At 32.7% G+C, this 72,089-nt stretch overlaps 3 protein-coding genes and 1 long non-coding RNA gene across 5 annotated transcripts; 2 read left to right on the top strand and 2 right to left on the bottom strand.

Moving 5' to 3' along the window:
• The first annotated feature begins 18,717 nt into the window (after positions 1-18,717).
• Positions 18,718-20,649, top strand: LOC127868134 (uncharacterized). Its single transcript, XM_052409755.1, has 4 exons — positions 18,718-18,814; positions 19,391-19,543; positions 19,838-19,859; positions 20,059-20,649. Exons 1-4 carry the CDS (start codon positions 18,721-18,723, stop codon positions 20,144-20,146), a joined length of 357 nt encoding a protein of 118 aa, XP_052265715.1. The 5' UTR covers positions 18,718-18,720; the 3' UTR covers positions 20,147-20,649.
• Positions 20,650-31,127: 10,478 nt separating this feature from the next.
• On the bottom strand, positions 31,128-33,033 carry LOC127865542 (uncharacterized). Its single transcript, XR_008042648.1, has 4 exons — positions 32,965-33,033; positions 32,628-32,696; positions 31,954-32,021; positions 31,128-31,849 (listed from the first exon to the last, which is right to left on the bottom strand). It is a non-coding gene; the product is annotated as an uncharacterized LOC127865542 (long non-coding RNA).
• Positions 33,034-34,861: 1,828 nt separating this feature from the next.
• Positions 34,862-38,777, bottom strand: LOC127868274 (uncharacterized). Its single transcript, XM_052409903.1, has 4 exons — positions 38,723-38,777; positions 35,981-36,331; positions 35,557-35,622; positions 34,862-34,990 (listed from the first exon to the last, which is right to left on the bottom strand). Exons 1-4 carry the CDS (start codon positions 38,760-38,762, stop codon positions 34,902-34,904), a joined length of 546 nt encoding a protein of 181 aa, XP_052265863.1. The 5' UTR covers positions 38,763-38,777; the 3' UTR covers positions 34,862-34,901.
• Positions 38,778-39,830: 1,053 nt separating this feature from the next.
• On the top strand, positions 39,831-55,967 carry LOC127870495 (uncharacterized). 2 transcript variants are annotated; one of them, XM_052413087.1, is made up of 10 exons: positions 39,831-40,018; positions 43,630-43,687; positions 43,795-44,130; positions 44,676-45,050; positions 51,393-51,476; positions 51,665-51,693; positions 52,428-52,472; positions 53,784-53,831; positions 54,204-54,250; positions 54,789-55,967. In XM_052413087.1, exons 2-10 carry the CDS (start codon positions 43,633-43,635, stop codon positions 54,793-54,795), a joined length of 1,026 nt encoding a protein of 341 aa, XP_052269047.1. In that variant the 5' UTR covers positions 39,831-40,018; positions 43,630-43,632; the 3' UTR covers positions 54,796-55,967. The 2 variants fall into 2 exon arrangements, with proteins under 2 accessions (XP_052269047.1, XP_052269046.1); XM_052413086.1 differs by having other exon boundaries at positions 39,831-40,032.
• Positions 55,968-72,089: the final 16,122 nt, after the last annotated feature.

Below are 72,089 nucleotides of genomic sequence, written 5' to 3'. Positions count from 1 at the left end.
ACTTCCTTGTTTCAGGCCAACGTGCAACTGTTTATCATGTTCATGTCTATATCGTTTTACCTGTTTGGAGTGTTAATGTACGTTTCGCAAAATGAAAAAAAGAGGAATGCGAAACTTTACAAATTTTTAAAGTTTTAACCCATAGTTTCACGTATTTCCGGATTTCCGAGTTGTTGATTTCAGGTTATAGCGCGGAACTATTAACAATTTTTAAAGAAGCTTATCGTTTCACTCAAGCTTCGAAACGATAGTTTTATCTATAAGATTACACATGATTTCGCAGTACCGCATTTTCGCTGTTTATTGACCAGTTAACACGTCTTTTGAGTTTTCGAAAGTTTATGCTTCACATTGACCGATGCAAGCCAGTGACCCATTCAATTGTATGTTTTAACGTGTAATATGTATTGGTCTGGAGAAGTCAATCCAGCTTCGTCTTTCAGCGATGAAATCAACACGAGATGGCTGTAGCTACGGGTAATATGTCAAAACTCGTTTGGCAAAGCGAAGGGACGCGACGGACTTACTCCGACGGTGGGAGATACCGCCATTTATAACTGGTCAGCTTCCTCCGCCTCAAGCTGGGCAGTCCCCAGTCTATAAGGTGCTGACCCGCCAACATCCGCATGCTTCAATAGGTGCTTGCAGCTCGTTGTGTATGCACGACAAGTGGATGGCAAGCAGTAAACATGTATGTTGAGGTGTATGCTTCAGATTGACCGATACAAGACAGTGACCTCTTCATTGTTTGTTTCTACGTGTGAAATGTATTGTCAATATGGATGGCATTGAATACCAAAATCGGTATTCGAATATCCGCTTGTTCATTCTATTGAATATTGATTCTATTGTTATTAAATGCTTTTGTCCCAAAGAGATACTCAATTTTAAATTTTATTCACTAAATAATAATGATTTCGTAATTAAAATATCAAACAGAAATTCACAATTATTCGATTTTCAACGACACTAAACAGTTGCGGGATCCAGTTTTATTGACGTTGTAATTCAAAAATTACAAGATAAGCCGCACATTTGTATCACCAAGGAAACGCTGAGAAAAACATCAAGTTATTACTAAATGTTAGCGAAAGATCTCAATGATAACTATTGTAAGTAAGTATAACTAACGACTGAACATATATGGAATATCCTATGAAACATTGAAACCATGAAACCATGGAAGTAATTGCATTTGAAAGTGGATTATTTATGCTGAGGAACAATACTTTTTATATATGCTTAATTAAACCTTTAATGAGTTTTAAAAGATTTGTGAAGATTTATACAGTGTTTCGACTGGAAATTATTTGAATTAATATTAAACCGTCTTGTTACAGTAAATGCAAAAGCACTGTGGGTTTAAACCTTTTTTAAACAGCTCCACCGTACAGTTAGTCCAGAATTGTTCACATAGAATTTAAGTGTAAATCAAACATTTTTTATAACATCACGATTCGGTTTCAAACAGGTATCAATACGATTCGTACATGTATAAATCAGGATCGTACATGTATAAATAAGGATTGTGCATTTATAAATTAGGGTCGTACGTATATAAATCAAGTTCGTATGTGTATGAATGAGGGTCGTACATGTATAAATCCGGGTTCTACAAGTATGAATCAGGGTCGTACACGTGTTAATCAGCTTCGTACATTTATTAAGCAGGGTCGTACATGTATGAATCAGGATCTTACAAGTATGAATCCGGGTCGTAAATGTCTAAACCAGCGTCATGCATGTATTACTAAGTGTCGAACGTGTATACATCATGTATAAATCAAGCTAATATATAAATTATCCAGGTCGTACAGGTATGATTATGTTCGTACATGTATAAATAAGGTTCTTACGTGTATCAATCAAGGTCGTACATTTATGATTCAGGGTCGCACTGGTATTAATCATGGCCGTTCATGTACTAATCAGGATCGTACAGTTGTGATTTTGGGTCGTACGGGTATAATCAGGGCCTTTCAGTTATGATTTAGGGTCGTACATATATTAATTTATAATTTACAGACGGTTCCCTAATTTTCCTCAATAGTCGATACATTTTATTGCTGCTATATTGTATTTTATTCGACATCAAAAGATTAACACCTGCAATACATCAAAATCAAACACTTCGGTTTAAGTAACAATCGTGCTGTTTTTGATGCATTAAAGAAATAATTGTAAAGATTTTAAAACTGAGTTGTCTGCATATAATATATTTCCGTATGAAAATACAATTATTTAGTAGGGAAGTAAAGTGTAAACGATCTATAGATGAAAGCTCAAAGTTCAAGGATAAACACTACCGATACATGTATTTTAAATAAGAAATAATAATCCAAGTAAATGTACATTTTTAAAACCGAAAGGCGACCATATATATATACACTACAGAAGTATCGGTATAGACGGTGTATCGGAATATAATATTTGTATACAGATTATTAATGTAATGTTTGTTTACGATTCGGATTTTAAGCTAATGAAGATTATGTACAAAACATGAAAACTACTGATTGTGTTAATAAGCCGCGTTCTGGGAAAACTGGGCTAAATGCATTGGCGTATAGTACCATCCAAGATTTGTATGTGTAGTCGGTATTTTCTAAACAGGAACGACACTGCCGCCTACACTGGGTTTTCTTTTTCCTTTACACGACACATTTCATAAAAGCGGAAATTATCGTCCATGATTAGCCTGTCCGGACTGTACAGACTTATCTGGGATGACACTACGTAGATGCATTAAGCACAGTTTTCCCAGACTGGGCGAATAAGATTCATGAACAGTTTTCAACCTTACAGTTCCCTTAGCAACTATGTAAATTCGAAAAGCGGTACATCGTGTATATTTAAATGCATACGATTAAATAACTAATAATGAGTAGCGTGCCTGCTAAAAACGCTTACGGTGACAACCTGGTGTAATTTAACAAATACATAATTTATTCGTGTTTATGTGTTGAGAAACTATTTAATAAAACACTATAGACATCCTTATAAAACAATCGTGTTCGATGCACTCCCGTATATTTGAATACCATGGGGGTTACAAATATATTGTTATGTTGTTAAAATACATAATATGTCATGCTTGCACTGTGATTTAAGAAATAATCTACGTGTAAGCGTTGGTTATTGCGGTAATAACCATCGGTTTGGAGTTCCGATGCGAAGTAATTAAACCACGAAGGCGTAACGGAAAAAAAAGGTACGAAAAAAAATATGAGTACAAAAAATGTTGGGTACGAAAAAAAATGGGGGTACGGGGAAGTTGTACCCGTGGACCTCTCGATAAATTTGAAAGAGGACGGGAACCAAGATGCCTTTACCTTTATCAATGGCCCTGGGGTGGTTAAAGTGGACACGGATGGTCGAGATAGACCGTGTTGTCATAAGAGATGTTCAGTATTATTTTAATTGAAACTTACACACATGGTATCTATGAGCATATGTTTGGCGGTGCACTATTTGAAATTTTGATCTGACCCCTGGGTCAAAAGTTATTATAATGTGCGTCGCATGTTGTTAGTAAAATGAGTTTTTTACCCCTTTTACCCATTTATTTACCCACAACTTTTGACCTAGAGGTCAGATCAAAATTCCGTCGCCGTCACCGTCGCACACATGCTCATAGCTACCATGTGTGTAAGTTTCAAGGTTCTAGTGCTAATAGAGTAGGCGGAGATAGTGGCCGAACGGACGGACAGAAAATCGGATATCAATACAATATCCACACGCTTTAAAAAGCGTGGGGATAATTAAAAAAAAGTTAAATATTGTGATAATGTTTGAATCCTATCATAACCACTCTGCGTATTGGTCTTAGAGTCGGACTCAAAAGAAACTAATTAACGTTAGTTTGGATACTCATGTACACTTGTCAAAATTGCTTGGACGTTCTTAGGATTAAAGAAGATCAATGCAGTAAAATCTGCGTCACATTATGGACTAGAAAAATATTTGGAAGTTAAATCGAAATCTCAATGGAATGAAAAAAGCAATTTCCATTTAGCCAAGTAAAGGAACTGGTAAATGGGTGTTTTCAGACCTGTCGGTTGTTATGTGTATTTTATTATATATTATTAAGAATAGATAGAGGATATTTGTTGGATTCGATGGAATATCGATTTGGTTTCACGAATGATAATATAAAATAATATTTTCACGAGTGGCGCATCCACGAGTGGATATATGTATTTTTTATGATCACGAGTGAATAAAAATCGATATTCCATCGAATCCAACAAATTTTCTTTTTATTTTATGCATTTTTTCATCGTTTATTTACATTGAAAAAGAGTTTAACTGGTAATTTCGCTGGATTTATGACGTCATTTCGTCAAAAAATGACGTCACTTCACAGTAAAACAGTGAAAAATATCGATATTTTTCACTGTTTAAAACAGTGGAATACCAGTTTTATTTCACTGATATTTCTCTAAACCACCGGATAGCATAAAATAAAACTATTTATTTTGGTAATAATACATCATTTTAATCATGTGTTCATGTTTATATTGTGTTTTGAAGTAAAGTAAAACAAATAGCTAACAAATATTGTTAATTCTACCCTAAATTGCACCATTAAGGTTCTAACATGTAAAACTGGGGGCATCCATAACAAACCCTAATAAAACGGGCGCGACCTTTTTCCAGTTGTGTGTTTGGACCATGAATATAATTCAGTAGATTACATATACGTTGCGCATAAAATTTAGCAACATTGTTTTTTTATAAATCTGGATATTAAAATCTCACTTTAACAACTTTTACCCAAAAAGTGTTGTTTTTTTATAAAAACTTGTATGTTGCTTTTTGTATGTATCTGTTATCTTTTCTTATGCATGACGATACATAAATGAGCAAATCTGCATATCTGAAAAAGACACATATGTTGTATTTAAAAAAGGATCACATATATTTGATCTTCTCGACAAAGTTGAATCGCATATTACCATACCTGATATTATTTTCGTGACTAGAGCGGGCGTGCGTACGCTTTTTATCCAATGGGAAGAAAAGATATGCATGTGCAGGATTTATGCATGTGCTGAAAGTGTCGTCCTATACTGCGCAGGTTAATCATGGGCGATAATTTCCTCTGTTACGGTATTTTGTGTCTGCTATAAGTCTCTTTTAGCGGAATTCAAGTTTAGGCGAAAATTGTTGTTCTTGAAAAGCCTTTGCGGACTGGGGCGATACTTGCCCCATGAGAATGAAGCTCGGCCTCCCTGGGGCGATACTTGCCCCATGAGAATGAAGCTCGGCCTCCCTGGAGCGATACTTGCCCCATTAGAATGAAGCTCGGCCTCCCTGGGGCGATACTTGCCCCATGAGAATGAAGCTCGGCTTCCCCAGAGCGAGGTACACGTATTTTCATCGAATTATTGCCGTCTCATAATTTGTGATTGACTCCGTTGGATATCTCTTTCCTCTGGTTTCAATATTAATTGCGTCACGTTTATTATTTTTTACACATATCGTTTCCATGCTTTGTATGGTTATTTTGATTAGCCTATTTGAAAACCTTAAAACTCGTCAATAACCAGCAGGTCGTAGGGTGTAACTGAAGTTAACGATGTCGGTTCATGGGTCGGTTTGTTTATTTTAAATAAATTATAAATGCGCAAATACATGTGAACATTTGGTTACATGGATATAAACAACATATATCAGAAAGAAACTTCTTCTTTTTTCATACACTTGTGCTTTGACAAAAATGTTAATGACACACTTTTAAGTTATAACGGCAGTCAATATTACACGAATTTGTTTGTGAAAGTTGTAGCATACGTTAAATCAAAGCACTGTTGAATAGCGCAATCTAAATTGTCTGTAAAATGCTGATAATCAATGCTCTGCAATATAGTGTTCTCTGTAAAAGTGTAAAAATAGGTATACCTAGAACTGGCAGGTACACAGCCAATATCGTTAATTAGTTTTTACATATAGTGTCACATTATTGGATGCAATGAGATTGCTCGCATGGTAGAGAATGTCCATTACAAACCTTACTTTCTTGCTAAATATAAGATCCATTATCAATTTTAGTACGATTGCAAGAACTTAGTATATGCTTAGTTAGTTAGTTGTTTTAGTTTCATTGTATTCTATATTTATTTGCCATGTTACATCTTATTCACAAGTTCCCGGTACTGTATATTGAACAATAAAATTGGGTACATAGTAATGGCTAAATATAAGTCGGTCCGTAATGTTTGTTTAACCATTTGTATATGCCATCCATATTTACAATTTCCTTCTCGAAACGTGTTTAACTATAAGTATGTATTCCTATGATCCGTTCTCAATACACCTTTTCCTGCTCATAGGTTGCATCACAATACATTGGTACAGCCATATGTATTACTTATATCACAGTAACTGGTTACAAGGCCGCAGATCGATGCATACCTTGTTTTAACAACCACTAACACGGCGATACAGTTTTTCATTTTGTAATTACATTGTTACGGTGGCGGTAAGGTGCAAATGTTGCATAGGTGCAGCACGTAAGAACAGTCTGCAGTTTGTCAAGACATGGTTGTATTATATGACAACTAGTTTTTGTTTAGACTGATGCAGTCTTTGTTGTCATATAATTGAACAATACTATGTTTACTAGGTGTGTCGTTGCCTCTTGCTGTATACCGATCTTGTCATTTTAATCCTCTTCATCTCATTAATCTAGTATCTTGTTAGATAAACCAGAAATAACCGTTCGTTTAAATTGTTAGTTTGTTTGCAGGGACTAAACTTTTGCACTTTCGTGACCCAAATTTTCTTCCCACTAATACAGTCTTTAAGAGCCTCGTTATAAACAACTCTCAATATACATGTAATATGATCACTGTCTCTGATTTTTAACCAATATTTAATAATTATTATGTATCTGTGCATATTCAGTGGGTATCTGCCCAGTTCGCCGTACACTGCAGCAGAACACGCATTACTTAAATTTAAGTAGTCACTAACTGGTGTAAGTAAGCAGAACAACTATTGGAGATTTTTTATTTATTTTTTTACAGACATTGGATAAGAGTTAAAACTCAGTTTTATCTACTAAATGATCTTGTATTGGTATTTTGCAGATATCGCGCATTTATTTGGCAAAATAAATCAATTTACATAGACAATACAAGTATTTTTTATTTTTCGCTTTTCGCTCGCCTGTGATTAAAAAAAGGAATACAAATTAATGTATTTGTATTTCGCTCGCCCGCTCCATTTTTTTGGTGGTTAAAATCCATAGAACAAATCTTCAATTTGTTGTGGCCTTATGTTTAAATACATGTAGTAGCCAACTATCCTAGACAGTTTGTTTAACAAACATGTTCAATGCAAAGTGCTGTGAAAAGAGTAGAAGCAGACAGTTCTGTAGAAAGAATTAACAGCGCGGTTTTACATGGTTCATTAACAGCAATAAAAAATAATTTAAAATTATAAACGTATTCACATAAGTTTGCTTTTAATAAATTAGATTCTAGAATATAAATATAAATAAATTATATGTGATGCCGAACAGAAAGTTTGAAACATAATTACAATTTAGTAGTTATATACAGAAACAATTATTTGCTTTTGGTAAATCATGAAGCTGATTCGAAAGCCCTCTTTAATTTCATGGTTTATTATGGATATGCCCTGAAACGTTATCCTCAACAAACAGCGCCCTTTTATTGCACAAAACGTCTCGATACAATAAAAATAAAATAAAAAATTATCAACATCGGAAGCAAAATTGACGGGGTCGTTTACGAATAAATCACTACCCATGTTAAGATTTGGTACATGAGCAAACTATTATCAATACTTTTAATTGAACACAATTAAAGCTAGAAAAAAAACTGCCCAAATGTAGTTATGGATTCATTCGTTTTCTTCCAGATGGAAGAAAGATATTGATTGCAACCTATATATAGATAGTATAATTTTGAAGGATAATCTTCAAGATGGGGTCTTTCATCCACGTTTCGACCTTCCATTCCAATGTCGATAGTACCTATTAATATACCTCACTTTTATTCACAATGCTATGATTATTGTCGATCTAAATTCTAGAGTGGGCGAGCGGCCGGACATAATTGAAAACATCAATCTTGACCGTTATGTTTACATGCCTATTTATGATGTTCCGCTTGAAAGACTACCGGCTCGCTCGTCGTTTGACAATCATGTTAATCAATTTGGAAATAAGTTGTTGTCACTCTGTAAAGAAAAAAGCTTATTAATTGTAAATGGTAGGTTAGAACCGGGTCATTTTACATGCTTCAACTGTGCCAGAAGTTCATCAGGAGCCAGTGTTGTAGATTATGTAATAGTTAATTTTAATCTTTTGTCATATATCTCTAATTTTAAAGTGAATGACCTCACTGAATTTTCAGACCACTGCCCAATTGATTTTAATTTTACATGTAGGAACATAGAACCGATTGCTACTAATGTGGTAATTAATAAGTTATCTTGGGAGGATGGTAAATCCGCAGATTTAAATACCCTGTTGAATAGTAAAGCACATATTTTTGCAAATATTACTAATAACGTAATACTTGAAAATGAAAATTTAAACACGTGTATAAATCAGCTATCTGAACTTATATATGATATCTCATTTCAGATTCATGGACGTACTTTTAATTTAGATAGTACAAAATCACGAAGTATTCGCAAATCTCTATGGTTTGACCAAAATTGCAAAATGCACAAAGCAGCGTTCTACGACTGTAAGCGCATGTACAAACAAGATCCATCAATTGCGAACAAAATGTCGTTTTTACAAGCCAGATCGACATATTGTCAAACTAAACGTATTGCTAAAAATAAATTTTACAGCAAAGAAAGTAAAACATTGTCAATTTTAAGTAAATCTAACCCAAAGAAATTCTGGAAATACATAAATAAATATAAGCTTAAAAAATCTTCTGGAACTAATGACGTAAATATTGAAGATTTAATTCATCATTTTAAAAACTTATCTAATACACCGAATGACAACTCGTTCAGTGGTGATGACAATTCACCAAGACATGATACACTTCATATTGAGGAATTAGATCGCCCATTTACCGTTATAGAAATACAAAAAACAATATCAAAGCTCAAACCACATAAATCCGCTGACATGTCTAACAATGTTGCAGACTTTTTTATCGACTGTAATGAGTTTATTTCTCCTTATTTAGTAAAAATTTTCAATTACATATTTGAGAAAGGTGTTTATCCTGAATCTTGGTGTAAGGGCGCCATTGTCCCTATTTTCAAAAAGGGTGAAAAAAATGTTGCATCTAATTATCGTGGTATTACATTAGTAAATATTATAGCTAAGACGTTTTCACTTACATTGCGCAATCGAATTAATTCTTGGTGCGACAATAACAATATGTTTAACACATCTCAATTCGGGTTTAGAGATAATCGTGGCACGATTGATTGTATTTTTATCTTGCACACTATAATCCAGAACATTATTAATAGTAAATCAAAACTCTATTGCGTTTTTATTGATTATGAAAAAGCATTTGATACTGTTATACATGAAGCTTTGTGGGTCAAATTAGTACAAGCAGGAATAAGATGTAAAATGTTAAAAATGATCAAGTCTTATTAAATTATATTTACAGTACAAATTCATATCCATAATAATGGCCCTTAGCATTCACCACGCAGAGTTGTCTTTCCTTGCTCTCACATACAATCTCTGCCATCACAAGAAAATCCTATCAGACTTGGTATGATTTTATTTTTTTGTTTTAAGTGTTATATTATGAAAATAATTTTATTTTATATGTTGAAAATAGTGTGTATGTTTAAGTAAAACAAAATAACGGTAAAATTATTATACCACGTTGCTAGGCTGTCATCACGTGGTTGGTTATGAAGGCAGGGATATGATTCAGCTATGCTGGTTCCAGTCAATCTCTGCGTGGAGGTTGGGTCCTTAGGTGTTATTTTTCCTGTGCCTAAGGAAGGAGATAAGGACGATGTAAATAACTACAGGGGGATAGCTCTTACTAGTATCTTTTCTAAAATGACAAACTTGACACGTATCGTTTGTTTAAATAAAATATTGATTTTGAAAAATATTAAGATATAGTTGTAAATGTTAAGGATAGAATTTGCTTGACTAGACTTCGCAGTTCTTCACACTCACTATTCATCGAAGAAGGACGATATAGAAGTATTCCAAGAAGCGAACAATTATGTACAAGGTGTAATATGGGCGTAATTGAGAATGAATACCATTTGTTTGTTAATTTGTCCATGATATAGAGATTTAAGAACACTGCTGTTACCTTAATTTTATCTACATTGGCCTTCTATTATAACATTTATGCAACTTATGACTACTTCGAATAGGCAGATATTAATTAGCCAAGCTAAATTTACTAGAATGGCCTTTGATCCAAGATCTAATCTTAATTAGTATTAATTAAGTATATTTGTAATTGTTCGTTCTTTGCTGAAACCGATGTTAAAATCATCGATCTAGTATGTCTATGTTTTCTACGAGTTGGTTTCACTTTTCATATGTCATTATGGTCAAAATTCCAATAACCATGAATTAATTATTATTTCCTGTCAATTTTATATATACCATAATTTTCATCAACATGTTGAATAGGCATTTATTTACACCGCTATTACATGTCTCATGTATGTTGTTTGGCTATGTATTTATGTATTTGCCAGTAAAATTGACTTTGCTGGACTGAAAGAGTTCAATATGCAAATTTTGACATAGCACATTTTCAGTCTGAATGGGAAGGGATATATTGGGGCAAACGTTTTGAAAACTTAGCTACAATTAAAATAAAAGCGTATATCAATTTAATTAAAGATACTATTCATGTTTAACCTTGAACCGAAAATTGCATTACATTTTTTTAAAGTATGTTAAACAGCAGAAAACGTAAAACTCATATATTTGATATTACTTTTTCAAATCGTGACAAAGCCAATAAGTTAAATTAATCATTTTAAAGTGCTTTTACACAGAAAAGCTTTACAGCGTTTCAAAAGAAAATTATGTTATGAACCATTGATAAAAGCCCCTCTCAAGATGAGAAGTTACTCTCGGACTTACACCCAGCCACGTCTAGGCGACCGGACAATATTGCCCTGTTTCTTCAACTAGATAAGCTAATTTAATGGCAAACCGTACATCAGTGCTTTTTCAAACATCAGTGGCAATTGGTAAATACCATGTGCATGAAAAAATTCAACATATTATGTAAACGCCAGGGTAATATAATTAGATCGCACATGCTTAAACATTAGGACAGAAACCATGTATTATCCGATCAACGCTTTGGTTTTCGTTCCAGACGTTCGTCTGTTTTACAACTTCTATAAGTTGTGTTAGAAGACTGGTCTATTAAAAGACTTTGATAATAATGCTCTTTAATTGTTCATACCAGGGTTATATCTAAATCGATGTATTGGATGTTTCAATTATTACTAGATTATTTTGTATGTAAAACGTGCATATAAACACTGTTAATACTTAAGAGGTCAAGTTACCATCAGGTGACGAAGATGTAGGCTAAAAAGGATCCTGGTCCTCACCCTCGAGCCTATCAACGAGTATACGGTAATTCTACGGTTTATTGTAAGTTTAAGTGACTCTTCTATAACCCGTTAATGTAAAACCCTACATACTGTCTTCGTACTGCATTTGTATACTGTGCTTAAAGTGCAACTCCACAATTCAACATTCTTTCTGCATAAAAGCACACTTTGCCCCTAGGATTTTGTTGTGTATTCTTTTAGAGTAATATAGCAGTTTTAAACTCAAATACTTCCCCACATGAGAACCAAAATGTTCGTTAACATAACGCCATATGCAATCTGCATTCGCTGTAGGATATTGTTACGAAAATCACTGATTTCACAGGCACTTAACTGAACAGCAACACATTTTGTGCGTTCTGATGGAATTTCGGCCAACGTATAAATATATTATATTGTTTATCAAGTTATAAAATTCCTTAGGCTGACTACCATCACAACTTTAAACAAGTTATGTTATACCCTTAGTTCAAATGTTTGTAAATAATGCAAACACTGCAAATCAACTGCAGATTCACACGTAACACATTCTCTAGCAATATCCTTGCTTGTATATGCAATAGCGTAATGTGTTACATGAAGTATTGATCGACACACATATATTTTCAAAACACGGTATGTGAAACGGTGTCTTTCCAGTGTAAATAGTACATTTCATTGCCGCAATTCTAATAACCCGTTTTCGTTATCTTTCGTGAAGGCGCTAAAAAATCATGATATTCTTGAAAAGCGATATGTGACCAAAGCTGGGAAAATCAGTCTTGTGTTCAAAAAATCACATTTTGACTTTTTGGCAATTTTCGATTCTCTAACCATTTTAGTTCACAAAAATGATATAGATTTTTTATTTATCACGTTCAAATCTAATTTTATGACCTTCCAAAGTTACTAACCCTACATTTTACCGTCACTAAAAGTGATCATTTAATACAAAAAAACAACGAAAACCGATCTACATGTTAGTATTCACCAGAGCACACAATCACGTCTTTTATAAATGTATGAATTGTATCAAGTGTTCGTTTAAAGGCAAACACAATTTTAATGTCACCATTTTTGCAACTAGTTAAACAATAACAATCATTATTTTTGTGTTCCATAAACAATTTCCTTTTTAATTCAGTTACATGTGTATTAAAGTATAATGTAACCTTAAACACAACAGAATGGAAACACAGCATTGAAAAGTGTTGGTTGAAAGTACACTTTGATACTAAATGTTTCAGTAAATGTAATACTCATTATTAATCATTATTTATGATATTGACAAATAGACAAAATGAACAAAAAGTTAAATATAAAAATTGTGTGTTTTCGTTACTATGGAAACAATGTAGCAAACAAGCAAAATTATAGGATTTTCATTGTCAAACATAAATAAATACAATATTCACATTGCTTTTATTTCCAGTTTTTCGGAAAGGCAGTCTGAGTCTATAAGGTGAAGACAATTGCATTGTAACATTGAAAAAAAATGTTTTGTAAATATGAGATATAAAAAGCTTGAAAACAAGCTTGTGCAATTAGAACAACAAACTTTTGTATTGAACATTTCAAAACCTGTATCAACTGACAGATTTAGCACTCGTATACATGTTTTAGCTTTTCTCGGAATAGAGGATTTTTTTCACTGCTTGGGGGAATCACCCAATACCTTGGCCAAAATTAACACTGATACATAATGTATGTAATTGTTGTGGCATGATCAGAGAAGATCAGATGTGCATCTTAATGCATCTTCTTTTTGGGGGGAGCACAGTCTGTTTTTTGTCGCTCACCAGTAGCGGGTTTCGGACATGTCAAGTTTTTTGCTTCATCTGTGCGACAGAATTCACGAATGTTTTCAAATAAATACCACTGACGGTCCAGATTAAATCCTTTCGCAAACATTTCTTTTTGGCAGGTCGTCACAGCTCACATTAATATTCCCTTTCGAAACCTTCCTGAGAGTGATTCTGACTACTGGTGTGTGACTAAATTCCCTGCACTCCACTACACCGGGATGATCCGATGACACATAGAATTGATGAAATTTGGTGACATTCTTTATGGTGTGAAAAAATGTCGAAAGGTAAATCTTCCAGTCGTAAATAACAACAGGATTGGAAGTGTCCCCCACAAGCTGGGGGATGTTGTGGCCCGTCCTTGACGATAACCACTCAGACGCAGCGATATCAGACAACATTTCTGCACTGAAGTTTCTGTATCAAGATTACCATTTAATAAACAAACAATTGCAAAAAATAGTTTTCCTATTATCAAGTAATTATTTTGTTGTTGTTGCTGTAATAGAAAACTACAAAGTTTGAAGGATGATTTTGCATGGGATTTTGTTTGCCATATCAAGAATTTCATACCAATAAAACAGCTGAAACTACTAAAATAACCATGGTTTAAGCTGTCATTAAGGGAAATAATTTTTTTTTTTACTTTAATGGATGTGCTTGATATACATGCATTTCGTCTCTCATACCTATGAACATCGCAAAGTACGTTCACATCACCCCTAATAACTCTTTTAAAATATGAGACGATTTGTTATACGACTGGCTCAAGCCATCAAATCAAATGGAAAGTGCAAATTTGAATGTCAACGTTTTAGTTCTTAACATCAAAATCATATTAATAAGGATCGAGTTCTTAAATAATGTTTGTACTATTAATATCAAATACAGTAGGAAAGACACATACAACCGACTGCCTGGGTGAAACACAATGCGCATCTGCATTTACGCGATCACATAAACACATTTGTTAAAATTGCTCGTAAGAACAAAACGTCTTCACACAGATTGCAGCGAAACGGTAATGGAGCATCAGAAGCTAAAACGGCTAAAACACATTTAGAGAATACGCCTGTTTATTTTATTTTATTTTATTGAGGATTTATCTCGTTCAATCTTATATTTTTTTGTGGCTTTTGAAATTTATTTGTCAGGATTTAAATAAAAAATCTGTATTTGCTGCAGAAATAGTAAAACGTGTTTCTACAAATCTCTTGAACAAATAAATATTATTATAACAAAAGTAGTTCGACCTTGGAAGTATTTTGTTAAGTGATAATAGCAGTAGAATTAACATTTGAAAATTTGAATGCGAGCTGGATATGTTATTGGATTGGTTGCCGGCCTTGGTATTGTTATTTTTTTAGTGGAGCGGAAGAAGAAGCGAATAATTTTTTATGTATATCCATAACATATATATCAAGTGGTATGCCTCAACAAACATATAATGTGTGCAGTTATAAGGTAGTTGTCGTCAGCAAGATATGTATATTTGGTTACAATTTTCATGTGTAAAACTTTTCCTTAGCATGTCGACTTGACGTCTCTTTATTCATGACTTGATGATGTTATATACGATAACAAAATGAAGAAGAACCATCTACGTTCACATACTTTGTTTGGTAATAGTTTCATTTGAACATTAGCATTATGTAATTAAAAGCAACGAAAAACGCAGACATAAATCTTAGGCAAAGCCGTTAAACAATCGACTGCCATTGTTAATTGTCAGATCTGAATTAACTTCCCATTCAAGTACATCTTAATTACCGGTATAAGCTTTAAACGCGCAACAAAATCATCATTTCGTGAAATATTAAGACGGAGCTGCTTTATTAAATTTTAAATATGATACTTAATAATTTGATCAGGCTTTTAACTTGGATTATAATTTACAAATACGCATGTAGTAAGTATTAACTCCTGTATATTTTTAAAAACAGTTACTTATTAAAGACAACAGAACTCTCACCGTTACAAATGTTTAGAAACAAGTCACAACGTTCAATTATATTCACTGATGTGTGGAATATCATATGTAAATTGCTCGTATATTTTCAGGAGCATTTGACATAAATCTTAGCATGACAGCTATGACACCAACAAACGTAGAACTAAAGTGCGTTTGGACTGGCATACAAACTAATGTCGTGGTATTTTATCGAAATACACAACGACGGTTGTCTCCTTCATCAACATATATAATATGGGACAACACAGCGTATTACAACGTTCTGCAAATAACTGACCATTCCTCAAAGTGTGAAATACGTTCTCCTTTATCGGTAATTTGTCAATGCAAAGAGAATACTGCAATATGTCGCCTGTATGTCGAACGGAATGATTCGACAGTTGACTTTTGGAAGTGTGGAATACCTGTCAAAGAAAACCTTAATTTTAGCAACAGTGTAAACAACACTTTTTAGGTAAGTTACTTTTGCACGTTTTGTTATTTTGTATATTAATTATGATAAAGCTATCTTGGAAAATCTCCTCATAAATAGAGTCACTTAAACTTTATAATGATATCGTATGTGAATATTCTTAAAGACACAAATGGTATCTGAATATGTTTTTCTTACTTTAATGATATTATATTTTCATCAATATATGGTATTACACAATCATTTTTTGACATTATAGAATATTCCGAAGAACCGATATCTACAGTTACTTTGCACAGTGGTACGTGTTTTGTGTATTTTTTTAAAACAAATAGCGTTTTTATTTAAAAAATACGAGTGTATTCATGTGAAAATAATTGTATATTGTGTTTCTTACAGAACCACCCGTTGTAAAACAATTCTATGTCAACACGTTTGAAGGAAAAAACAATATAAGTATTGTTGTTAATGACACAGCTTCATTGCACTGTGTCGGTGAGGGTTTCCCTTTACTAAATTTACGACTCATGAAGAGTGACTTTATACTTGTTGATCATGTTAACAGTACTCATAATTTGACCAATGATCACATCCATTATCACTTCGGCCCACTTCAATGCCGAGACAGTGGGACATATACTTGTTTGGCTTTAAATGATCGTGGATATAATGAACACACCTTGTATTTGGATATATTGTGTAAGTATATATAACTTTATGTCACAATATGTTATGTTTTATAAACATAGGATATTAAATCAAGATATAGTTGCTTTATAGAAAAGGTGTAAACATACCTAAAAATTCAAACATGTGTCAAGAACCCATGACGCCGTCCTGCCTAAGCGGAAAGGTACTTAACCGAAATAAAATAATATTAAAAAATGCTAGTTTTAAACTGTTAAATCAGTAATATAAAAGCAAAAAACAACCCTTAATCGTATATTGTGTGACTCGTTCCATACACTTCGTGTTGTCGATATGAGTTGTTATGTTAAGTTCAATCACGATTCTTTAGGTCCACCAACGATTTCGACCATTGAATTTGAATTGATCAATCGGACAGAAGGTGCGAGCATAAACAAATCGTGTATATATGATCAAGGAAATCCACCGGAAACAGAAGTCATCTGGGTCAAGGACAAAACTGCCATTACATCCGAGACATTATTTATTGAACATATCACCAGATCAGATGAGGGAACCTACACCTGCATTGCGTCCAATAAATATAACACAGAACGAATTAATTTTACCGGAATTGATTACGCTTACGTCCACTTACTAGTGTTATGTAATTCATTTCTTAACTTCTGATACATTATTAATGTCATTAATGTGTGTGATTTCAATTTTGCAAAACATTACAAATCACCATACACACTTAGTTCTACGTTGTTTATCTCAGTATTATTTTGAAAGCAAACACACACTGTGAAATAACATTATACAATTGTATTTCTGAGACGTAATTACTAGTATTAATCCATTCTTTTAAAACCATTCTGGAAGTTACTGTAATGGAGTTTTCAAAAACAGTTCGTGGAAAGTTGTCACAATACGACAGCTATTAATGCCTTAGAACATATGTATTTGGCGCGAATAATATAACTATCGAATCATTTTAATACAATTACTTCTTATAAATATGTTTATTATTTTCTTTGATTTACGTTCTATACAAACATTGCAGATCAACCAACAATTCGTGGATTTTATGTTGAAAGTTTTGAAACCATGTCACATATAACTATTACTGAAAACGACACGATTGTATTGCACTGTATGTGTAATGGATTCCCACCACCCTCGATGAGACTGCTAAAGGATAACTTAAACCTTGAGGAAAAGAACAGTAGCACAGCCGAAAATGCTATCAACAGCTTTCGACATGTGATTGCTCCAGTGAAGTGTCATCACTTGGGACAATACATATGCTTGGCGTCTAATGCCATTGGAGTCACCGGAAAGGAATTGTATTTGGACGTGTTATGTAAGTTAATGGTTAACGTCAGTGCCCAACTAAATATGTACATGTGCATATTTCGTAACAAAGCATATATATTATTTTTCAGTTAAAGCTTTCATTTGAATTTGTTCGCATATATACGAAACATTTCATACGTAGTTGATTCTGTGTTTTCTTGTTCATGAATATGTTGAAGGTCCAGTAAGAAAACTTCACAACCGCGACGCTCTGTCGAATTCTGGTAACGTTGCAATAAGTGCAATGCATGGTGGGGTTACATTTGAGTTTCGCGCAGTTGCTAACCCTATACCGGATCAATCAGGTTTTATTTGGAGGAAGTGCACAGATACAAATCAATGTAAGGAAATAACATCCACTGAGCGTGTTCATATTGTAACAGACGGTACAATAAGCACTCTTAGCGTTGAAAATATTACTGAATCTGACTACGGGATGTACATTTTGCAAGTTGACAATGGTATTGGAACTTCCCATGTAGAAATATACTATTTGAAAGCGCCAGGTATGTCATGTGCAGATATTCATCGCCTTCATGTTTATACATATTCAAACATGTTGCGTTCTTGATTGTAATCTTTCAACATAATTAGTTGTTTAATTGCGTATAAACATATTTGCAATATGTTTTCCAACATAAGCGTTGCCAATACTATGTAAATAATCAATGAAATTATATATCAGCTTTTTACTTTTCCATGATAAATATATCTGTATGATATTTAACTCTGCTTGAAAGATTTGCAGTAACGAAAAGATTTGAATTTGTTCCTGGTAACATGCTGAATATACGAAATAGAAATTATTTGTTTTCAATAAAATGCTTGTAAATGCCCTAATAACTTTGTAACTATAGGTTTACCCGTTGCAAAAATATTACTCGTATAAAACCAAACTTAAACGGCAGTTAACGCCACATGCTTTAGCTAAATATACATCAAACATGTATGATATGCTTATTCAAATTTTTGCAGATGCGTCGATACCCGATTACATGATGGCTGTCGTAATTGCTGGTCCTATTGCAGTTATTTTTCTTGCAATAATTGTAGTGATGTGTTACAAATACAAACGCAGGAACACAACTGGTAAGACAAACGCATCAACGAATGTCCTTTACAAAGCGTGCGTCTTAGTTTTTCAAATCAGGTCGAAATATTCCGTTTTTATCCGTTCAGATAATACCTTCACCTTTGGTGAAACATAAAATCAACATTTTGCGTGCAGGAACCCACAGGACTATACAGTCTCTTAAACCGTATTTTATGTAGAATGGATGGACGAAAAAACGTTTCGTGTGATCTGTAATAACTCAAAACATATAAAAGTTAATTGTTCTTTTCAACATTTTGTTTTGTTTATTCAAATGTTATTCGAATTTTAGCAATATGTACTAAGGAGACTACATTCTTTGCACATCACGTTGATTTCGTTATAAAGACAAATGCTTTGCTGCACACACATTGACAAAACAGAAGCATAAACGGTAAACATGTCTTCCTGTAGATATAGATGAATTTAAGGGAGAATTACATTGAGAATCTCAGGCCATTAGTTGACTTCGAACATCACGATCTTTACATGCGTTTCAAGTTTTATCTCTGGAAAATAATTTGTGTACTTTAATTTGACTTAATTATTAACTTTATCACTTATGTTTCCAGGGATAGTTGTCATTCCTATGGTTGACATTGCGTCCACCGTTAATGTCAGACAAGTGGCTGCACGCCATGTGTCTTCAAGAGAAAGAGACGATAGTGTCATTTATCACGAAATTAATCCACAATCACTGATTCGGGAGACTCCAATAAATGAAGGTAAAGAATATATGTTTGTTACTCTTTTTCCAAATACATTTCTTTGAGTTACGATAATATACATACTTTTAATGCAATTTTTTATTGTTATGCCAGGCGGGTTTAACAATCGATGTTTATATGCATTCAACCTGATAGAAGTATTTCATTTGTTATTTTACTGCAATTGAGGTCAATCAAACATCTATTTTTTATTAATAATAACTATTCTGTTATTTCATAGCTAAAGAATGATTTAATATTGTGCATGCCATGACTAACACAGTAATGTACTAACATCTAATATGTTTTTAGACGGAGCTACGATGTCTGTGGCGTAAGTATGAATTATTTGTTGAATACACTGCTATGTTGATAAACTTGCGTGTGAAATGCAAATTGTTTGATTTGATTTGGTAACAAGGTACATAATTATACCGGGAATAAAAAAACGCAAATCAATTTGAGTTAAGTTTAAGCTGTGAATATAAATATGATGTTGTAGTTTGATTGTAAAATACAATTAATGATTTAAGGACGACGACGACGCCTGTCCGTTATGAGAGTTTGATGCGAACAGGATCAGAAGAAAACCCTCCGTATACCGAATTAATGGAGAAGTAGAATAGGGTGATTGAAATAATATGAATAACCACATTAACGTTAGCTATAAAAAACAAATTATGTATGTATATTTTAGTCTAAACGAAGATAGAAATCTAATATATGTTTTGTGTATATGTATATATGGTCTGAAGTGATTTTTTAAATCAACGTATTTACTTTAAATGGGCTTAAATACATTGTAAAAAAGTATGTAAACGTTTTCATATATCCAGAAATATGCTATAAACAACAACTGTTAGCCTTACTTGTGCATGTGTAGTAAAGTTGGTTTCGAAAAGTATAGTATACAAAGGCAATCAAAAATACTCAAATTTAGGTCGTAACTACATTTTAAGGTTTCGCATTGATATGCATAAAACACAATAACAATAATCATGTAATGAATCACTTAAACCGATTGTCCGAATGCACTAAAATAACATATTAGCGAGATTCTTTTTTACAAATTCGTTGATTGCCACATCTTATTACAATACTTCAAAAATACATATATAAATACATATGACACACATCTACAGTCATACGTGATCTATAAAATGATAGACAATGATATACAAATCAATGATTATAGTAATGTTAAAAGAATCATACTTTAACCATACAAGACAAAACGCTATTCGCATAATTCATATAATTAAAAGCTAATGCGATATGTTTTGGTAAATGCTTCAGTTTTTTTTATTTGAACTATTTTGCAAAACATATGCATTTCCTATAATATTATACTCTTAATGTTAGAAATATCACTTGTGTTGATAATCAAAATAAAAGGCTGAATTATTCCTTTGTTAGAGATAATATACAAAAAACATAACAAGGAAAACATGTTTCCTGTCAATAGACATTACGGGTTTACAAACTTAGTGTAAACTATAAAGAAAGCTTGATTTTTAAACGACATGATATCAAACACATAAACAATAAGGGTGACACTGACTATTTGTTTCAAGTATACTATGAATTATTTTGTATTGTAACCACTGTACCTGTACATCTTTTGTTATTAAAAAGTTAAGTTCAACAAGATGTGTTTGAGAAACATTATGTCCCTCATATATTTGACCTTTGACCCTGAAGGATGACCTTTGACCTTTCACCATTCAAACTTTGCAGCTCCATGAGATACACATCCATGACAAATATAGAATTGCTATCTGCAACATTGCAAAAGTTATGGCAAATGTTAAAGTTTGACGCAAACAAACCAACAAACAAACAGACAGGGCAAAACAATATGTCCCCAGTATAGACTTGGTAACATAAAAATGCATTTCCTAAATATTCATCAAAATGGTATGTAGTTTTATTCCCAATTTTCCTGTAACTTAATATTGCTCGTTTTATTTCTTTACAACATTATATAATCTGTTTGCACCAGATTCCTTATTCAATATTAGTTGTTATAACGGGGGCAAAAGGGTTTGATCATTTGCTGGGTAAGACAGGGTATACAATATGTTTTCACAAATTAATATACCGGTGTTGTCACCCCTATATAATTAAAGGAAAATTCATTTTTAAATTTTACATTCCATTTAATTCATCAACGGAAAAAAAAACGGTTCCATTTTTAATACGTTGTAATATATAGACACATGACAATGTGTATTACACTTGTATATTTCATGTATTTAGACGATGTACATTTGTATAAGTCTTTATAAACTGTCTGTTCTGTTCTTTTAATATATCAAATATACAGTGAATTCCTGCATCAAATCATGACTCATAAAAAAATTCCCTAACAATGTATTTTGATTGTATAAAAGCGGATATTACAACACGTATTGTGCTTTTTCTCTAATGTATTACAATAAAGTGAGAAGCATTTTTAAAATAGTAACCCCTAAAGGGTTGGAGATTCCTTTTTTATTTGCAAAATTCGATCGGCTGCATAAACTATCGCAACAAATAAAAGTCCAACTTGAGCTTCGTCAGTTACGCAAAAGAACATATTGTAGTAGCTCATGGATCTATTGACATGGTTTCTCTCAACGACAATGGCGTGATTGTTTTATGGTTATTCACAATCACGAAACAAATTATACAAGCCTATATTGAGCATGCTTTGGTGTTTTTCAAGTAGTCTGTCATGGTTGTCATGACTAATAATATGCGGTAAATAATTACATTCATTAATGTCTATTGAGGCAAAACTATTATTGCCAGTGCATTACAAGACTGAATCGCAACAAGTAAGAATCCGACAGCACGAGTAAACGATTGTCGATTGTTTGAACGACCATTATGATTCATAAATGATTAACAAACCATTTACACGACATTAAAAATAACGTTTAAATTTCCTTTTACAGTTTGAATCTCAAAGTAGCTTGGATGGTAGTCAATGTAATGTATACATGTTTTGCCCAATTTAATTTTAAAAAGGCGGGACTATTGATAGTTCAGGTGCAACTGAAAAAGTAAAATATAATACACATTAAAAGAGTTGTCAGGCTGTTGAACAAGAAGAAGTCAATCATGCAGCGCTTGTTGTTTTAAACCGTTGTCATATATTCCTATGTGTAAACATCTATTGATAAATCTATTTAGACAAAAATAAGTGTGCTCCTTTTTGTTTACTCCAAGATGCGGCCGATCTTACATGTTAACACACAGTTTTGGATATGCCACCACACTGGTCCGCCTTTTCTCCCTTCTAAATAAAGTATGTTTAGCACCACCCTGTACTTAAGTGAGTGTAGATTTTTCGCTAATTTCATCCCACTGTAAATGGTTTGTGCTTAATTCATTCGATATAAAAAAAATATATATATCAGGATTACACAGTTTCATAGCACAAATAAGTTAAAGAATTGTTTAGTTTTTTAAAAAGACTGCTTTGCACAAAAATTGTTCACAGTTCCGCATTTAGACACCGAATACAATGTTCTGTTATCATTTGAATGGAATTAAGTTTGATGTTTAAGATATGACTTTTCATGTCATGTCAGTTGGCATGTCTATTGTTAAAAAATTCATAACATGTACAGATAACAAAAGATTCATGCTTATCATTGAATTTGTATCATTCAATTTGTATTCAATTTATTGTACTGAATATAAAGCATGAAATACATTAACTATACACAATTAATATATTAAATTAATGTCATATCGATTTTAATAACAGTTAATACTATATGTGCAAAAGTATATTGCATTTCAACAAATCGGTATAAATTTGAATTCGTGCAACGCAATAATGCTCATGCATGAAACAATAAAGCAAATAATGTTGAAACGTTTGAGTATGTCATTTCCTTTTTTGAAACAATTTGTTCTTGATTATCATTCATATAATTCTGAAAAAGCCAACAGACTGCACTGATCTGATGGTGTAGAGTTATGATTGTTTGAAGAATCTTCCAGACGCACATCTTTCGAATGCCGACAGCGTCTTCAATGCACTGTGGGAATACACTTGTTATAGGCAAGATGATGATGTACTGACAATAACATATTCAATTGCCCTGCATTATTCCTTTCATATATTCAAAAAGATTTTCTTCACAACTTATGATTTAACAATAAACAGCATTTACGTTAATTTTTATACATTATAATAATTCTAGTTGAAACTTATTTTGTTTTTGTTTTTGGAATGCGACTTAATTCTTCATGCAAAAGTTGGGCGTTACAAAATTCACCTTAATAAGTAATGATTACACTTATATTTGTTAAAATTCAAAATTTAAAGACAATGGTTAAAAATGCAACGTTAATAATGCCAGTTGTAAGAAAGCACCGCGATCTTCTTACTTCTTACACTTCAAGTAAGGACATACGGAAACGATTAAAAATAATTATGTCAGTCTTAAAATTTGTGAATGTAATTTCAATTCAACTTAAAATGGTGTATATTAAATTTTCTCTTAAAGAAACGCGTTTTTTTTTTAAATTGATTTCAACGTCGGCAGTAAGCATGGTATTAACGTTGATAGTGTGCCAAGTACGTAATGTAAAACAAAACATGTATACGGTAAGCAATCTCGAAATTCACCCACAAAATCCTCCCAGCAAAATAGCGGCAGTATTTGCGCGTCATCGATTTACATTCCAGTAAAGCATTGCGTATCCCTCCGAAGTTCCTGTTTCTAAAGAGTTCCTTTTCGCTTCTGGTTTATTGATAAATACCATTTAGCGATCCCACCCATGCTTTTTATGGTTATTTCCTTATCAAATGTATGTCTGCAAAATTGTGGTGCTATTTATTGGGCGTTGAACGATGAAAGTGTGGGCTGCTTCAATTGACGTACTGTGCTGTGGTACCGGGTTTTCATGGCCCATTGTTATGTATAGAAAATCACTATTTACTGCGTTAATTTATTGATTTCATAACCTTAGGTAGGCGTTTTCTATGATATTTAAAGGAACACATGTGTTGGTGTGCACTACGTTATAAAACACGGAAATCCGACTATTGTGTATCAGTGGACATCTGACCGTGTTTTAAGAAATCTTTAACCTGCTTAACACATAACATAAGTCCATTTCATGCAACAAAGTCTAAATGAGCTGCTTATCTCGCCGTTTGATATGACCTTCAAGCGAATTTCAGCTCGCCTTGCCACGGTCTCAAAATACATAAAAACGCAAGCCAATGCTTATCATGTGCCATTCTCAAATGTGTGTGGGGGTATTTGTAGTTGTCAAATCGAACTTAAATGTTGTATGTGTGGTACAAAGAGATGAATAATGATGAAGATGCATTGTGTCGATGATCTCAAAAATTGTTTGTATCCTTAAAGGATACTTCAACTAAATCAGTGTGTAACACCCCATCGAATGTAGTGCATATTTTTAAATAGTTCATTTTCTCTTCTGGTTTAATAGCCACTTAGCGATCGCACACTAGATCGTATAGTAATTTCAAGTACACTATTTGCGACTTTAAAATTGTGGTCGTTTTTCTTGGGAACTACGTTGAAAGATGAACGTTTTGGGTGTGTTTATTGACGCACTGCGCTTTTTGTCGAAATCCGATATCCGAAACCCTGTTTTCTTAAGGTCTTGGTTTAGGGCAAATTAACTGTCTTAGAAATGCAATAATGTAGTTTTTTTTATTTCAATTATCGAAAGAGGACATGCTTATCTTTGATATCACTAGTGCAGAATTTGATATATACGAAAGACATGAACAAAATGCGCTGAAAGTTTAATTATAAGACTCTACGGAAATCGGAATTATTGTAATCTTCCCTATTATGCCACAACAAAGTGAAGATTTGTTATACGGATTTTAGCCCCCCCCCCCCCCCCTCCAAAAAATGGAGCGAGCGAGCAAAATAAAAATACATAGTTTTTTATTATATATTTTTTGTTATCAAGTGAAAAATAAAATACTTGTATTGTCTAAGTATATTGATATATTTTGCCAAATAAATGCACGATATCTGCAAAATACCAGTTCAAGATTGTTTAGTACTAATAGCTGAGCTTACGCTCTTATCCAATATTTGTAAAAATAAATAAAAAATCTCCAATAGTTGTTCTGCTTACTCACACCAGGTATTTACTACTTAAATTTAACATGGTAAACTGCAGTTTTCATTATCAAAGTTATATTAGAAGCTCAGCTTTCTGTCAATGATGGTTAAGTAACACGAAACAATAAATAAAACAATAAACATCGAGCATAAGCAGTGATTTTTCTTTGCACTATACATTAAAGCATGTGCCTTTTTGATTGGGGGAAAAGTGAGAAAAACCATGAAATTGGGGAAATGTGAACATTATTATTATGATTATAAATAACAGTATAAAATTTTTTAATAAGTGCATGTTTAACTGCGTTCTTAAATTTATGTTATAAAGTGATAAAGAATTAAACTTCTGTATGATAAACTCAATTAACCAATTGAGCTTATTTTAAAAGTTTGGCTTTTTTTTTGAAATTTTGGGAGAAAATGTTACTTTTTGCCATTGGAAAACAGCCTTTTTTACTGTTTGCAATTTGGACACAGCCTGTAAGAGGCTGTACTTTGTTGTTGTTTTTTTGGAGGGGGGAGGGAAAAACCCATACGAAATATCTTGAATTTGTATTAGTTTTAATATCATAGGTTATGATATTATACAATACTCGAAACTTTACTTTTGTTAGTTTAGCACTGTTACAATAAGAAATGAGAAGTTTAAGTTTTGTAAATTAAAAAACACATAACTTCGTAATGAAAGGAAAATAAGAAATGGGTAGTAAAAGTTTTGTATTTCAATATAAAAAGTCAATCAAATCCCAGTAAAGTTGTTGAAGTCCAGAAAGTTTCTTCACATTCGCACTTAAGTTTAACTTCATGATTTTAGGGCATAATATACACCTTGAATATAGGCATCAATAGTTTGAACTAGAAGATTGGAGGCGTGTACAATTTATATAGTACTCGACATCTTTTTGTCCAGTTCAACGGCGACACTCATTTGCATGTTAATGTTTCATATTTTAACTTAATTAATACCAACAAGTTTATTGCAGATTTTTACCAAACGTAAGCATACCGGCGATATTTCACATCCTGATGTAGATGCGGCTGAGATAAAAAAAAATACTAAAATCATCTGTGATGTTATGACAAATCGCCCTGGGGGAAACTTAACATTTCCATTTGTGTCTTTGGCTGACATGACAAGACAGACGAACACCGCCATTTTTTACCATAAACCAAAGCGTTATAACAGTCTTTGTCGTAAAATACGTAGGCTAAATTAAACTAAATCATTAATTCAATAGGTACGGAGCAAAATTGTTGCTGCGGGCGCAATATAGAAATACAAATATTGTTATTTCGTTTTTAGATTTTTAGGTGCGGCAAATCCGAGGAACATTTTATCATTTTGTTGTGGCCATAGCCAATGCGGATGTCCAATCCAGTAATATGTATTAATTGTAATGATATGTGATAATCAAGAAGGAACCAAGAACGGTGTGTAGGAAGATGACGTCTTATTATTGACATGGGAATAACGGTGCTTGATTAATTAAGCACACTTCAAAAGAGCATTTAACCAGAAACATTCAGCGAATCATGTATTTATGTGTTGTCGCCCACGTAAACCAACTGTAACAAATTAAACGCATTTTGACATTGTCCAAACATAGCTGTTATCCAATCAGCTGAATGGAGTTTTCCACTACTGCTCACGGTGGTCTCCCCTGCTACTTTACAACTTCAGAGAAAAAATGATATCGATGTTTAATTCAGGTTTTATAATTATTGCATACTTATAATCTTATTTTAATTCGTATTGCAAATGTAAAAAGCAAATTTAAAATTAAGTCTTTTTTGCAAAATATATAACTTGAACATTTCATGAACTTCCTCCAAAGTAAAATAAGTTAAAACGTATTTAAAATGTCCAGTATGTAAGCCTTTAATACTACTTTATTCATCTAACACCTTCAATGGGATGTTAATGTGGTAAGTTTTAGAGCGATTTAACCGCTGCAAGTAGTTTAGAGAAACCGATCTGTAAAGAGCAACATAGCACGTTCAACAAGTTAATATCGTGTACACTTAAATCAGACCGGTTTAAATTGTCTTTAAATTGTATCCTCGCTGGTGTAGGTTAATGGTATGCAATAAAGCTTTGTGAATACACATTCGCGTGAAGTATCGATTACGGTGTGAGTTGATTACAAATGGTTTAAAGAAACTCGAACAATACGCAAACCGCTAGTCCACCTGTTACTTGTCACTCTTAAATCGCACAGAATACATCGGAACACAACAATATTCCTCCGATGCTACGAGCAATTTACGCAAGTGTAACAATTCCTAACTTTGCACAAAAAAAACAACTGTCTGTGCCTTAATTGTCGAGATATCCGCCGGATTCTTTTTAGAATAAATAAATGTTATACAATATTTCAACTTTATTTCGTAACAAACAATCAATAATTTAATTACGCTAATACTATCATTAAGACCATGAAAAGTCATTTACCCCCCCCCCCCCCGCCCCTGACTTATTTCATGCCACAAACAACAAGCCTGAGTTGTTGTCTGCATTGACTTGAGGATTCTATCATTTTAAGCTCCGTTTTCATAATGCAGTAACACAACAATCGTTCCGGCAACAGTTTAAGAGCTAGTATTAGCCTATTATGTCGTAAATAATAACGAGACCATCGTTTTTCATCTCCGTAATAGTTTTTTCTCAGACGTGTGTCTCTTCCGCATCATTTTCCGCATCGAATTCAGACTTAATAATAAGAGGTTTATCTGGAATAAAATTTCTCGGAAGCCAAGTTGTGGATATTGCATCTTTGAGTTTTGCGAGTCCTTCTCGTAACCAGTGTAGTAATCGTTCTTTATAAAAGATATATAACTGTCATCCTCGAAACTTGGTTTTTGACTATATACGAGATAACATATGTGCTTTGGTGTATAAGCACGTGATTTTATCCAACAGCTCAACGATTTTATTGAAAGAAACTTTTTGTGTCTGATAAAACTTGTGCTTTTGCGCCTTCTAATATATCTATTTAATAAGTATGAGGTAAAATATAAGAAAAAGTATACACCACTTCTAGCCTTTAAGTCACTTTAAAGTTAGCCTTTAAACGAAATGGAAAGCTTAAGAAATTATGGGAGAAAAACACTAATCGAAACAAACCAATACAATGTAATCATTTTAATAAAATCAAGAAAGAACGACGAAAAGCTGATAAAACAAATCAATGACATGTAAAACATATGTTTAATAATTATAATAATAATAATAAAAAAAAATATAAATAAAATGATTGAACCATATGATTTTCGTGGGTTAGTCTTTTACAATTATATTTGTAGTGTATTTGTCAATTACGGCTAACTTTCCAATACTTTTAAAAATAAACAAGGGATTAGACTAGGTAGTTTCCTATCCGCCACAATTTTTTTTATTGGAACTGTAGACATTATATTTATGTGCACTCAAATAGTGTTAGTATCACTTTGCGAAAACGATTAATTAAAACCTTCTTAACACTCTTAATAACGTAATTAATTCACCAATTTCTATAGAAATTAAAACCTGAAAATATTAAAAGAAAACAATTTAAATACAATATTATTAATATAATTAATATGGACGATGATTTAAACACACCGATTCTAAAGATTATTTTATAGCAGATACAAAAATCTAGCTTTGAAAAGCGTTACTGAAATTAAAATAGCCAAGGAAAATATAAACGTACTATGAAAAGCATACTCAAACATTATGGACATGAATAATTGATAATGTTAATATCGGCACATGAATGATACGAAGAACATGCAGAAAATATCTCATATTTTTTAAAAGACGACCATTCTTCGTTTGCAAAACTAAAAACAATATAACCAACACACAAAAACTTAATTTTAGCTCATACAAAAACTAGAATCAATTAAACTGTAACATTAAATTGATAAAATAACTAAAATGGAGTACATTTTTAAATACAACGAAACGCATTGACACAATTGATTTAAACGTATTTTATATAAATAAAACAACAACAACAACATTTATTCAGCAGTTAAGCTTATAAAAGCTCATAGCTTACATTATATAGGCATTATACAATTTATAAATAATGGTAGAAGATACAAATTTGATGATAGTGTAATGAACTGGTTAACACGGTTAGTTATGAAGGGAATACATACTTGCACTGATATTGCAACTGCACATTGTAAGACTTATCAGGACGGCGAGTAATATATTATAGTAGTCGCGTATGTATGGTTGATGATAAAGTAAATAACGAAGGCTTTTGACGGTTCATTAAACGTTCTATTTTTCCCGTCTTTAAAAGTCTGGATCCCCAGGCACACTAAACCAGTTAAACAACATTTGTAAATATAACGTGAATAATAAAGTACATCTAAGGCTCACCCTTTGACAGGTAATTTCAAGTTGTTTTAATTTGGGTATACTTAGAGTTTAAATTTACGATTTATTTAGATTATATTTTTATTTATCTTATTTTTACTTTTTGATGTTGTCGATTCAGAGTTGGAAATTTGAATGAATCTGCCTTCTGAAACTCCTTCTTTTATAGACAGTATCAGCCAATCAGGCAGCACGTTATGAAATCCAGACCAATGAAAACAATCGTTACAAAGTGACATTGGCGTTCTAAAATGAATGATTCCGAGAAAATTTAGCTTATGATGCAAAACAACAATTATTTACAATTATAATGTGGCGTTTACTTGATACTTTAGAAAGAACAATATTTTATGAATAAAATGGCACCACAAATGGTTTCAATAGACAAAATTGTGATATCAAACGCCGGTTTCCAAAATAGACATTGACAGCTTCCAAACAAGATGGCGGATGCGAATGACGTTTGACAAGTAAGTTGACATGAGAAAACTGCTAAAAATTGCATTACATACATTTACATTAACAATCTCATTTAGCCATTAGGCTATATATAAAGGTTGACCTTTTTCAGAATCATACTTATTTTAAGCATAAGCAAAAACTGCAAAATAACAACACATCAATAAATCATTAAATACAGTTTCAACAGTTCGCCAGTAAATTACTGGTGAATAAAATCACATTTTAACTATTATATTGCATAGGCTATATTAGCCTAACATTGATACTTGGGCAATGGCCAAGTAAACATACAATAAATTATTTGAGTCATAATATTGCATTTGCAATATAAACATAGCCTATAATTATTCATTTAACAACTACTAAGTAAAAATACAATATGAAATATATATTAGCAAGTATTAGATGTTTAGAGTTATGGCTTGAGTTCTGTAACAAGTAACTTGTTACAACATCTTATATTTACTTATTACTTACGATACATACGATCAGAAGATTTTTATTAATTAAAATTATTTGGAGAAATAAACATTTGTGAATACGAATGTTATATATGGGTGTGTCTGAAATAACAATGTTAAGAATCTTATCTACGTGGAATATTTTAAATAAATAACTTTAAAAATTTAAGTAAATTACGTAATGCACAGTTTCATCTTATTATAATACAATTCTGTTTGTGTATGTTATGAGATATATACAACAACAACAACAACAACAACATTAATTCATCAATAAAGCTAATACGAGTTCATAGCCCTCACATATGAAAATGAGCATTAATTTCATATATGCAAGAATACAACAACAATAACACTTATTTATCAATAAAGCCGTTACAAGTTCATAGCCCTCACATTTGAAAATGAGCATTAATTTTATACATTCAAGTGATTGCAAAAGCACACAAGGTACACATTCTTAGCCTGCGTATGTATCAATTGTACCATTAACATCAAAATAACTTATTGATTACTGATTAAATATAGAATTACGAATCGAGATGCTGTCATTTGCTGTTATTTGTTTTGTAAATAAATTTCGCAGTACTTATTATTTCAGTTTTACTTTTGCTGGACATTAATCTTGCAAATTTATTTATTGTTGGCCATCTGCAATAGTGCGGTTTAAAAAAAATCGTAGGTGTGCATATATTGGACATACTAGTAGGAAATGCTATTCATTTTCTATTGCGTTCATTGTGCATAATTTACACTTCCGGTTTTTTCGTTCGATATGAATACGATATATTTGAAACATAGTCTATGTATAATGTTTATATCCAGTTTATATCCATCTGTTAACATTCGTTTATTGTTCTTCGCATTGATACTCCATTCGCATCATCTTTATTCAATCTCTACTTCAAACGTATTGCTGAAAAGAAACATTAAACAAGGAGTCAGTGTGTGGGCACAATAAAAAACGCTAGTATACTTTGAAAAAAACAATGCTTATGTGCCAGAACACTTTTTTCTTACCTGCCGTTAAGTGTTGTGTGCTGTGCAAGCTGCAGCAGTTTTCTACAAAACTCTTCCTCAGCAGAAATCTAAATATAATCATTGGCATAATTATAACATAACTGCATATATGATTATAGTCATGATCAGATAAATCAAGCGTTGTTATAAATGAGCCTTATAGTGTTTGAGAAAAGAAGAATGCGGTTGCTTTCAACATATTTTAATTAGACCTTAAGTACTTGACCACTGAACATTTTTTATAAGAAGACAACCAAATCATTCCAAAAATTAAATTATTAGGATTCGTAACGTTCTTAAAAATTCTAAAGAGTTAAAATCCGGACCGGCTGGATCGGTTGGAAAGTGCTAGACTACAAGTCCGAGGATCGGGATGTCGATTCGAGGCTCGGCAATATGACGTGTGTGTTAGGATTGCTCATGGAATCCATTTACGGCCATTTTCATAATACCTCTTCCTCAAGTTAATATTTATTGGCGTAATAGTGTAAAATTAGAACTGGTTTACAAGATAAGCCAATCGAATTGCGAGTTAGAACATTGACTGCCGTGGTATGATTAAAATGCTTTAAAACGTTAAACAGTCCAATAAACGACCACGCGATTAAACAATTTAAATGTAAAATAAAACCACTTATATTTAGACGTTCGTGTACATAACTCAAATCACTCACTTTTTTTTCCGGAGAGATGTTAACTGTCACGGTTTCTGTCCTCTGCGTGTTAACTAATTGAATGTGACTCTAAAAGACATGTACTAATACAATTAAATACGACTTAAACGGGTTGAAAATCATCAATTAATATAAAGCTTAAACTATACGTTTAGCAACAGTCGCTTTTTTTTTAATTTTAATACACTATTAAAACAAATATATACAATATTGCGTATATATGCACAATATAAAAATACAAATGTTTATGTGGAAAAAACAAGAGCTATGCTTGCATGAAACTTAAATGAATACAATACATTTACACGGGACACAAAAATAATTTAAGCATATTAACTTCTTCTATTGGCCCGTTACAACGCTCATTTGAGACCAAATCCAAAGCATTGCCCGCCCGGGTATGACACTGCAGAAATATGAAAAACATGTTCATAAAAAGTTGCATTTCCCGTCGTTGAATTACTATGCAACCAATGTTATGAAATATTTGTGTCGAAAAACAAAAGTAAAGCTCATGCAGTATCATAATATGTCATCAGTCAGATACAAAAATTGATATGAGTGCAAAATCCTTAAGCATTTTCTTCCATTTGCGTGTATTAATTGTTTTAATAAGAAAATATTCCAACGGTTTTTTATGAGTACCAAGTATATTTGGTCGTACTTAACATCTTTCATTTTATGAAAAAAAAACGTCATGGGATTGCTATGATATCCTGTACAGATAACACAATGTTTTAATAAAGGTGCCGAAAATTGCAGAAATATGATCCAGAACAATATGCGTTCTGTTAATTCGATTTAAATGCGAATTATTTCAATACGATATTAAATAACCAACCATACAGACATGTCTGTTTCACTTGAGGAATACATTCCTTTTGATTTGGCATGATTCATATGTTTGTTTTGTTTAGGATAAGTTGCGAAGAGACCGAACGGAATTTAACCGTTTTTGAACTGCCCAATTCAGGAGTTGCGTGCCAATAAATTGGTTCACTATAAATGTATAGATTTATTTGAACGATAAAAATGCATCGATATTGTATATTAATATTAAACAGTTTGCTGAACGTATTGCGTTATGATATGCACTCATTTGTAAACTTAGTGGTCCTGCATGATAATAATGCATATCTTTTATGTTTGAATATAGCGATTTGTACCAACTACATGTACATGCAATGGCATTATTTAATTGCTGTATTCAAGCGTATGATGCTACTCCGAGTAGTTATGTTTTCTTGTTTCAGTGGCAGTCTCAGAATATTGCTATTATTGACTTAGTTTTATTGTTCTATAATATACAAAGTAAAAGTGTACAGCTCCTTTATGACCGGTCTATGATCGTGTTATGTAGCCTAAACACATGCAAAAAACATACTGTTTAATTTCAAAAGATAGCGTTTAATAGGGAAATATAACTAACCAAATACGGCCTGCGCGCGCAGTTGACACATACGAATAGTAATGCACCTCCTGAAATTGAAAGAAATGTTTTGCAGTATATAAAACATGCACAACGTACATGTCACAATACATACACTGCACATTAGAATGTGTTGCATACGACATAAACATACTATAAACTGTCGATGGCACGTTTAACATCAGCTTAAGTTCAATTATTCTACGACCCAATACTATATAACAACTTGTCTTGAAACAGGGCCATATTATTATATGATTAATAGTACTGTTGTTGTTTTTTTCAAAACATATTATAACTAAATGAGCGATAAACAATACGGAGTTTGTATATATGACGTCTGATAATGGTTTAGATTTGTTGATGTTTTAGAATAATATTCAGGCATGAAATTTGTGACGTTTGATATTCAACCGTAACAGACACATGATCTATAACTTGAAATAAAACGCAACCTTTAGATCAAAATGTAAATGAAATTAACATCTAGCTTGAACAGTAGTAGATAACTAACCAATAACCAAATAAGCACGAGACAGCTTACACTAACATTTCAAACATTCATAAAAGGTTAATTAGAGTAACAGAACTATCAGGGAAAAACAAATATGGAAATATGCCCACCTCATCTATGCGGTTCTAAACAATTTTAATTCATATATTAATACATACACATTTAATATTTGACGAAATAATAAAAACCTATCGCACTGGAATACGCCAAAATATACACACTAAGGGAATTAAAAGGAAGATGTCAGATCTGCAAGTACTTGGTACAATCCTTTGTACAAACAACTTAATATCCATCAATCCTACTAACAAAGGGTCAATTTTTGTATACATTACTTGAACAGAAGAACACCATAATACTGACCAAATATCATCGCGAGTCCAGGCAATATGGTCGTTGATAGTAAAAAACGGTTTTTATCTGAAAGGACCACATTAGTTTATTAAACTTATAGGAGACACTACACCAATTAAAGATAAGATTATGCAATCGAGAACTTAGCAGACATTGGAATGTTTTTAATACATGCATTAGCACTTGAAATGCGACTGTCAGCACATATGTACCGCAGCTTTGCTATAAACTTTAATTTAATCATTGTGATAAAAGCCTTGAAACAATTATTTCCGAATATTAATATTAGGTAATATTACCTATCCTCACACTTAGCAACATTATTTGCTAGTTATAGGTATAGTTATGTGTAAAGAACCACGAAATTTGTATAAAATGTTAAAATTCAAACTGTTCAGTAAAACAATGTCAATTAAATATTATAATAATTTCAGTACCAAAGTGTAAGAGGTTAACCAGAGTATTGCAGTGATATAAAACATTATGAACATAAATAGAATTACACGGAGATAACGAATGTGAAGTAAATTGTAATAATGACATGTATAAAACTAAATCCATTAATCTTACCAACAAGTGTCAAATTGAGTTTAATACACAAGGCTTTAACGGAACAACATCTTACTACTCACCAAATGTTACCATCAACCCGAAACTGTCAGTCCTTCTGGGCGGTGAAAGTTGTTGACGGGTGTTATCTGAAAGGACCATTTCAGTTCACCATAATTATCGTGTTTGGAAACATTAAATTAAATATATGTCTCATGTTGGGAAACATTAAGTAAAATATAAGTCTATGTCATGAACCGACGTTGGAATGTTTAAACATATGCATAAGCACTTCAAATGCGCTAAGCCAGCATACATTTCCCGCAAGTTTGCGATAAATAATAATTATATATTTATGCGCAATAAGATTGTATATATTGATCATTAAAAAAACACGAAAGCCATAACAATCGAGTTGGCAACATAAGCATTAAACGCTCTCAAACATGCATAGGCAAACAAAAAACAAATAAAACAGCATGTTTAATCGTAAAGGTTGATACGAACCTGAGTTTTGCGAAAGGTTATCTAACCTTTCGTATGCTACTGTGTCATTGACAATGTGTATCAATATACTGTCTCCTTTGCTGTTTTTTGACGAACATGCGTACGTTCCAAAGGTATCCTGACTGAGTTTTTTTATAATCAACATGGCTCCTTTTCCGATGGTCACAAGTCGAAAGGTTTCATTAAGAGATGGATTTGAAATTGTACAAGGATTATACGGATCAAAACACCATTCGAAAAATATAGTTTTCATACTCGTTAAACTTGTGAACGAGAGGAGCGTTTTCTCATTAAATTCATATTCAAGTATATCCTTTTTCTTTATAAATATTTTACAGCCTTCGGTGCGCTCTGAAAAAAAAACCGAACAAACCATCACACACAATTCGAAATGATCCATTATTCTATAATTTTACAATAGTATAGCAAAAACTTAACTCAAATAGTTATATAATTATGATTTATAAGACTTCTGAGTAGGCCTGTTTTATATCGGTCAAAATCTTATTTAATAAATATTCTGCGCAAAACAAAATAATATATAAACATCGCTATTATTAGTTACAAAAACCATTTTTGTTAATCTATTATCAATTTGCGTCTGTAAGCCAATATTTCAACGAATTTCTCAAGGCTGGCTTCGTGTTATTTTAACTCAAGGCTTTTGTATTAATTAGATCACAATTTAATAACTTTTCGTTAAGTGGTGTCGGGTTTATTGTTACTCTTGAAAAATTGGCTGACTATAGCATATTGTGAAATTTTTCACACATATATATACAGACGGGTTAAATTCGTGCTTGTGTTAAAATTTTAAACAATTTGATTATCGAATTTGACAACTGTCATAGCAAGAGTTTCGTCTTTCCAATCTATGTAACGTATACCTTCAATACCCTATTCATATTGATCCCCATTAAAACATACACATCGAAACAAATCGATAGCAATTATATAGTAAGTGAGTATAAAGTATAACAGGATACTCATTAATTGCAAGAACGCACGTGTTCTTGTTCGCATCTGATGTTTTCGGTCGCTCTCATTCATACGCCTGGCATTGAAGCTTGTGCACTCTTAAGTGATTATGATAATAGCTAATTCATCAAATTCATTTGTTCAAGATTCTACATAAATTTGAATCCTCAACGTGTGCGGCCATCCCCAAAGAGACAGACACAAACTGTGTTTGCTTAAATTAAGTTCGTTGTGTTTCAAAGTTTTTCAAATGACGACATTACTTTGATTGAAAAAGTATCAATCACTCGCTAATCAGATTGTCGTTACATGTACCATTAGAAAGGTGTGAATACAACTGGGTTTCCCACATTTTCGACCAATCTCGAAACTTCAGTATTGTCTCATTAATCTGAACAAAAAATTGCAGATACCACATGTACAGATACGCAAGTTCTCACGAAATTTAATATGTTTATATAGTTTCATTCTTTTCGCCGAAATATGAGTTACGCATGAGACAAGTTAAAATATGGCTATGTTTAACTAACTCTGGTAAAGGCTTTAAAATCTAAATTACAATATTTGGTAGCGCATATTCAAAAGCTTGTTTATTTGTTTGAGAAGTTATTTCAAATGTTATTTTAGCGGGAAAATCAAAACCAACATATGAGAGTACAAAGATCACCTGCTGGTTAACATTTCTCTGGTAAGACTTTCAGCACACTACGAGCAAAATGTTTTGAGGTACTTGCGACACATGCAGCAAGTCATTTTGTGCTAAAACATGACAATTAATATTGTAACATTCGAACAAATGGCGCCAATTACATGCCGTAATAAGTTGTATATGTTCAGCCGACGTTATATTTTATAATTGTTACAACATACTGAGTGTTGCTAAAATTGTACAATAATTCCGGTATTATAGAAACAAATTGAACCAAAAAATGTAATTTCGAGAGTTAACATGTTTTCAATGGGTTTTTTTTAAATTATTTTCCGTCGTGCAGCAATAACTATTTAATTGTGCCTGACAAAACTTAAGGGTCAAATATGGCATATATGTTTTATACCGTCGTATCAAAGCTCAACCAAAATATGGGGGTGCGAGAGTACATAAGCTAAAAAATACAGTTTGGCCCTTTAGCAGCAGACCAGCTACGCAAGAACCAAGTAAAACAATGATTTTTGAAATAAAAAAGCGAAACAGATCCGAGTATGTCGACATTATGCGAACAAAAATATGGTGTTTAGCCATCTAGAAGCAAAACATGTTATGTTATGTTATGTTCAAAACAGTTGTTTTGAAACATATTACATGCGTCATAACACTTGTTGTGATGAAAACATCCGATTCAAAAACTGAAGATGAAAAACTTCCCATAGTTATTTATATGTTGTTTGAAAAGCATCATCTCTCTAGAAGCATTTGTTTGAGTTATGAGCGTCGCAAAGGTCCCACTGAATTATTTGCGGTATAAATGAAGGATTGACGGACAACGGCTAAGCTTCATACTTTCTCTTTGAATTAGAAACCACATTCATATTGCGTTTACTCTCAAAATCCCCGTCTGTATATTTGCGGCTCGTAAACAAAGATCACAAATGTTACTATATTATTCGATTGTTTAGAAGTGTTCTCGAACAAGAATTGATTGTTCAAAGATATAAATATATTGTCAGAAGAAGTCATGTAAATACCACATACTTTTTTAGCAATACGTTTATATTTTGGCAGCTTTATATGAAACAGTATATAATCTGACATTTATCATCACATACCTGCATTCACAAAAATCCAGAGAAACAGTAATCCGTACATGACCTACAAGAAAAAGCACGAGAAACCGTCATTGATATTGGTGTATAAAAATGGGAAAAAATCTATAAAATAATAATTGCGGTATTTTCGAACTCTACAGGAGCAGTTGTTATTGCAAACATTGATGATTGTTTAATGACACTGTGGTATTTATGAGTAACACGTGAATGATGTACTGCTTGCAATAACGGGTGATGACATATTTTAACATCATATTTGGTTAATATACCTTTTCCCTAATATTCAAGGTATTGTTACGTTGATAAAACTACATTAAACACAAAATATATCTTTTTCAAGAAGCAATACATAGTTTCCGCAATTCAACATGGATCTCTCAGGTGCTGAAATTGAACATTTGTATACCTCGCAATTAATGTTGCAATATATTTCATTGTATGAGACGTTAAATAAATGACGTATTTATATAAAATACTTTATTAGGTACCCTTATATACCTTAATTCGTGCTAATATCGGATAAAAAATGATATGGAGATACATGTATTTAATTGGGATCCCCATGACATATTTCTAAATCAGAGACCCCATAACTGGCGATATGTGTGAATATATATATAGATATATGTACTCTCTCGAAAATCCTCGTTGAAAATGATAACACCGGATAAAGGAAACGCTATTTCATTTTCAGCTTGTTTAAATTTCTTGGATCTTATTTGTACTGTCTACAGTGTACCATGCTTGCTAATTAAGTTCTAAATTAGACAAAGTTACGACAAATTGTTTAACAAAGTACAATTAAAACATAATCGTTTAAATTAACTTACCATATTTAAAAAAACAAAAACAATCCAGGTTTCGTTTTTAAGGAAGTCTATATACGACACATAAAGTAAATATACCTTTCCTTCGTCTGCGTTTAAGTGTATGCGAATTTAACTTCGGGATCGATTTGTTTAAGCCTAGTAGTTTTAAGTTACGGGTAACTGCTTGTGCATTGTCGTATACAATAGACCATTTGTTATCGGTATGTTTGCTACTTGGATAGGATTGCTATTGAATATTTTACATCATTACATCATTATGCGTGTCATGTAACGTTTTAAAGCTTCAAGTGAAAATGTTCTATCAAATGGATTTCTTCAAATAAGTTACTTGTCTATAGCATGCATTTTATCAAAAATGCTCACAACTGCGCTTTAAATTTGAAGCAAGTAACCTGTATGAAGAACCTTATATTTTAAACATTATCAGTTTGGCGTACGACAGGAACACATCTCGAGGACAATTACTGTAAGCTTTAGCAAGTATGTTCTTTTTTATTCGATAATTTCTATTAATATAACATGTTAATATATACATATGTCACTTTTAATTGTATGGTTATAATATTTTAATTATACATACTTTTTTATGTTCAAAATATTTCATTAAAACTATAACGACAACGAATTTTTCTTGTGATTACTATAGCTGTTTCCTGCGTGTTTATTAGACTCACCCAGAGTATTTCTTTTGATACGTGGGCAGTCATAAAGACACTCAAGTGTTGGTTTTTGAGCAGGGTTTAAAACATAATATATTTGTATTGCAAAAGCTTTTTGTGGCGTCAATTAGCATAGTTATATAGACGTGACATCTATCTTTATCCACACAGTTGTCCATACACAAATAATTTTCCCAATACATTTTATGATGTTTGTAGTGATTTTCTTGTTGATTTGGTGTTGTATTTTTCTGTTTAATACTTTAACCATGGTCAATAAAACTAATATATGCACAAAATATCAACACAGTCCGATAATGTCTGTTTCGTTTGCATGCATTTAAAAGCTGACTACATGTACCTAAACGAATGACAAAATGTAATACACTTTTAAATGTCACTGTATGTATATTTAAAATCAAGTATTTTGATTGCCTTAATTGTCTGTTTAAATCACCATTTAATTAAGCAAACTAAGATGATATAAACCTTTTATCAGCAAGTAGCAACTCGACAATATTAATGGTGACCACATAAAAGCCGACAACTGTATTTGTGCTATCGTGTTTGCAGTACAGATCGCGAATCAGGTTTATATTTACTTGTAAATCAAATTAAAACGGAAAGAAACTCGAAATCTAGATTTAAGAACACCTTCTGAAAGTAAACAAACTTTATTTCAAATTCCGTCGTTTTTTGTGTGTATTTTATGTATTGATTTCAGTAAGCGAGATCAAGCCAGAGCGTATGTTTTATTTGGAACATCGATATCATGAGCACTAACTATCAAAATAATGTGTGTAGACAAATAAAGCTCTATCAGGGTGCAGGATCACGTTACTGTGGGTACGATAAGTGTTGCCTTTTTCAAATAACTTTTTAAAACAAATTTTCATAAAAATTTCAACTAGTGCACAAAAGACAGATTTTTTATGCTGCTTATGGCAATGTGAAATACATCAAAATTACTTTTTTTTATCAAGCATGTGTTCTTTATAAAAAATTTGATATGTACTACATTCATGTATACGGCTATGGTTCAAGCAACGTGAATTTTTTTCAACAATTACAGATGTATTCAATGATTCATTCTTATACCGTAAGTGTAGGCACAAACTGCAAGTAAAACTATCTTTTATGCACTAAAGAATTTTGCAAAAAAAATCAATAGGTTGAGATATTTGCAAAAATAAAGCACTTACAGGTGTGTTTACCTTCTGTCCAGCCCGTGTGTAAACCCCGTTGATTCTGCACCCTGTTTATTTTTAACATACCCACAAAAGGCCGAGGTCCTGAACTTGATGTCATAGCTTCAAACAATTAATGAAAACGAAGATCACTGTATGTGTATTGATGGCATGAACGTACATCGGACACGTAGGTTTATGCATTTTTAAAACGACAATCCAACAAGCATGTGCTTATTGATTTTTATTTCCCGTTGACATGTATACCCTCGGACATTCCAAAACGTCCATTTTAGTTTACTGATACTAATGTTATAATTACAATCGTGAGTAAGCTGAATCATAGGATATCATTTTTTCCAGATGTTTTGTGTTCTACATTGAATGCTGAAGGGATATTTTGACAAGGAAAAATTATTATTTAGATTGGAAAACGTTGAATCGGGTAGACAATCGAACGAATGTCTAAATTAATTGAATGTCTTATAAGCAGTACACATACAACAAAATAGCATCATGTCCGCCATGTTGACATTAATGTTTATTCAATTCACCTACGTTAAATATCATGATCAGGAATGTAAGATAAATCTGAAATAGCCATTACGCTTATATAAAATCCTTTAAAAAAGTATGTACCCTTTTAGGCTAAGAAAAGTGCATTATTTTAAGTACAATTACACTCAAACAAATAAAACTACATATAGTATGATTAGGATATTATGCTGTATTACATCATTCGCAGACAGAGAAACGTTAAGGCAACACTGTAAAGCTTAATTTATAGGTAGGTACAAATAATATTTGAAAAAAAATCAATAAAATAAGCTACTAATTAAAGAGAAATCTAGTGGTATACATATACAGCCGAGATATGCTACCGCCCATTTATAATAACGAATTGCTAATTCATGACTGCATCTTCGAGATATTTATTACAATGATCGGGAATTTGCACTGAATTATGTAATGTACTTACATGTTTAAACCTAGAGAAGATTTGGCGATATATCTTTTTAGTTTGTTTAATAGTGCCTCAGAAAATTGTCATTGATTCTCAAAATATGGGACAACTCAGTGAATGAATAACATGCTAATGAAATTTTAATGAACGTTGATTGTTTTGTCAATTGTAATTTAACTTATAATTGTTAAATGTAAATTTACTATTGTTTGATTCCTGATTATTTGCTACGTTTGTGGCTCATTCGGCTACAATCCCATTTATCATTAACAATATAATATCGGTAATACATTTAATCAAACCATATAAAATAAGTGTTTATATCTAGAGTAACTATAATTAACACGGAAATTAATGGATTGTATGTTGTATGGCTTATTATGGCTTAATCATTGTATGTTTAAAAACATAAGTAATTCATCTTGTATTTGAAAATGTAAAAGACACCAAAACCTATATACAACTTTAACTACTAAATAATTTATATTTCACTTAAAATTATGTCTTTACAAAAGATCCCAGTTTTATAAAGAAACGTTGGTGCCATTAGGAGATCCATAATGATATATGATATGTATCGTTCACATTTAAAGGGACCGTCAACAACGAATGACGAAAAAAGAAAAGTTCTAAAATACCGAATTTTTTACAATTATTAGTTTATATTGATTAGAATATCACGACTGGTATATTACATTACTTCAAACCAGTTCATATTTTCAGTATTTGGTAATAAAATTTCGCGATGTGAAAGCGAAAGTACATCGCAAAAATAAATTACATAACGACATACACACTAACGCAAGTAGATTGATCATTTTATATATAAAATATATACAATTCACTACGCATGCACAATTTGCATTCCTGGGTTTACCACGTGACGATGATGCTCAATCTACTTGCGTTATTTATAGTTAACTAGTAGTTACCTGGTACACATACCCAGTAAAATTTTATTTCCGAATATATGAAAATATGATAACTTAACAACTTTTTTTCAAGCAATGTTATATACCAGTCGTGATATTTAAATCAATATAAACTAATAATTGTAAAAAAAACACGGTATTTTAGAACTTTTCTTTTTTTCGTAATTCGTGGTTGACGGTCCCATTAAGTTAAATATTTTATTATAATTTATACTTAATTTATATGAATAATACACTTTTTAAATAATAATTAATTTAAAATATTACTTAAAACAGGAAATAAACGCTTATGTTTGTAGCCTGTTACAACATTGTTTGCACGAACTATATTTCAGGAAATGGTGCTCTTTTTGTTACGGTTGTACGCGTGTGCAGTTGTCACCGGTTTATATGGTAGGTGTGTTCCTATTAGACAAATTGTCATTTGTTAAGATATGTTTGATACCTGCATTGCACATATGGTATAATTCTACTTAAGCCGCACATGTCTTTCCTTTCAGCAACATCAACAGAAAGCACAATAACTTTTCTACCATTAAAAGGGTACATTGATTTACTTGAATGCACATCATCTTCAGACGGCATTGCGTTCGATTTTACCAAAGCCTCCAACAACGAAACGGTAATCTTAGCAGAATGTATACGCGATGCAAAATCCTGCACGTTAAGAAGCGAGGATAATTATGTCGTATCTAAAATTGACAACGGTGCGTTACTTGAAATTTTGAATCTTAGTGATGAAACGTATGGCAACTACACATGTTTCCAAATCAGTCAACGAGAAAACGCAAAGGGCATTTATGTAGGATACACAGATGAAACACAATCAAATGCAGGTAATATATATTATCAACAGCTCTGTCATTATCTGATCTAAATATAAATATGTATCATCTGTCTCGGAAAACATTGGCAATTTACCCGGCATAGTTGTAATGCAACACATGCGTTAAGGTTATGTCCATATCCCCAAGCAAATTTACTGGCCCAGTCACTTGAGCACAAATCTATTGTTTTGTTTTCATTTAAGTCTGGAGTTAGTTAAGGAAACAACGAAATAAGTATAAACACTACAATAGCTCAATGCCATGTATAATTTATTATTAGCACAAATAACAGAAACTCGTCACATTAAAAGCAGCTGCTAATCAAATATTCATTGCAAAAGAGCATACTTTAATAAAGAGTAATCATTCTAAATATTGTCTGTCTGGCTCTATGTTAGACGAAAACTAAGTAGGTTACGATGTAATGTGTTCTAAATATGAAAATGGATTTAATTATCATTTGTATAGTACTGTGTATCTGTTTTTGGAAAACCTAGAATTACTCTTAACCCGTGTTATGGTGTTTGTGTATAAATGCGCGTGTTTGTTTTCAGTAAAATTCACAAAAATACTTGGACGCAATGATGTACTTGAATGTGAATTAAACAATTCAATTTCGTTTAAATTCAAAAATGCTTCGAGTGGGAAAGAGGATGTCATAGCGGAGTGTGTTCATCATAACTTGGAGCCATGCTATGTATCTCGCAACAACAACTTTAAAGCTAGAAAAACCATAACTGGTGGCATACTCGTCATAAAACAACTCACAAAAGAGTTCGAAGGTATATTCACTTGTTTCGAAACAAATAATAAGCGAAACAAAGCGCAAATAAGGTTCAGAATGAGTGAAGAAATTGAACCAACACAACCAACATCAACACTTGCAAAAGTCGTATCGACTAAAACCTCAGATGATGCATTAAATACAGGTAATCACACTTTACATAGTATTATTCAATTTTCACTTTTCTAATGTGTACGTATTTATATAAATGATAATAAGGGCTTTGTAAATATAAGTATATTTGTCAAATTGGAGTGCGCATATTTTGATAGGTAACAAACATTCAACATTTACTTTGCCATGAGTGTAGCACACGAATTCATTTGTTACATGTCGTAATGTTACTGGAAGTAATATGTTATTATTTTATTATAAATTGGATTTTAAATGATACGCTATATACTGAATGTTTGTCTATGTTTATATGCCCCGTTTAAAGAATATCGATATCAACAGAGCGTCTTACATATTGGTCTGTATGTGGAAAATATTATGCAAATATGTAGAGTGATTATGTTTGTGATTAAATATATCCGGACAAGCACTTTATGTGTAAGTATAATGATGTTGTAGTGTGTTTAATAAGGAATGGGCATACTAATTATGTTACCCATGCCCGCGCGTGTGTTTGTTGGGAAATTATGGAAATTGTAAATATTTCGGCACACATGTGCTTATTGTTCGATGAAAATTCATATGCAAAGTGCAGTTTTCTCGCTTCGAATTCATGGTTACAGAGGACTTATTAATTATGTGCATTATCATATTATCGAAATCAATGACATAAAAACTTTGATGTTTTGCCTATAACTCGTATCCGCATGATGGCATTCTCAAATAATATGCAAACAATAGCATCATATGAAGTAAAGGTGACTTTTGCAACTACTATTTTGAATCAAGGTCCAGGTCAAAACATGTTCCTTACTTAAAACTAATGAAGGTGCACTTTTGTATTTAGTAAATAACTGTGTGTATATGCCGCTATTTCCAAAGCAACATAAATCAAAATTGTTTAACAGATTACCCAGCTTTTTTGTACTATGTGTGCATGTTGTTTCGTATTGTGCCGCACTGTTTTGGCGATTGGTCACTTGCCTTAAATAAAGGACCACGACATTGTTAATAATAAGAATGCAATACAGCTGCAGCAGCTTGAGTTTTACTTCTTTGTATTGTACCATATACAGGTGAACAAAGCTGCACGTACTTAAGTCACATGTTGGTAGATTGATATGTATACGAGTATAGGGCGTAGGTGTTGCGTGAATTTAGAAAGCAGTTTGAAGGGCCGTATTCTCTACATTGATAACACATAGACGTAGAATTACGATCTCGTGCCGTTATTAAAAATGAAATTACATAGGCGAAGGTATTGGATACGTTTATGTGGTGCTCTCAGCATTTTGATCTGAGTGTGAACATGAGCTTATATCAGAAAGAAATGTGATTGTTCGATTTAAATAGGCTCATCCGGGTACATGTATCGACATTATCAACTACTATGGGAGCTCATGGTGTTGAAAAAAGACTGTTTACTATTAATATGAAAGTCCTCCCCAAAATATGTACAGATAATTGTTACGCTTTCGGATTAAGAAGGCGATACGGGAATACGAAAGTGAAAAGAAAGCTATTACGATGTGAGTCCAGATTAGTTTGTATTATAATTTGGTACGTAAACCAATGTATTATTGTTATATTCCACAATTATTATTTACGTGATGATCTTATAACGAACATCCACAGCCTTGACTTGCATGTAAAAAACGCTTTTTCGGCTTTACATTTTTTGGGAATATTAATGGAACACGTATTACGCGTAAACAAGAATGTAGCCAGTCCTTGCCAGACATGTATTTATATCATTGTCGTTGTGTAACCTTGAACGCGTAATTATTTTCTATGCATACAAACGATAATTCGGCTCCCTATGAAATGTATTATGTTTGTGAACAGTATCGGTAAAACAATGGAATTTGACAAATACTGAGTGGTTGTATTGTTAAGTTGTTAACTTCCGCAAATATTGAAGTAAAGTCAAGTGTACTCAATCAAATTAGCTGGAGAAATATTCTTTGTTTTATACTAAAGGTCTTTCTCCCGGATAAAGTGTCTGGTAATTGATATGTTCTCATGTAAGATGTTAGGAAATTAAGAGGTGCATGTACATAGAGCTGGTAGCTAGGCTCGGTAGTTTAATGGTTCTATTACCCAATACAGGAATTCAATGATAAAGACTTTAAGAAATTTAAATCGTCCAATTGATGTGTTCTACAATGGCTTCATTTGTGTGTGACCGAGCATCACAAAAATGCACATATTATAGCGTAATGTTATTGATGTTTTCTAAACAAATTAACATAAGCATTTAACGTGTTTTACTTCTAGTTTGCGCCTTAGTTTTCTGTGTTGTTAATGTTCAGTCTAAATTGTACGGATGAACACGAAAGATTAATGTAACATGAATCAGTGATGATTTATTTCATTTCATTTGATGATTGTGTGTTTGTGTTTGTGAATCAAATGGTGTAACGTTGAAATGTTGACACCATCATATGTCATTCGTGTATATGTGACAGTACAATAGCATTAATAAATACAGTGTGTATATTGAAATAGCAATGTGCATGGATTAAGTGGTACTGTTGTTTTCTTTAATTTATTTTAATGCCTAAGATATTAATACTACTTTTATTAATTAGTTATAGACATATTTTTTGAAACGGCAAACTACTGTGTTAAAGGTATGACACTTTTACTGGGTAAAATTATTTTTAAAAACGGACAAATGTATCACAATACGGCATGTTGACCTGAGATCGGCTTAACGAACCGTAGAATGATCGCGTTTATATAACGTATCCTCACGGGCCCTAAAATCGTCACGCTAAGAATTAGGTCAAGTAATATCTTGTATAAATAAAGACAATTTGTACAAAAGTACACTTACTTGGGTGAAAATCCCTTCTTAGCAGGTATATCTCAAGTTTATTTCTTCGAAATCCATGCACACATGTCCTTAATCTGTCTCCAAACACAATTATATGAATCAAAATGTCCGCCATTTGCAGAGTCCAAACATCGTCACATGACTTGAACGGGCCAATCAAATTTCAAAGTAGCTTACCACTTGTAGTTCAGGCCACACATTTAAATGTTAAGTATTTATTGGTTGAAAATAAAAAATAATAATTTTAAACCTTACATTAAAACCACGTAACAAAAAACCCAAATATATGGGTTAATGATTTATTCTTCTATACAGTTGTATAGAATGCCATATTCTTGGGCAGCCAGATAGATCGATCGTTTTTTACTTTTTACCTCAACCTCTGCTTTTAGTACGTTTTCTGGCAAATAATTCTTGCATGGAATCTCATTGAAGGGCACTATAATTATTAAAAATAAAAAAGGAATTCAAATAAGATTCTAAGATGAAATGAATGACGCTGTCTTAGCGCTTAAATTGGATTTGAATTAACTGTGTCGCTGTTAAAGGCAATGCGCACAATACAAATATCCCGTGTGGGGCCCCAAATAAGTCATTAGCTTTTGCATCAACTTGATCATGTTACTTATAAAAACCAGTCGACAAAAATGTGGGTCAAAAAGTGTAACCATTGGATTTTCAAGCATACTATAGCTTGAATTATGTACCAAAAAAGGTATTTACTGAGTGTTTAATGGACTTAAATACATGTATTACCTATTTTGTACGCTCTTTTTCGTTTTTGCATTTGTGTTTCACCGTATTTCAACAAACCGTAGTGTGTAACGTCGCTGCACAAAATCACGTGATAAAATAGCGAGATTAAAAAGAAGGACGATTTTCGGACACTGACCATGTTCGGGTCTTAGAGGGTAGGTGTTGCAAACATTTGGCTAGATGTATTATCAGAGCGTCCGGGATATCCTCCTCTACATTGATAGCAGATAGACGTGGAAATAACATGCAAATCACTGAACACTTTTGAGTTCTTATTTTTTTTAATGTAAAAAGACGGATGTGTTGAATACCACAACAACGTGTTGCGTTAAACACTATATCAATTGAATAAATAATAAGGTCACAGTGAACAATTAACAATTGTGCATATTAATTACTTTAAAAATAGGCCTTTGTTGTTTCAGGCACATAAGATTTTGAGAATGATGGCTTTTAAAATAAATTGACAGAAATTGATACACTTTGTAAACGACAGGTCCAACTGTAATTTTATGACATGAATTGATCAGGTTTGAGATTTTGTAAAACGAAATATATAAATCATGTTAAAATAAACATGCATAATTAAATGAACGACATGTTCATGTCTAGCAATATAACACGTATGTGTATGATCTCATATCAATTAATTCGACACATTCAAATGATCATTATATCAAGACAAGGAGTCGCGTGGTTAATCATGTTGCCGCTCTCTTATATCACGATACAATTAAATATGTGCAAATTCTGTCTATGGTTATTGTGATAGTTAAATAGCCGTTAATAGAGTTAATAGACTGTTTTTGTCGTGCGAAATTCGACTCAAAAATAAATTACATGTCTTGTATTCGTTTACATTGTCGTTCGGGTAAACGGTACAAGCGGTGAACTTCAAGTGTTCACATTGTGTTAGGCCGCGGGACCGTTCGCTGTGTTCTTGGTCGCGGTATCCTCTTTCCTTTTATCTATAAATGATCATAATAGCGCGCTATGTAAGTAACACACGCGAATGTTTCGGACCAATCTAAAGTCTTTACACTGACAATTAATGTTTCATTTTGGGAAAACTTAGCCGAGATAAGCCACCCAAAATCCCCCAGTAGACAGAATGTTTGATAGAAATGCCATACTATGTTATTTTCCTGCTGCACACAAAATTGCGCATACATGCTAACTAAGCGCAATTGCTTCTTACATTTCTTTGATCGACATCTCGATTTATGACGAAATCAGGCGACCGTACTGATTTCGAGCAATGATCGTTAACGTCTTACCCGATGATCGTTTGTCCGTCCCGTCCTTCAGTGCTTCCTTCCGTCCTTCAGTCTTTACATCTTATAGACATCATCCCACGATTCGTCTCCGCGCAAAATCTTGGACATCCATGATTCAAATGTGATGATACCTGATATTCAGCATCCCTATCTGGTGGCATAAGCATCGTTGTAAATATACGCTCAAGCCCAATTATATTTTTTGAAATTAGTTTTCGTTCAGTATTTATATGTAAGTTTCTAAATGTGTTTTTTTCTTCTCGCGGGGGATTATAAGAGCAATTGATCCGTATTATATGAAACTGTGTATTCAATATCTTTATTTGTTAAACATATGCATAATGTCAGGTCGTTTGCCTTTGAATAATATATTTAGTTTCCGCATGAGAGCTCGTACACCAATGGTCCGAAATAGGTTAAACTGTCTATGCAGCATCGATATTTGGTTGACTTTCACTTCTTGTCATGTCGTTTTCACTGCAATTTTTCTTCATTGAGTTATAGCTTTTTGAGTAATATTATGAAAATTCCCCTTTAAATAGTTTCTAATCGAAACATTTCGGTAACCAACGATCGGAATTTAAGATAACTTTGAACACAAGGTTCTTATTGGACGGTCAGGTCGCTATGTTCCAGTGTGTTTTAAGGAGGTTTTTCCTCTTGAATTATAATATTTCGAAAACTGATTATGAGCATGGAATGTCATTATATATGAATCATCCCTAGACGGTTTACATATGCGCATTGTCGAGTAGGTACAAGGTTATGATTTTTGTTGTCCTTTTATTGATAATACGATTCTAACACGTTTAATGTGCTTTATTCTTATAATGTCGACGTTTGCATATGTCAGGACATTCACATTAAGTTATTTTAACGACATTGACAATCAAAAAATATTATGTGTCCCCCTGAAATCTCAAACACTAATGATCCACAATATTGAAAACGAGTATGCAGAATAGGTTCGACATGTGCCTCATCACAACATTCCTTTCCAATGTTAGGTCAATCGCATTGTTCAGGTCTTTGTTTTTTCAAAGGCTTATCGGCTAAAATGTTTTGTTCCAATACTTTCAATTAATCCATAGTGTCTTAACGCGCATCCTTGGGGAGCATATTTCAGGTTCTTTATACTATTTAATAAGTAATGTTTTCAAATAAATAAGTTTACGCAATAGGTATGTACTTGTCTAGTCATTTAAACGTCACATTTCGAGTTTCATGTATTGTAAGAGTGACGGAAGTTAATCTTTCAATTGCCTTCTCCGGTATGCTGTGGTCTTTGAATCATTTTGAAGCGTTCTATGTTGTTATTGGATCTAGATATAAACCTCGGGGCGATGTTTTTCCGCGATAAACGAAATCAGATGGCAGCGAAGCCGTTTAATAATCTATAGTTAAAGTGCGTAGCAATTTACTAAATTAAAATTATAGTTTGTAGGACCGAGCATCGATTGTTTGTAAAAAAGAAAAGTTATATTTGTTTTTTTCATTTCAGGTGTCATCATCGCTTTGGCAGTTATTGGAGTATATGCTGTAGTCATTACCGTACTGCTAATACATTACAAACACCCGCAAATTGGTACAACCGCGCAATCTTACGTTATTAGCCTGAGTATATTTCGTAAATTCTCGATAAATGTTGTAAACATTTTCTTTTACAGTTTACCTCTTTTACAAGTCAACAGTTTGCTAAATTTAAACTAGTTTCCTGTACATCTGTGAATATCCGTATTTGTTTTTGGTGTTAAAAAAAACATTTCGTTTTAGGTTGGGGACCTTATTGCAGAACAAAAAAGGTTGGTTGAGATAATAAAGAATACAATATATTTTCTTTTAGACATAGCTTTATGATTATTAGTCTCATATCTAGCCCTATGTAATGAACAACAGTATGTAAAAGTAACATGGTATGTTTCACATGAAGTCGAAGTTTCACATCATTAATACATCGCTTTTATTTTAACATTAGCAAACGAATAGCATGCTGGACTATTGAATCGGCTTGTATAAAGTATATTAGATAAAAGCAATATACTTGTTTTGCGTCCGTTGTACCTATACAAATCAGAAGAGGGACAGATAATGTTAAGTAAAACAGGAAGATTCTAAATTTATGATTTTCAGCAGACCAAAATAGCATAACTGCAAACACGTCTCACATTTTCATTATAAACTAATTACTAGAAGGTCAGAGCGAGGCATTTTAAAACCTTTAATATGTTTACGTTATCATTCATATTCAGGTATATGTGTGATTTAAAAAAAAAAACACAAATGAAGTCTTAAATTAGAACAATCATGGCACATAATTTTGCTTAAATGGCCCAATGGTTCATGCACATGTTGTTTTTAGTTTTATAAGTTATTTCCTCCAATGGAACGTAACTTGGGCTACTAGGGACAAAGTACCCTGACATAATACGCAATAATTTAACATATCTTACTATGTTTCAAAAGTTTAAATCGTTATAACAATTAGACCGACAACCAGAATGAAATGCATCTGTTGATTCTTGTTTAATTTTTGTAGAACGAGGCTGGCAATGCCAGTGTTTCGATGGACACAACGCAGCAGGTAAAAAAGATGTGATAGTACACGCTTTATTTGACAGTATTACTAAATGTATTTTTTTATATATATCTGCATGTAATACGCATGTTTATAATTTGACTAAATCACGTTTTCAATCAGTAAAACAATATTAACAACTTTTATTATAGCCTGATTTATTATGTAGATTTATGGAAAGAAATGCCATGCGTTTTAAATATGTTTACAATTAAATGTATCATAACTAAACGAGGAGAAGAATAAATAGCGAAACACGGAAAGTATAATTATATAAGTTCCAACAGACAAAAAGACGTTTCAATTGTGTTAGTCTTTACTTTATTTAAATGTAAGGGGCCTTTGAGCGGGCACATTTTATTTCATATTTACATTAGTGTGCATTTTCGTTAATATGTGTTGTAAAGAAGATGAAAAGAAGGCCATGTCTTATAATACATAACGTAAGTTAACGCTCGTTTTTACAACGCAAATCACTTGGACAATAAGAGCATATATCCTCTGAAATATATAACGTGCCAAGAAAAGAAAATTGCTTGTACATAACATACGTTAAAGTAAGATGTATTTTTTTGTAAAAATAAGCATTGTGATAAAAAGATCTGTTTCAACTAATTCTCAAACATTGGTATCAGTTTTATATATTCAAGGTATATTATAGCATTTCTTCGCAAATACATTCATTGATGTCTTATGATAAACATGTCAAGCTAGAGATTAATGTTGAAATGCACAAATGTTTCTTGAGCAAGATTTCGAATGTATTAGATGTTCTGTGTATCATCGTAACAATGACTATTAAGGATAATGTTAGCATCCTTCAAATCTTGTCATGTTTTGCTTTGATTATTTAAGTGTAATAATCTAATTCAATCGAAACATAGTATGTCAGTGTAATACTTTGTTTGTAATTTACATATTTTTTAACCCAAATCATAATCCGTCACAAATGATAATATTATGACTATTACTTTTCATTTAAATCAATAACAACATTTACATTACAAACAATTTCACGACTTCAAGGGGCTAATTTAAAAATGAATAAAACCAAATTTGAATAATTGTAACATTTTCAATATGATTTAATTAATAGACTGTAACTTAAATGGATGTCGAAAGCTTAGAAGGAATATCATTCTCCAATCAGCTGATCACGCATATGGATTATTTTATAGTTTAATATTTGATGCACGAAGACAATACAAGCGATTCGTATGTGTTTAAATAATAGGTTATATACCATGTCTGTTGAAATCAATTTTCTGCAATCAAAAATGCATGCAGTCGTTTTATAGAGTCATGTCTCATTTGCAGCGTCAGAAAGAAGACGACAATGAAACTAGCTGTATGGCAAAGAAAAGGGTAACTCTAAGATCTCTAAATATACTGTTCAAAATAAAGCATTTAGAGAAATCGGTTACTGGACTAAATAACGTAACATGTAACAAATGTTTAGATAATTTGGTTTTAAAGCATTATTATTTTATAGCTATGTTAGATATTATATGAAAATGAAGCACCAGTGATACACCAGAACAGTAAAAAAAACTTCAGCGTAAGTTGTAAAAAAGAATTCTTAACTGTCTGACAATGATGCAAAACACGGATTTCATGTACAAAACTGAAACTGAGATGTGCTTCTCAATATTGTTCAGAAGATGTGTACGTAACGCACAAAAAGCATATATTTATTAAATGATATATGTGCATACATTGCCATTTTCTAATCCACAGGATCCACATGAAGAATTACAAATAAAGCTTTTGGACAAAGGTTTGCCGTAAGTATGCTTATCAGTGCCTGTATGGGTTACTTCAATATTTCGTTGTTGTTGCATTAGTATAGCGCTCGATAGCTTACTCATAAACTTAGCGAGAGTTCCTAACTTTTAATTGATTATGGGCAATATGTTCCAGGTATATTGTGTAGCATTGGATATACCCTTAATCTAATATTAACAATCACATGTTACTGATATAGTATAATAATTTGTACAAATAATAAAAATATGGCCTATGTAGTTAAAACCACAACGTGTAACAAACATACATTTTTTTTTAATGTACCATACACATGTCTTTATGCTGCATCAATGAATAAAATAGCATTAAAAGAGTATTTAAATAAGGTTGTACGTGATATTACTGGTATTATAAGCACTATGAACCTGTAAAAAGCATGGCGTGTTTTGATATGACATAATAAAAAGTGTGTGTTTGTACAATCATGTGTTGTAATGTAAACCTATTGATTATGTTTGATTATGTTTGTTCTGTGTTATGTTGGCAAATGACGAATTTCCATTTTCCAATTCACAGGATTTAAATGAAGAAGGAGGAATACTGCTTTTAGCGAAGTATACCAGTTTCGAATGTATGGGTTACTTCAATATTTCGTTGTAATGACATAAGCTTGATAGCTTACTCATAAAATTGTCAAGTGTTCGTATCTTTCAATTGATTAAGCTTCAAAGGTTCCAGGTATGTGGTGTAGCATCGGAGATCCCCTTTATCGCTTATGACAATCATAGATAACTGATTTAGTATAGTTATTTTTGCAAATAATAAATATGTATTAAAAATATGGCCGATTGTATTAAGACCACAATTTGTAACAAACATACATTTTTAACGCACCATACTCACTTCTTTATGTTTCATTAAACAAAATGTCTACCTAAGCATTAATGAAGCAGAAAAATAGGGTATGACGTGCTATTACTGTTTGGTATAATGAGCATTATGAACCTGTAAAAGGCAAGACGGGATAAAATAAGACATAGTAAAAAGTGTGTGTTTCTCACAGCAAGGTGTAATGTAAACCAAGTAATTATGTTTTTCGTTCATTGTCTTGTTTGTATACATGTGGTATATGTGTGTTTTCTCTTATAGGAACAGTAATTGTTACTTAAAACCTGTTTTGCTCATAAACATGCGTATTTTGTGTTAGACAAGTGTTAAAGTTGAAATGTTCGACTTTATTGTTTATCTTTACGACGATACTTTCAATAGACCGTGTCCAATAACTGTCGAACATAATACCTTTTATTTTGTTTTAAGTTTGTCAGCTTAACAGTCATCATTTGCAATAACAGAGATTATAGTATGAATGTCTAAAATCGCATTTGTTATCCTCGCATTTGTCCTTATCAGAGATAACGAAACAACTACATTAAATCAGTTTAATGCGAGTGTACCATTACGATTCTTTACGTGTATTTATATTGTTGAAAATATAATACAATGACTTCACTTTAAATCAATACGATTAAAGGTATATTACACTTGGAAAAGTCTGTGAACATTGAGACCAAAAAAGTTCATATAATTACATTTTTTTTCGGCTATTAAAATACGGAATTCTCATAAAATTGCAGACATAGAAATATATCATTTGGATTTCACAATTCTCAGTTTGAAGTATGTCAGTTCAAGTAAACATTTATTACATCAAACATAATATTGTATTGATTGGAATGAAAGGGGCAACACAAATTAACTTACAACTTAATAATTCTGTACATTTTAAAAAGGGAATGTCCATGAATCCCAATTTAAAAGGGTGTTTTACAGGGGTTTTCTACTTAAAAAATCTTTTTTTGTGATAATTTCGACATGCTAATTTATTGAAAATAAAAAAAATGTTACGCCAGCTTAACAAAATTCATAACATTTTTAGTCAAAAGTGAATCGCTTGCATTCCGAATGATTTCTTAATTACATATCAAAACTGTAAATGTTATGCCAGCGTAACAAAATTCCAAACAATCTTAAATGTGAATCGCTTGCATTTTGAATGATTCCTTATTTACAGACCAAAACTTAAAATGTTATGCCAGCGTAACAAAATTCTAAACATTTCAACTCCAAAGTGAATCATTTGCATTTCGAATAATTTCTTATTTACAGACCAAAACTCAAAATGTTATGCCAGCGAAACAAAATTCCAAACATTTCAATTCCAAAGTGAATCACTTGCATTTCATATCATTTCTAATTAACAGACCCAAACTTAAAATGTTATGCCAGCGTAACAAAATTCCAAAAATTTCAACTCCAAAGTGAATCGCTTGCATTTTGAATGATTTCTTATTTACAGACTAAAACTTAAAATATTATGCTAGCGTAACAAAGTTCAAACATTTTAACTCCAAAGTGAATCACTTGCATTTCGAATCATTTCTTATTTACAGACCAAAATTCAAATTGTTATGCCAGCGTAACAAAATTCCAAACATTTCAACTCCAAAGTGAATCGCTTGCATTTTGAATTATTCTAATTTACAGACCAAAACTTTAAATGTTATGCCAGCGTAACAAAATTCCAAACATTTCAAATCCATGGTGAATCACTTGCATTTCGAATGATTTCTTATTTACAGACCAAAACTTTAAATGTTATGCCAGCGTAACAAAATAGATAACATTTCAACAGAAAGTGCATTGCTCTCAAATGAAAGTTTCCAATCATGCCATATTTACAGAGCCAAACTAAAAATGTTATGCCAGCGTAACAAAATTCCAAACATTTCATCTCAAAAGTGAAACGCTTGCATTTCGAATGATTCTTATTTACAGACCAAAACTTAAAATGTTATGCCAGCGTAACAAAACTCCAAACATTTCAACTCCAAAATGAATCATTTGCATTTCGAATGATTTCTTATTTACAGACCAAAACTTTAAATGTTATGCCAGCTAACAAAATAAATAATATTTCAACAGAAAGTGCATTGCTCTCAAGTTTCCAATCATTCCTTATTTACAGAGCCACACTAAAAATGTTATGCCAGCGTAACAAAATTCATAACACTTCAACTAATAAGCAAATCCCTTGCATTTCGAATAATTTCTTATTTACAGACCCAAACTCAAATGTTATGCAAGCGAAACAAAATTCATAAAATTTAAACAGAACTCAACTCAATTTATTCAATAATAAGGCCTCCGGCCCATAATATATAGGCAACAATAAAAAGAAAATCATTTACATCCCTCGATCAACATTTCGCTTAGAAATTATTTGGTAATCATATACAAAGTACAAAGTAAACAAAGTATAAACATTGCGAATAGTTCTTTATACACACTGATAGATCTAGATGGCCCAAAATATATAGGTAACAATAGAAAGTGTGATAAATGTAGCATGTTTATAAATGAAATGAAAACAACAGAATGTATATTTGGTGGTAAGTGGCATAACCACGCCTACAAAGAATGTTATTTGTAAGGAAAACATAATAAAGAAAACATTTATAGCATGTCGATTTTAAATTAGCGTCAATAAACGTGACGTCATTAAGCTTATAGATTGTTGTTCTGATTTGCAAAATATTTATGAATGAATGAATGAAAACGACGTCATACCAATGACGTCACTAAATAGTGAACTTTGTACTAAGAAGGGCGGAATATTGAAAAATATAGTTCACAGCCAAAAGCTTGCACAAAAATAATCAGAATCGTGTTAGAATCGAACAAAAAAACTACAACATATTTTTCTATGCTGGTCCGCCGTCGAACAACCAACAGTAAGGAGTACAGATGTGTGTTATCAAATCACTCATGCTTCGCACTCATGATCTTATTCCTACGCATCCACACATACCCCACTGTAGACCATTCGACAACAAACCACAATAGAAAAATATTATTTCTTAAACATCCCTCGATCAACATTTTGCTTAGAAATGACATGGTGAACATAAGTACACTATTGCAAATAGTTCTTTCACAACTGAGAGCTGGCCCATAATATATAGGCAATAATAGAAAATCATTTACATCCCTCTATCAACATTTTGCTTAAAAATCATTTGATGAACATAAGTACAAACATTGCGAATAGTTCTTTCACAACTGGAGCTCATTAATGAATAAAAGTCGTTCTGTTCTTATCCTCTGTCATACCAGTTAAAAAGATAGCGTTGACGAATATATCTTATACAATGGAAAAATGCATGGAATTCACAATCAAGAAATGAATTATTACTATCGTTAAGGCAATATATACATATTCTATGTTCTCGATGAATATTCAAGTGTCTACCTACTTCTATTCTAAGTTTATGATTCGAACATCTAAATTTTGAAAATGATTTCTTATAAATAAAAGGCATATCCATAACTAAATACTTTTCAACATAAAAAGAGATTTAAAATGTTTATAATGATAGCATCTACTCGAATCATTAATATCACTATGCCACTTCTGGGTATAGCAATCTATAAGTCTTTGTTTTAACATACCAAAAAAATTATCAATGTTTCCGATTGCCTGAGAGATCCAGGCATACCCAAAACCATGCTCATATAACAATGTTTTAACCTTTGTAGCCCAATTACATCGTCCACAGTCATCATGTGATTTTAGCATAATATAGCATTGGCGTGGGCATCTGATATTTGACATTATAAGCAACTTACACCAATATTTTATGCAATTTGTTATATAAAATACACAAAGTGGTAACCTACCACATTCTCTCAGAGCAACCGCGTTATTAGTTGTTCTATTAACACAAAGGTATCTTTTACAAAAATCATTATGGACAGTTTCAATAGTATTTACAAAGCAATAACCCCATACCTGTGAGGCATAGCATAATACCGGTTTAACAAGAGTATCAAATAATTTAAAATACTCACTAATAGGGAAATATCCAAAAGATTTTTGATATTGATTAATTGACCATTTTGACTTTTTGGCCTGAATAGATAATTTATTATGTGTGGAGGACCAGGACACAGTAGGAGTAAAATAAACACCCATGTATTTGTAAAAAGGTGCAACATTAATTGGTGATCCACGATAGCTCCATGACTCGTAATTTCTAAGGCCGCCGCCATTACGAAAGACTATAATCTCAGTTTTATCTAAGTTCAGTTCCATTCCTGTATTTTGACAAAAGCATCAATTTTATGAATTTGTTGCTGTAATTTAGCAGCTTTTTCTGCACAGTTAGCAATGTCATCTGCAAACATAAGGCAATAAATATCATTTATATCATTTGTTATGAATATTCCTGTACCACATGAGCGCTGTAAAGTCTCGAGTTCGTTTATAAAAAGTGCAAATATAGTTGGGCTACTTATGTCCCCTTGTTTTGTGCCAATATTACAGGGAAAGTAATCAGAAGTTTAATAGTAACATGTTTTATCTTTGAGATTAACATCGGCGTTCCTACTATTAGAATTACTTTTGACCTTAACGCATGAAAAAAGGTCTGTATACATAGCCTTGAGAATGCGTAAGAACTTTCCATAAAGACCTTTGTTATGTTATACCTCAAACAATTTAACATGGTTGATTCTGTCGAATGCTTTTTTGAAATTGACATATAAACACTAGAATCTACCGCCTTGCTTAGATAAATACTTTTGTGCCATAGCCTGTAGACAAAATATGTTGTCTACTGTCTAATAGCCTTGCCTGAAGCCGGCTTGCGATTCATGAAATTTATTATGATGATCTGCCCAGTAATATAGGCGCGTATTTATCATACGAGAAAATATTTTGTAAAATGTATTAGTGACAGAGATACCCCTGTAATTATTCGGATCATTCACTGATCAAGTATACTCCCCTAAAGTGTCACCTGGGAACCTCCCATTTATAATATGTATATCAAATAAGCAACATAAGTCAATAAGTGATTTACCAAAGTTATTGCAAAAGCTATCTTTGTTGTTTCGTGGTAAACTAAATATACTACCATTATAATCTGTATCACCAAAAATATATGTAAGAGTATCATCTATTAAAAAAATCTTGTAGATGTTTTTTCCTGGCATTTGTATCACCAGCTAAAATATATATGCATTAGGAAAATTTAATTTAATATTTTCTAAATCATAATGTACTTTTATAATTCCATTTTTTCCTCTAAGTTATCATATATAGAAGAGCCTTCAGGCGAGACATATGTGAAATAGAGAATAATATCTTCTAAATTAGACAATTGTGAAGACTTAAATAACAAAACAATACAATCTGTAAACTCATGGAGTATACGTTCACTATGATGTATACATTTAGAAGCAGAGTTAATAAATATACTAATGCCTCCACTATTTCTAATATTATTGTCATTATATGGGCGAGTATGATCATAATGTATATAACCCTCTAAAAATTATCAAATTCACCAATACATTTTGACCATGTCTCGTTTAAACATACAATATCGAATGATTTAAGAAAATGCTTTGTAGGTGAACAATCTACTAAGCGGTTTAGTCCACGAACATTCCATGAAAGTATGGTTAGATTTAATGAGCCTTGACCACTGCCCTAGGTGTCCGACAACATTCGGTCAACATCGGGTTCATTCGTATCGCTGAGTGATTGCTGCGATTGGTTGTCCATGATTGGGTGATGCTCGTTCTGGTCAGCTGAGTTGTTTGGTTGTCTGCTACCATATGATTGTCGTCTGCCAATGTACACATTGGATTGTGTATTGTCAATGTATTTGTAGATACCATCATTAATAATGAGTTTATCGTGGCGAACGCTCGAGTAGTTTCCCTGTTGACGCTCTATAGGCATACGCTCGCCGAGGATTTTTCGGTGTCTCCGTACTCGATCTGTGTAGTCATATTGAACATATACACCACTGTTTCCTTGAAGATTCTCCTTAGCTTTCTGCATTATGGTACTAATGTCCCCAGAGTTACTAAAAGTCAGTAGGATTGTCGGCTTCGTCGGATAAGAAGATTTAACTCGTCTCGCATCATCAATCTTAATTGTGCTAGCTTGGTCGAATTTGAGATCTTTTTCTAGGAACTGCCTAGCTTTTTGTTCAGTAGCAAATCGAGAATCGTATTCATCTCCTGGTATGCCTTGTACTCTAAGGTTTTTCCGTTTGATGTTGCCATTTATACGATCAATATTTATCTGGAGATCAGCGATCTGTTGTTTAAGTTGCACATTTTCTCGTCTAAGAGATTCATTTTCAGCCTTTAATTCTCGTACTATGTCTGAGATATTGTCAATTTTAAAGTTAACTTGTTTTAAGTCTGATAATATTTTATCATTGTTTATTTTCATATCTTATTTCATAGTCATAAGTAGGCAGTATATTTCATCACTTTCTGACCTGTTTCCCTGGTAGCTAGTGCTTGGTGGGGGGCCGCTAAACACATTCGCATACGACGATATTGTACGCTGTCTAGTCTGCACACCCTCTACGTATCTTCCGGTTGATGCCTCTGCTGACCGGGTTGCCGACGTCGCCGACGACGGCGTCTGTGACGCTGGAGAGGCAACATTCAATACCTGTGCCTGTGTCTGTCGACTATTACCCCGACTTTCACGACCCTCATCCCGAGTTTTTTTAGATTGACCCAGTGCAGGATCAGGGTTTTCCTCAACATCACCACAAACATCTAAAAGTGCAAGCAAGCACGTGCACAGACGAAAAGATAGCTTATAACGTCCAATTGTTATTTTTAAACCATAGAATTTGAGTCCAGATTTATTTGGCTGAGAAAATACACCAATACGAAACCTCCATATGTTAATATCTACTCCCATTTTGCAAATAATCCGTTATTTATATGCCATCAACAGTTTGCACGCCAAACGTGAATGGCTCATAAATTTCCAAACATTCCCTATATACAGGCAAAAACTCTAAATGTAATGCCGGCGTAACAAAATTTCAAACATTTCAACTCATAAGCGAATCTCTTGCATTTCCAATAATATCTTATTTACAGAACCAAACTCAAATGTTACGCCGGCATAACAAAATTCATAACAATTCAACTAAAAAATGAATCGCTCATATTTTGAATTGTTTCTTGTTAACAAATATATAATCATAATACATACAAAAAGTTGTTCTTGAATAAAAATAGTTGTTCTTGAAGTGTAAAGCTATAAACATATGGTTTAAGTACTTGTGATTTTGTTTTATAGAATATATTCTTTAAACAAAAAAGTTTTTCTGATGTATTGAACATTGAACATCTAAAAAAAACCATCAAATATGCAAAAATAATATACATAATTTAAGTTATCACATTCACAAAACAGATTTACATGTATATCCAAATTATAATCCAGACGTTTTTCTTGTTCACATAATGCCTAGGCAGCAGTACCAGTCTTGCATACAGTCACACTTAAAACAAAAGTATGTACTTGTACATATATTAATTAACGTGTGCAATTATAGGTCTAATTGAAGTACTGTAATAGTGTCCGTTGGGTAAATTGTTATATACATACATTTATTTTTAAATATTATTTTGCATTAATGCTTTGTTCAACAGTTTATTAAGTTTAAACAGGACTCATTTCAATTTACTATCACACGATTTTAATTTACAATTCTTCATGTATATATACATGAGTAGCAATTTATAACACAGTATCAATGTGAAAAACAAACCAATCAAAATAACCAAATTTCATTGTATTTTTGCTTAAAATAACAGTTACATAGTTAGGTTATAAGAATACTTTATATTATTCCTGATGATGAATCAGAAACCATTTGAAACTACTTCAAGTTTCTTTAACTTTAGCTAAAACACACCTATACCATATGCATTCGTCAAGATATTTCTTTATAATCTATTAATGAAGTGAAAACACCAGTTGGAAACACATTTTTGCCATAAACAGGTGGTAGTAGAGAAGTATGGACATGTTCAATTCAAAACAAAAATTCAGCTAGTCCAATAGTACCCAATTATTTTATTGCAATATATACACGTTTATAGAGCTTGACGCCATGTTTATAAGAAAATAAATAATTTAATAGAATTAGATAAACACACATTTGTGAAGGTGGTTAATATGGTATTATGTCAGGTTTATAATTTCTTTAATATTAAAAACAAGTTATCAACCAGGATTTTCACAAATCATATTTAAACCAGAACTAATGCTAATAAATACACACCTGCATGTCATCGCCTTCAATGAATTGGCGATATCTGTCTGCATTTTCATCAATTGAAAGAAAGGTAAAACTACTATAAGAAGCATAATCCTCTCGAATGAAATGGCTGTCTGTTGCTGATGAGTGGGGGATAAAAAACCATTCTATTTTTTTCTACACGCAATATAAGTGTTATATAAAATCATGTAGACTTTTCCATCAATTAAATTAGCATCAACATAAAATATGCCCATACACTATACTAGCTGATGATAGTTAACTTTACAAATCATATAGACCAGAAACTTTTCAAACTGAGGACACTTATGTTTAAAATTAACCATTACAAATTAAAGTTATTGAAAATGGTATAACATTGGCTTTATTTATCTACTTATACAAAACTGAAGAGTTATTTAGGAATATACCTTTTTGTGACTTAGATATTGTTTGGCCCAAACATTCTTCGAGAGCATTACACTTTTTTATCTTCACCTTTAAATAAATAGTGCATAGTTTATCAAATCGTGTCATTAAACAAAACTCATGACATAGACACTCAGTGCCAATAAACTAAAAGCCCAACTCGTGACTATATATTTTATCTGGTCATAGTCTGATGGTTCCATAAATATACTGGTATCGCTGTAGCGTAATTATTAAACATGTGTAACGGCTATCCTTACACCTTAATAGTCTACTAAAGAACTAGCGCTGCTTCAAAAGATACATTTTAGTCAGTACACGCAGACAAAATGTCAGCAAGCCATCACACTATTTTTAGACTTCTTTTTTCAGAAAGATAATGTCTGCTCCAGTAGTTTACACTGGATATGTTGTTTGTTCATATGGTTATGTATAACCATATAACCAACATAATGTTGTTTGTTCTTATGTATTTTCGAATCATTTTGCTTTTTCAGTGTGTGGTTTATGGACCCCATTGGCTTTCAGCTTTATTGGTTATCCATAGGTCCTTAGCACTCATGCCAATATGAACCTACTTTAGTTACAAAACTCCCGTATTGTTAAAAATATACATAAAGCAAAAGCGTTTTATTTGATGCTCTTATATAATAAATTATTTGGAATTGTAAATCTTAAGTCTTAATCACCTAGTCTTAATTCTTTGAAATCTGTGATATATTCTATGTCTCATGTGTCATATATATGTATGTGCTTATGACCTTAAATGTAAATATATATATATATATATATATATATATATATATATATATATATATATATATATATATGTACAAGTAACTTGAATACTTTACAAACGAATTTGTCCGAAAGTACCGTAAGTCCAAAAAAGATACTATTTTATGAAGCTCTAGTTAAAACAACCTATACCGATGTGTTTACTGCATTTTCTTTCAAAATAATGCCTTACTTATCATGACCAGATGAGACAATCAGCATTCGGTTAACTGCTAGTTTGTTACAATCATTTTCATGGGTTATTGTAAAGCTTAATATCCAATCAAAAAATACTTTTATACGAACAACCTCGATTGAAAAACACAACACGGCGTTTTAATCGATTACGCTTACACTATTTTATTGGTTTGGTTTCCGTCCTTACGCTGCTGTACAACGATTTGAGAGACTTAATGAATTATAAATTGTTTATGCATTTAGAACAACAATTTACCGTTTTCACATTCGTAGGTTAAGTTTTATCATACGATGCGAATATGAAATTAAAGCGATATGGTTACACGAAAGACTTTTTAATAGACGTATTTATTGATAGCTTTTTAAATTGGTTACACGCAACTTTATTTAAAACACACATTTATAAACGGCTTCTGGACTGAATGACTAGTCTAACAAACCGATTAAGTATCTGTTTGATTCTTCTATTATATTTTTGTTCAGCTTGATTTATACATGGCAAACATCAACTTCATGTGCTGAAAAAAGGATTTTTCATCATTCAATACTTGCTGAACACATTTTGTCTTTTCATACTAGACAACTGCATTACTACTACCACTCATATTACTCGAGTGAGTGCTATTGTGTGTGAATGTGCATGTGTGCGCGCGTGCGTGTGTGTATTTCGATTTTTGCAATTTCCAACTATTTAGCTAACTACTACTACTACTACTACTACTACTACTACTTCTACTACTACTACTACTACTACGACCACCACCACCACTACTACTACTACATGATAATAAGTTCTTTCTATGTAGCAAATTTGCGATGCCTATTGTTTTTAATTACATAAATGGATTTAGTTTAAAGAACAATGCATTCCAATCCTAACAACATGAATATTATTTAGTACAACATATGCCCTGTTAAACCAAATACCCCTGTTTAACGCTGTAAATTAAGGGACCTATAATTTCTTATCGCAAAGCCATATCTTGTATATTGGTACACTTCTGCTATGACAACCGACTGTCTGATGTGCGAATCTTAACAACGTCCCTTGCCAATAGAAACAATTTTTCCGTGAATTCGGTTCTGATATCCATTACATGTTTTGAAATTAAGCTTTAATAATAATAATAATGCTAATAATAATAATAATAATAATGCAGTATAATGCATTATAATGCATAATTATAATAATAATAATAATAATAATAATAATAATAATAATAATAATAATAATTATTATCATCATCATCATCATCATCATCATCATCATCATCATCATCATCATCATCATCATCATCATCATCACCACCACCATCATCATCATCATCATCATCATTATCATCATCACCACCACCAGCATCATCACCATCATCATCATCACCACCACCAGCATCATCATCATCATCATCATCCTAACTACTGCAGCTGTTGAATTACATTTTATTCTGATGATGTATATTACTGATGCTACTATTACCATTACAAGTACAACACCAACTATAATTGCTTCAACAACTACTACTACTGCTATTACTGCAACCACTACTACTTCTCATATGATTATAGTAAATATTATTGTTGTTGTTGTTATTTCTATAATTGGTATTATTCATCTATCATTACTACAACTACTTCTGCAGCGGATGCCTCCACTGCTGCGGTTATTCGTTCCTATATATAGTTCGTCCCTCGTTGTCGAAGATGACCATGAATTCAACTGTTAGTGTTACTGTGGTTGGTGTTGTGGGTGCGAAGGTGACCGATTAATCCAATCCTGGCATGGAACGCCCTTCCACATATCGGGCAGGATGGTCCAGATGGGGGTGCATCAGATGCTTCCCTCTCCTTCCGCTTTCCTCTCTTTTGCTCGGCAAGGCAGACACGGTGCTGCTCGTGTTTTTTTGCTCCGACCTTTAGACTCGATCTCCAAGCACTACGATTCTGGGCGAGCTCCTCCCATGAGTCGGGTTTAATGCCAAACAGTTTGGTGGATACTTTCAGCGAGTCTTTGAACCGCTTCTTTTGACCACCTCTGGAGCTTGAGCCATTTACTAGTTCACCATAGAACAGCTGTGTCGGGATGCGTGTGTCGTCCATCCTACAAACGTGACCAGCCCAGCGAAGTTGGCCTTGCCGTAGTAAGGTGTCGATACCGTACATGTTTGCACGGCTCATGACCTCAGTATCCGGGATCTTGTCTTGCCATCTGATGCCTCTTAAGCTTCTTGGTGTGTCTCTGGTACACCGTCCAGGTCTCGCTGGCATAAAGTAGTGTTGTAAGTACAACTGCTCTGTACACAGTGAGCTTTGTCGCTGCTGTGATACCTCGGCGGTTCCATACAGTTTTGTTTAGGCGACCAAAGGCAGAGCTTGCTTTAGCTATGAGGGAGTTGACTTCGTCATCAATATGGACGTTTCTGGATAGAGTGCTACCAAGATATGTGAACTTCTCCACAGGATTGAGACGCTGAGACTTAATGGAGATGTTTGGCTCGATGTAAGGGCTATTTGGTGCTGGTTGGAACATGGCCTAAGTCTTTTTAGAGCTGATTGTCAAGCCAAAGCTGTCACAGACATCTGATTGAAGCATTAAGGGCACAATCATCTGCAAAGAGGAGGTCTCTTAGCCTTTTTAAATGGACCTTGGTCTTGGCTTTCAAACGCTGCAGGTTGAAGACTCCCTCATCTGTGCGGTACCTGATGGCGATGTCTGGGTCAGTTTCAGAGAAGGCATCTGCGAGCACAGCAGTGAACATCATGCTGAAGAGTGTCGGGGCTAAAACGCATCCTTGCTTGACACCATTTGAAACCTCAAAGGGTGAAGATTGATTACCATCATCGAGAACGTGGGCCTGCATACCGTCATGGAATTGGCGTACCATCGTGATGAATCTTGATGGACAGCCGAATTTCTCCATGATTTTCCATAAACCAGTCCTGTTCACAGTATCAAACGCTTTGGTGAGGTCTACAAATGTTGTGTAGAGGCTAACATTCTGTTCTTGGCATTTCTATTGCAGTTGTTTAGCAGCAAAGATCATGTCGGCTGTACCACGACCGGAGCGGAATCCGCACTGACTTTCAGGAAGGAGGCCGTTTTCAAGGTGGATTAGGAGTCTGTTCAGTAGTATGCGTGCAAGGATCCTTCCTGCGATGGATAGGAGAGAAATCCCTCGGCGGTTGTCGCACGACTGTATGTTGCCTTTACGCTTGTAGATGTGAACTATTGATGCATCCTTTAGATCCTGTGGTAGCGTTTTCGTTTCTCACATTAACTGAAAAAGTTCTATCATTTTCTGGATCGTCAGTTTGCCTGCTGCTTTGTAGATCTCAGCTGGAATGGCGTCTGCGCCAGGAGCTTTGCCAGTTGACATCTGCTTAATAGCCTTTTCTGTCTCTGTAGCGGAAGGAGGGTTGTCGAGTGTAGTGTCAATCGGGGCCTGAGGTAGGCGATTGATTGCTTCGTCACTGATTGTAGATGGCATGTTTAAGACCGACTCAAAGTGCTCCGCCCACCTATCAAAAATGCCAGGCTTGTCTGTGATAAGTTTGGTCCCATCCGCAGAGAGCAGTGGTGATGTACCAGCAGGCTGGGGACCATACAGTGTTCTGACAGCTTGATAGAAACGTTTTGAGTTGTGAGAGTCAGCATAGTCCTGGATTTCATCGGCTTTTGTTTGAGACATTTGTCTTTCATGTGCTTTAGCTCTGTCTGAACATTTTGCTTTGCCTAGTGTAAAGCATCTGTGTTGGCTTGGGTTTTGTTTGAGAGGTTCAGCTTTAAGAGTTTATTCTTTAAGGTTGTTCATTCCAATACTATTACAACTAATGCAATTTATATTACTCTTTTTTGTATTGTTACATGATATCAAGCTTTTCCTTTGCGGTAAATTTGACATGCCATATATTTGTATTACATCGATGGATTTCTCGTCTGATTTATGCATTCCAATGATATCAAACATGTACATTATTTAGAACAATATTTGTCATGTTAGGCGCTGTAAACTGAGGGACCTTTGATCTTTTCGCGCAGCAACATCCTGTATATCGGTATCCATTGCTGTGACAACCAACTGTCTGATGTGCGAGTCTCGACACCGTTCCGTGGCTAGTAGAAATTTGAAAAATTCGGTCCCATACATTTGTAAAGATTAACTTAATAATTATAATATAATTGTAATAAAATTAATACTAAGAAGTAATAATATCATCATCATAATCAATATTAAAAATAATAATAATAATAGTAGTAGTAGTAGTAGTAGTAGAAGTAGTAGAAGTAGTAGTAGTAGTACTACTTCTACTACTACTACTACTTCTACTACTACTACTACTACTACTACTACTACTACTACTACTACTACTACTACTACTACTACTACTACTACTACTACTACTACTACTACTTCTACTACTACTACTACTTCTACTATACAACTACTACTACTACTACTACTACTACTACTACTACTTCTACTACTACTACTACTACTACTACTACTACTACTACTTCAACTACTACTACTACTACTTCTACTACTACTACTACTACTACTACTACTACTACTACTATTACAACTACTTCAACTACTTCTACTACTACTGCTACTGCTACTTCTGCTGCTGCTGATGCTACTACTACTACTACTACTACTACTACAACTACTACTACTCCTACTCCTACTCCTACTACTAATCCTACTACTACTCCTACTACTACTACTCCTACTACTACTACAACTACTACTACAACTATATAATTATATTAAAATAAAGACAATACATCAATATGAAAGATTATTGTATTGTACTCGTCTTTCTCTCCTTTGAAATAAATACAACTTCACGTATTTGCAATAATTTACCTATAATACACATACAAATATAAACATTAAACTTATTGCTTTCTTAATACGATATCATTTCAAACGCTGTTTGAAGAAACCATTGTTTATTACCGGTTACCCAATTACGCAAATGTATTGGTCCATTGCCCTCAGGCATTCATCTTCCTGGTTTTATGACTTTAATCCGGTTGTAAAAAACACGACGATCGAAGGGTCACAAGATAAGCGAAAACATGGCCGAAATCTGATAAAACAGTGCTGACAAATTGAATGTTCGAAAATTTAGAGTCTCTAATTAAATCTGCGTTTAGGTTTCGAACAATGCTCATAACTTCGATGTCGCTTCAAATGTAACCTTCATATTTGATATGCATGTGTATATGGACAAGGCCTTTCCATATGCACACAAATTTTGCCCCTTTCGCCTTGACCTTGAAGTTAGGGTCCGCGTTTAGGTTTCGAAATCTGCGTTTAGGTTTCGAAAAATGCTCATAACTTCTATGTTGCTTCAGATGTAACCTTCATATTTGGTATGCATGTGTATATGGACAAGGCCTTTCCATACGCATACACATTTTTACCCCTTTCACTTTGACCTTGAACTTAAGGTCCGCGTTTAGGTTTCGAAATCTGGTTAAGGTTTCGAAAAATGCTCCTAACTTCTATCAAAGCGTTTTCGGGGGCATATGTCATCCTATGGAGACAGCTCTTGTTTTTTATGCTGGCATAACCTTTTGAGTTTGAATCTGTTAAGAAATTATAGTAATTTAGTAATGCGATATTCATTTGTAATTATGATCTGCTTGTGTAACTTTTTTTGTGTCACCTCTGTATATTAAAAATATTATGAAATTTGTTTGGCGAGCGTTTCACTATGAGTTGAAATGTCTGAAATTTGTTATGCTGACATAACAGCGCGTGTTTGACTTCTGTCAATAGAAATTAAACGAAACTTGTAATGCGAGCCATTTTTGTGTTGAAATGTCTGAAATCTGTTTTGCTGTATGTTCGACATTAGTAAATTATAAATTATTGGAAATAAGTAAAGCCAGCTATTCATTTTGGGAAATTTTACAATGAAGATGTAATGTTTTAAGTATTAGAAATGAAATGAAATTTGTAAAAAAGCATTCCAATTACTGTGATTTTTTATACCAAGGTAACATGTTGAGTTAAAGACTGTAAATTAGAGATGAGAAGCAACTTTGAATGCGGGCAAGTTACTTTGAGTTGAAATGTTCAAACTTTGTTATGCTGGCAAAGCAATGTGAGTTTATAAAGTAAATTATAAAGTATACAATATTTGAAAAGCTTGCTATTCATTTTTTGTTATTATGTTGGGATTTTTGTTCATTTTGATTTTGGGTTTGTAAATGAGAAACATGTTTCATTAGTGATTCACTTTCAGTTGAAATGGGGCCGGCATATCATTTGTTAGGGTATGTAAATTTTGAAATGATTGGAAATTTGTAATGCAAGTGAATCCCTTTAAGTTCAACAGTTTAGAATTTTGTAAAGACAGGGTTACATTTTTAGTTAGGGTGCTGGATATGAGTAATAATAGCAAATTTGTGAAAGATTTACTTTCGTTAAAATATTATTAATTGTCTGTTGCCCGCACAACATTTTGAGTTTATGTCTGCACATAAGAAATGATTGGAAATGCAAGCGATTCACTTGAGTTTAAATATTTGGAAATTTGTTACACTGGCATAACATTTTGATTTTGGGTCTGTAAATTAAAAATAATAGGAAATATTTTATGAAAGTGATTCACTTGAAATGTTTGGAATTTTAGTAAGACGGCATTGCATTTTAATATTGGCTGCTGTTAATTATAAATGATAGAACTTTTGTATTTGTATGCCATTCAATTTTCGTTGAAATGTTTCAATTTTGTTAATGTGAGGTTTGGGTCTGTAAATAAGAAACAATTAAAAATGCGAGCGATTCAATTTTGAGTTGAAATGTTATGAATTTTGTTATGCCGGCATATCATTTGGGTTTCGGTCTTTAAATAAGAAATTATTGGAAATGTAAGAGATTCGCTTATGAATTTAAATGTTTGAAATTTTGTTACACCCACATAACATTTTGAGTTTTTGTTTGTAAATAGGGAATAATTGAAAATGTGTGAACCTTCCACTTTCTGATGAAATTTTATACATTTTGTTACACTTGCATAGCATTTGAGGTTGGGTCTGTAAATATGAAATTATTGGAAATACAAGGGATTCCCTTATGAGTTGAAATATTTGGAATTTTGTTATGCGGGCATAACATTTTTAGTTTGGCTCTGTAAATAAGGCATGATTGGAAACTTTCATGTGAGAGCAATGCACTTTCTGTTGAAATATTATTTATTTTGTTATGCCGGCGTATCATTTGAGTTTGGGTCTGTAAATAGGAAATGATTCGAAATGCAAGGGATTTGCTTATTAGTTGAAGTGTTATGAATTTTGTTACGCTGGCAT

This window comes from Dreissena polymorpha, chromosome 2 (genome assembly GCF_020536995.1).
Source record: "Dreissena polymorpha isolate Duluth1 chromosome 2, UMN_Dpol_1.0, whole genome shotgun sequence".
NCBI classification, from domain to species: domain Eukaryota; kingdom Metazoa; phylum Mollusca; class Bivalvia; order Myida; family Dreissenidae; genus Dreissena; species Dreissena polymorpha.
The sequence above is the reverse complement of the archived record's forward strand: the minus strand, read 5'-3'. Positions and strand labels throughout refer to the sequence as shown.

Coding starts and splice junctions, on each gene's coding strand:
- LOC127868274 (XM_052409903.1), bottom strand. CDS start 38,762: ATGTACGGATTACTGTTTCTCTGGATTTTTGTGAATGCAG. Junction 35,623..35,980: donor TAACCTTTCGCAAAACTCAG/GTTCGTATCAAC, acceptor TGGTCCTTTCAG/ATAACACCCGTCAACAACTT. Junction 34,991..35,556: donor CGGGTTGATGGTAACATTTG/GTGAGTAGTAAG, acceptor TGGTCCTTTCAG/ATAAAAACCGTTTTTTACTA.
- LOC127870495 (XM_052413087.1), top strand. CDS start 43,633: ATGGTGCTCTTTTTGTTACGGTTGTACGCGTGTGCAGTTGTCACCGGT. Junction 44,131..44,675: donor TGAAACACAATCAAATGCAG/GTAATATATATT, acceptor GTTTGTTTTCAG/TAAAATTCACAAAAATACTT. Junction 53,832..54,203: donor GCTGTATGGCAAAGAAAAGG/GTAACTCTAAGA, acceptor TCTAATCCACAG/GATCCACATGAAGAATTACA.
- LOC127868134 (XM_052409755.1), top strand. CDS start 18,721: ATGATGGCTGTCGTAATTGCTGGTCCTATTGCAGTTATTTTTCTTGCA. Junction 19,544..19,837: donor GGAGACTCCAATAAATGAAG/GTAAAGAATATA, acceptor ATATGTTTTTAG/ACGGAGCTACGATGTCTGTG. Junction 19,860..20,058: donor GGAGCTACGATGTCTGTGGC/GTAAGTATGAAT, acceptor TAATGATTTAAG/GACGACGACGACGCCTGTCC.